The sequence below is a fragment of the Diadema antillarum genome, unplaced genomic scaffold (assembly GCF_040938485.1).
Source record: "Diadema antillarum isolate AM-2024a unplaced genomic scaffold, OU_Dant_1.0 seq00001606_RagTag, whole genome shotgun sequence".
Taxonomy (NCBI): domain Eukaryota; kingdom Metazoa; phylum Echinodermata; class Echinoidea; order Diadematoida; family Diadematidae; genus Diadema; species Diadema antillarum.
This window is the reverse complement of record NW_027272319.1, coordinates 152576-224664: the sequence shown is the minus strand read 5'-3', so window position 1 is coordinate 224664 and position 72089 is coordinate 152576. Positions and strand designations below refer to the sequence as shown.

Below are 72089 nucleotides of genomic sequence, written 5' to 3'. Positions count from 1 at the left end.
TTCAGAATTGCCTTGATTGATGTTTTGAATAACCGGTGATGGCCTAGATGTGGGTTTGATGCAGACGGATTTTGGCGCTTAAAACGAATGACTGTGATGACGTGGCTTCCTGTTCATTGACTCAGAACTTTTCATTATTATTTACCTGGAAATATTTGTTTGATTGACGATGAAATGAATTTGAAGTGGAAATAATGGAGTAGTTCTTTGACATCACTCTCTTTTATGTCAAACACAGTGTATATTTTGATGTAGATTATCATTCATCCAGTCAAAGCGTAAAACTCCAAAATCAATATAAAATCACAAAACTGGAATGGAAAACTTACGTCATGCGACGTTAACAATCAGCTTCTTCTGGCGTCCCTTCCAGCGGAATAATGGTCGAAACGTCGCAAGACGTAAGTTTCCATTCAGAATCATTTGGGATTTTACATCAGTGTATGTTCGTCTGTTTTTTGATTGGAAAAAAAAAAGTTTACGAATGACTTCATATCTTTACTTCTTATACCCTGAGCGTAATCTATGACTGCAAGAAGGTAATGATAGCTAGCAAATTACTTACCTTTTGGTTCGGTGCAGCTGCGATCGTCACGTACGGCTTTGATGTCACTGGGATGCATAAATTCTTCGCAGCCACCGGCTTTTCCGGACACGATCTCCGGGGCTAATTTCCCTAATGGTTTCTCGTAAGTTTGCTGATGGCTCCCCCATAACCCGAGTCCCGTCACCGCTGTAGTGGCTCTTGACACGTTCTACCGTTGCTTTGAGATGCTCGGGACCGTAGGGTCTGGTGAGCTGTTTCTTCGTCGCCAAGACGGGCAGCGTGCAGCCCTGCTCCGATGTTGGAATACTGGAAAATGTTTTTTTCGCGAACGCCCCCACTTCAGGAACGGCATTGTTCAGCGATGTCGGCGAGATGCCCTTGATAAAATTATTTACTTTTCAGCAAACTCTGATGCAGACGAGTATTGTTCGAATCGTAGAGGTCAAGGCAGAAAACTCGTGACGTAACGATCGGGCTGGAATATCAGTGAATATCCATTTTGCCAGAATGACATCCAGTATTTTATTCCACGATTCGAGTTTTCACGAAGAAAAAAAAAAAAGCGAACCGCACTCTTTGCTCTGCTTAAAGATCAACTTGATAATGGCGTATCAAATCTATAAGCGATAACATTCATGTTCCGGTCTCTGATAAAAGTACTTGTCTCCGTCCAACAAAAGACCAGTAATGTCGACCAAAATGTTGGCGCTACATTGTATGCAATGCCAAACTCTGAAAGGGGGAAGCATCGCAATGCTCCTACGAACAAATTTTACCGGCTGCGAGCGTACTGGCAGTGACAACACGACCTATCTCCGTTGATTGTGTGTTGATCTTTTATCCTAATGACTGTCAAGCGACAGACTAAAAGGTAGCTCTCTTTAATTCAATTAACGACTGTCATCACAGTCATAATTCACTCCGTCTTCATGGCGTATCACTTTGAATGGGGACTAATTATATAATAACACTGCTTTGATCGACGTCACACTCATCTCAGAATCCCAGAATCACGGTATTGTTTAAACTCTGACCGATCTCTACCAACCAGAGGCGTGTGAATATTCACACATCCGACAACCCTAATGCATACAGCCAGTCCTGTGTAGCTAACAACTTTTAACAATGATTTTTTAGCAATCTAAGAAGTCCATTGAACTGATTGGCACCTGCCCTGTGGTATAAGCGGACAGCCCCAAGACCGACAGCCAGGGGGAACAATAGGCACCTTGCTGACCGTAGCCTGTCCTTCATGTCCGGAAACAATAAGACCGCAAGGTCAAGCACAATACGATGTGAAAGCCCCTAATGACAGATGGCCGGAGAGATTGTGCAATGGGAAGGCACTTGAACACCTTCTTGATTTCGTTAAATCCACGGCTTTTAATGTTACCCCTTACAATGTTGCCCCTTTACGATATAAGTGTGACGTGGAAGAATCTTGAATTCTGCGATGTTTTGCCGCCATTATCTTTGGGTCGCTATGGTTACTTGGCTTAAAACAAGTCTTCCACAGATTAAATTCGCACCGGTAGTTTGTTTGCTTTTCCTTGTCTTTACGTTGCTTTAAATACAATTTTTGTGTGAATGTTGCGGAGATAGTAAGAGCTGTAAACACTTTTCCACAGCTGTTGCGAAAAAAAAAAATGTATAGGACTTACATCTCTGTTTATGATATCTTGTGCTAGATCCACATCGATATAATTTTTATTTGTTTGTTTCTGTAGTGATTCACATTACAATGTTATAGTATCACGGGATAGTGGTTAAGGCTCTGTACTTGTAAAAAGAAGGTCCAAGGTTCGGTCGTTTTCGTGTTTTCATCCTTGAACCAGATGTTATGTGCCCATTGTCCTTCTTTGAGGTCGTAGGTTAGTAAATTAATACCTGGCAATGATGGGGGAATTATGATCGCAAGGTGCTCTTGGAGATTAGGTAACGTAAACACTCATAAAGATGCTACCCTATGTAAAAAAAAAAACAATAACAAACGTTATTATCATTGAAAAATAAGAGCAAGCTGTGTGAAAATGGTTCACATACCAGATAACTGTAGGTATTCCATAAAGGCTGAACAGCGCCATCATGATGTCATCTCCATGATCTCTGCGCAGACTCGTTATCCAGTTAGTGCGTAACCAGTTGTAGTTTCTCTTTCTTTGCATACAACGTCACGTCACGTGTGCTGATGTGGATCGTGTGTGTGTATGTGTGTGTGTGTGTGTGTGTGTGTGTGTGTGTGTGTGTGTGAGTATGTTTAGTTGTTGTTGAAGTTTCTGTCTATGAAATGGCAACGGGCACATACATAAGTACTTCACTCTTTGTCTTTTTTCTGTGTATACCCGCAGACACACATACACACACACGCACTCGCACAGACACAAACACATTCACTTATGTACATAAATAGATATCAAGAGTAAAAACAGTCGTATAAACACCGCAGGGGGCCAGTTATTGGACTGACGTTTTGGTCAAAGACCTTTATCAAAGTCTTTGATAAAGGACCTGTGGTGTTTATACGACTGCTTTAACTCTTGATATATATATATATATATATATATATATATATATTATTAATAATATATATATAGATTATATTTATATATATACATACATGCCATATCCCTGTTTGTTATACAATATCATTCAAAGCTCACAAGAGAAAATGTAAGTAATGATTGTAGAAACTGATGTAACAATTATGTGTAATTATAAAGACAATTAAAACGATACAAACAATGACGTTTGGAAATATTTGCTATGAAAAAAAGTTCCCGAATAAAATAGTAAAATGTGTTTCAAGTGTGTGTTCCTACATGAGCTGTACGTTAGATGAAATAACATACCCAGCCGCAGCTCCACCCCCCTCAAAAAAAAAAAAAAAAAAATGATGTATACTTTGAAAACATGAAATATTTCGGCATACCTCTATCGAGTACTTAGAACTAAACACGCTTTCTTAAGTTAGTTAAGAGAAACGACTCGACTACATTAACACAACTACATGTAAATAAATCAGTATAAACGAATCACATTTAATGATTCATAAGCATACAAATGATTATACAATCATAATAATTATGTAAGCATACAAAATGCATTGTACGTTAAATAAACGTCATAAAATGCCATTCATGTAGAATAGGCAAGCTCTTCTTTTACACTGGGGCCGTATATAGAGAAAGCTGAGACATTTCGAATTTGTCTGTATACTGAAACACTTGTTATCCGGTTTTTATCGTACTTTGAGTTTGAGACTCGATAGTTATTGCTTTCTTACACGGTATTGGTGAAAACTGCATCCGGACGACTTTATGTGCATGCCATTTCATTCTGACATTGTTCCCATATTCAACGTATACGTTTAAAATTGAAATGATACAAGTTTCATTGGATTCGAGCATAAAGTAGTAAAATGTTCGAGTGAATCATTCCCACATGTTTTCAAATAACAGTGATACTTTGCAGCCACATACTTAGTATATGAAATCATATAAGGTAATGACGTCACAACTTTACAACTCTTCCATTTGTTTGTGCATAAGTATTCTCATCAAAATTAAGGACATAGTATTGATTTTGTAGCTGCAATGTAGGGGATGAAATGTTTTAAGTGTTTCTGCTTAGATCCTCGTAAAAACAATAAAATAAAGGCAGTAAAGAATTGTGTGCAGGTCATGGTAAACACAATCATGAAGCGACTACATCATCCCTCCTTTAACTTGTACGTTATGTGGTTTCGACCAGGGCGACAAAACATATTAAAAAAGTAAATTCAGGGAGTGAAAAAGCATGGCAGCCAAATCATTATGAAAAATGGGATCGTCTTTTCCTTGACATGCCATGTTGGCTTCACTTTTATTTTGATTTCTTTCTTCTTCTTCTTCTTTTTTTTTTCGGGGGGGGGGGGGGTAAGACAGCTAGGATTATTTGAATAGGAAACTACTGAACTGATCACCTGAAAATTACTTGAAAAAAAAGTGATTTTTACCGAAATCTGAGATACAAGATGTTTCATCCAAGGCGCGCAATATCAGTCTTCTGTGAAAGCATGTGGATCTTGAAGAATACGTTTGATAATTTCGATAAAGCGTTGTGAATAAAACTTCTATACTTCTGTTCTTCCAGTTTAATTCTACTTATCTAACCAAATCACCTTGAACATTGAGTGGAATTTCACGTTAATCCTTTTCGTGCCTTCAAGGTTGATTGCCATAGAAAGACCCATAACATTCTTACACATTGTCCAAAGTCCCCGGCACAGAAAGAGTTAACCATCAACCATTACACACGACTGTGGTGATATTTCTAAACACAGGCAAGTATTTCAAATCACTGTTGGCATGAGTGCAATAATTGTGATGATTATGAGAAATGAGAAGATGAAAATGTTATTTATGATATTTCTTTTCAGAAAGGATGCAAACTGCTCTCCAGAATTTATAGGCTGAAAAGAAAGCGACCTGTAGAAAGGCTATATAATAGTGAAAAAAGCGGTATAAGTAGAAGTAGAATTAGAAGTACAGGTAAACATGTTCAAGATAATAGTGATACTACCATCATTACCATCATTATTGTCAACATTACAGGAAGTGCAGAAGTAGATACTTGATTGTAATATTCAGAGCAATGTTAGCATTATTTGGCAAATGATTACGAAGTACTCTCAAACGGATCCTTCGTAAAATTGTTACGCCACAGGACATGGTATTATAACGTAGCAAGTTTGCGTTTACATGGCCGACTGGGGTGCTTCACCATATATTATATTCAGTCGCATTATAGATTATCAAAATCAAAAATCAAAAGCATGATCCTTGTCACACCAAGTAATGCAAGAGTGCTGTGATCAAACCCTTGTCAAGGAATTCCACAAAGCTTTTAGAAAGATGATGCCTTCTAATCAAAATATCGGCTTACAAAAAAGTGATTATATGCTGCATAAATTACAATTGTGTCATCGTGTTCACACACACTTCAAATCGTGTTGTTTTCACAAATTCAGTAATATGTTGTAGTTATTGTATTTATCACTTTGGGGTTTTAACATAAAAGACATATCTTCATTTATTTATCGTGATGATAATTCTCACAAAATGAAAAAAAAATCAGCCTATGTTTATATATTTAACACTTAAGGGTTTAAAGTAAAAAAAAAACAACAACTGTGTATCTTCATTAACTTATCGTGATGACAATTCTCACAAAATAAAGACGAGAAAATAATAATCGACTGCGACGATTTCATGATTATCCGTTCTCATTTTCAGTCTGTTATCAAACAGAAAGCTACATCCTAGTATCCAGATTAAGATAATCAATCAAAGGACAATATCAGGTCAAAAAAGTTGCTAAAGAAATGTTTACAACTTTAACTTTTACAAGGACTAGAAAGTTGTATTCTTGTGAATTGGCAATATCGACTTGTCCTGAATAAGTAGCAGTGGTGGTGAAGTGGTATGTGCCATCAATTTTGTTGTAATATTGGAAATTTCATGAATCGAATTCCGAAATAATATTTCATCAAAAATCCGAGTAAAATCTTTCAACAGGATAGAACCCATAGTCTTTCCTGAGAAAATGTGTTGGACTGTTTGGTGGACAAATTTCTCCAAAGGCAGATGGCGTATAGACGTTGCAGAGCGGACAGTCGACACTGTGTGACGGGACGATGACGGGTGCTAAGCGAGATGGGCTGCCGTAGACGAACACGGTGTTGGGTGTTTTGAAACGATTGTCTGGCCATATAACATGGGGATGGGGCGGTTGTAGTTTCTTCATCACGCTTTCGGTGATGTTCTCCCTCAGCTCAAGGTTCTTGTTCGACAATGACCCGTTCATGTCTTTGATCACCGCGCTACTATGCTTGAAGATATCAAGCTTTCTCTTCGCCGAATGCGTCGGACGATCTCCCTCGTCGTTGCTTAGTGCCCCCTCCGATAGTTCCGGCGTCGAAATTTCGCTTCTTGATTGGCAGCAATCATCGCGGTCCTTGGCCGATGTCGTTGGTCTGGTCAACAGACCACTGACCTCCGCACAGTAGCCTCTCTCCTCACCTTCCCATGGGACTCGCTCTTCGCTATCGCCGGACTCCTGATCATTCTTCTCGCCTTCCATTCGCGCCAAGATGACGTCTTCCAAAGCTGCCGTGCTCAAATCCTCGTCAGTTTTTGTCCTTTTCTCATCAACCTGCGGCAGACGGCGGAAGGCAGATTTACACTGCCTCGCGGCGAGTTCTTCCTCGTCACAGGCCCACTTCTCCTTGATGGGAGATTTTGTGTGTTGCCTGTCCGAATCCTCGTCACTGCAGTTCGAGGCAGTGCTAGAACCACCTGTTACACTCCCTTTCCCCTTGATCATTCCCTCTGTGTCACCCCAGCACACCGAGTCCACTTTCGAGGCGGTGCATCTCTGCCTCCTCTCAACTTTGGCGCTCTTTCTTTGTAGTACTGAAGCCGTCAGCGACCGTTTGTGTTTCTGTATATTTTTCACCAAATCCACCCTGCTATATCCGGTTCCTCCTGTCCTCCGAAAACCACCTGTCTTTGCTCTTTCCTTCACTGACCCTTTCTCGTCCCCCTTCCCCCTCTCTCCCTCTTTACTCTTTACGTCACCATTAACTTTCTGCTTTTCTCTATCCCCCTTCTTCGATGGGGAGGCGGATACTGGTGGCACTGTTTTTTGACGAGTTTTCGTAATTTTCGGCAACTGGAGTTCGTCCTCGAGAGCTGGCATAGTCTGCGCCATCTTTGGCGGTGTGATGATGCCCGCATCTTTCCTGACTTGCTCCAACTCTTCGTTTGCCGACATCGTAAGCCGCATGAGCTGTTTTTCGCTCATGCTGCCGAGCGGTCGAAACTCGGCCCGTCGATCTCGATGACGACTGTGATTGGAATGATGACGGAGCTGTCGGCAGCTCTCCTCCTCGTCCGACTGTTCCGGGGCGACCACGCATCGGCGCCCTATCGACGTCGACGACGGAAGCCGAAACTGCTTCTTCCAACTCACATGGTTGACGGTTCGCTCCGCCGTCGACAGCGGGATGCGAATCGGCTTACAGAAAGGGTTGGTTGCCAACAGCGTCGCCGGCATTATTTCCATCTTGGATATCGCACACGGAAAAATCCAGCTCTTTAGCTCAGTAACACGTCTTCATACAGCATCAGTCTTTCTCAGAAACCAGGCATGGCAACACCTCATGCGATACAATCGATAGACATATTGTCTAGCCTCTCAAGGTCAATTTGAAGTTAGCCGAGCTCCTTTTCTTTCTCTAGTCTCTGTTCATCGATCCTCAGTAATCTGCAAGAGATGAAAACAAGTAAATAACTCATGAAACAATCGCCTGATTTCCGTTGAAATTTCATGTAATTAGTGAACATCAATCATAATGTTTATAACATTTTTATGTAAATGTACACAATCATAAACGCCGGATAGATTTACACAAAGTAATGCAACATAACAAGAAGGTTTTACAAGTACTAATAGCCATTTCAGTCATCTGACGCTTCATTTTATTAAGAGTATTCAACTAAAATACTAGTATATCCTCTTTTTATCTACTTGTATGAGATCAGTAAACTTGACGAACAACAGAACAACAGTGGAATGTTAAAAAAAGAGACTTATGCGTAGGACGTACTAAATGAAGGTCGCGAAACATATCAAAAAGTTACTTTTATTTCTATCATGAACATGTTGAAACCCTGTTTGCCCATTCAACTTTGATGAACTTCTTTGATACAAGATGACATGAATGCTAATTCTATGTTTCAAGACTTATATGAATACTTACATACTTGTATGAATTATCATATTATGTTGTTCTCAATGTATCTGTTTCATGCTTTCTGTGGCTTTTGTGGGGATTGTGATTTCTTTTGACATACATCATCATTATGAGGCGTTGTAAAATCATGCACTGAAATGAAATGAAGTGGACTGACATAACAGCTGGTCACTGCGAATCATGAATGATGACATTATTACGATTGATGCGATTCGGAAGCTGAAATGGTACGGACATTTTTTTTTTGTAAAGTTTAAGGCACGTTGTTGACAAGGCAGAAACCGAATCTCTCTGAGATTTGATGCGAGGAAGATATTGCTTCGATGATTGCTTTCAAAAATGGTAACTCCTCCACAAGAATCACGAATGTGGTTTGGAGACGATACCATCAGGGATGGTTGTTTTCCATTTCCCTTTCAAATATCATTTGTTTTGGTAACAGAAATAAATCAATGTTTTGTTTGAGGTTCGCACGGTATTCTCATTCGAAATAATCATTTCTTTCCACTATCCTTTTTACTTTGTTTGATGGCAGTTTCTGCTTCTTTGTCATTCAGTTCAATTCAATTCAATATTTTTATTTCATTTTTCGACAAGAACATATGAAAAAAAAAATCACTTTCTTGTAACAGAAAATAAGGTGCGTAAAACTATGTAGGATGAAACGAATGTTCAGTGATTGTAGCACTGTACGATACTTATATTATTACCATAAAACTCAAGTGATTAAAAGGAAGGAAAAAATGTGCATAATTCGAAAAATGGAGGGACCCACTAAAAAGACAAAGCTTGTAGGATGTGGGTCCCTCAGAAGGAAAACATCATTTGAAAGGAAAGAAAAAGTCTGGTCATTATCTTAGAAGGAAAGCAATAACATGAAACATGACATGCTGAATGACTTGAACTATTCACTTGTATTCACTTTTTCACTTGTATTTTAGAGAGATGTGGAATATAGGAAACATTCTTGAAAGAGAACAGCAACGACAATCTACAGTAATTACCAATGGCGTTTACAGACGTAGTCGGTCATTTCTTGTTAAAGCCAGGTTTTATGAGATCTTTAAAGACATCGCTTCACTGGGCCATAACTAATCGTCCATGGCGAAGTGTCACCCACCAAGACGACAAGAGAACTCATACCCACACTACAGAATACCTGTATTTTCTCTGAAGAGTGTCACCTTCCTAAAGCCTACAGGCTTTTACAGGGCGATGTCTTCACCGCCTGCTTTTGACCTAATCGCACCCTTGTATAATAATGAGAGCTCTTACGTTGTGGTATCATCTGATGAAGGACATATTATTCGACATGCCGAAAGTTGGTATTAATCAGGATAAGGGGCTTATTTAACCTGCATAAATTCACATGATATCACATGAAGGCCATATTCCACCTGCATAAAGATCATAATGATGACGCCTATAAGTCTATGCACGCGTCAAAGACGACGCTTCATAGGATCTTTCCTAACTTCATAACTTTCACGTATACGCACCTTTTTGGCGGCTGCGCATGGTAAAAAGAAAATTATTTACTCAAAAGAGCCAATACAATGTGATTTCGTAACAGCCGAGCATTTTATGCTATATGAAGATGATTTATAGCAAGAGAGAATGGTATCAGTTACAAAATCAGTAAACTTTACAAGAAAGTCCGATAAAATTAAGGATAAACACAAATAATATGGGCATGACGTGCATTTCTGCTGGAGAATATGAATGGTTTGGTTTGATTGAACTGATGTATGTCTTGCATGCATGTCGGGTGTCCAGAGTGAACACTGGACTAAACAACAATGTGTATTTGGGTTGCAGGTAAAGGAAACACTTACCTCATGGCGTGTTTCTAAGCTGCTTGACCTCTTTATACCTACTTTTGATTGTCTTGAGAATTTGTAGATCATTTTTTCGATAAAATATTTAAAGACATTTCAGCATGATCACAGATTGTCAATCCTAGATCTTGACTTGGATCGAAAAGATTTGTAACCATAATGACAATGTCATCTCGTACTTATACACTTGGAACTAAGGAATTTCTATATACATATAATACATATTCTAGAATAGATCAGTATATTTCAGGCAAATCCTTACCTCAGTACGTTGTCATCTCATCAATGGGATGATTCTTTGCTACTGTGAATCAGTCGAAACTTGAGGACAATTTCTGCCATCTCGAATTGTATTTGTGTCTTCACACTTTTGATCAGCCCTCTCATATCTAAAAGTCCGCGGCCATGTTTTACACTGACATGTACGAATGATGTCTTAAAACGTGCCTCACACAGGGCGAAACGCCTCTCCAATGTCCAAAGTCGTTATAGCTGTCATAATTTTCAAACCGTGTATAGATCACCAAACGATAAGCCGTATCATTTCTAAGACTTAAAAATGTCTGGAAAGGAGCCAAAAATGTGAAATATTTGACTTTCTTAAACTTGCAAGAGCACGGGGTCAGCGGCATCCACCACTAGCGGGTTCTTCGCAGGCGAGCAATGCTCTCTTGTCGTAACCAAAGCAATGCGCACGGCGAACACCGTTTTACATCTACGGGACCGTGTTTTCGCACTGTCCTGCTGAAAACGCATGAAAGGGAAATCGATGGGTTACAAACGCAGATTCTATGCTCCCTATCTCCATACGTTTTATTGTCCTCGAACGTTGAATCGATTTCTGCCGACCCTTTCAGATGAGTAACTATATTGCCCCGGCTTCGTTGTTTACTTCCTTTCTTCCTCTGAGATAATGCTAACAACGCATTTGGGCCCCAATAATCGTCAAATCAAAACTTGTTACGCTCTGTTTGAATACACGGACCCCGCTTGACGTAAGGACCAAACAATAACATTATTCATTTCGATATGGAGCGCGAGAATAAATATTTGTTTCCTCAACACAGATATCTAATGGTTTAATCTAATACTACCAGAAACTACCTAATCTCCGATAATTACATTGTGTGATTAGGCCAGTGACGTTACCTGCTGCTAAGAGCTCGTCATGTATTAAACAACAGCAACAGATTATTAATTTTAGTATACCAGAGCGTAGTAGAGCAACGTGTGATTTGACAGTACACAGTGCATTATTTTGATCGTAGTGATGATAATGATATTGACTGGCTTGATGTTAAAACATCTTTATGAGTAATCAATTTTCGCACTTAGATTGTAACTCGAGGTCGTCTCTGTCATTGACTTAATTATGGAATTTGGGGGAAAGAAAGAGGAAGAAAGAGAGAGCGAGAGTGGGAAAAGGAGAGAAGAGAGTTGGGGAGAAAGAAAAGAAAACGTCCACATAAGAACTGAGTGGTAGAACACGAATGCGAAATGTTCGTATTTGTCATATAGTTTACTATCATATATCAACATGACACTGCAGACATGCTAAAAATGCTAGCAATGATATTGATTTGTAAAAGTGAAAGTGAGTGTACTTTGGAGCTTGCTTCAGAGACACGGTAGTATAATTTGAACAAACAGTTGCCCAACAAACTATATCAACCTGCATTTATTTTCATTTCGTAGCTTTTCTATATTATTGGTTTGATGGAACACAACTCTGACTGACAAGCGAACTTTGTCTTATACCATCTTCGATACAACGTTGGAGAAAATATCTGAAACCGGGTTTCTCAGTACTAGCAAAGTATTTTGACATTGCTTTTTGTTTCAAAAGTATCCTAATACCACCAAGCATCCATCCATGACAAACATGATGCGATTTGAACTATTACGAATCAATATTAAAAGGAACGATCACAGGAGCGATACGAACGAAAGTTATACTGATGTCAGGATGTGAGTCACACAAAATGTGTAGATATCCAATATTTTTTTTTTGTTCCGAATGCTAGTGATTAACCAAAATACACGATCTTCGGCTCTTGACCACGGGACTATCATGCGCTTGCGTAGTACTCCTCTTATGTTCTGTATCAGGATGCAAACTTTATTGCTATTTTTTTTCAGAGCCTGCTGAATACTTTGACATCATACGCTGCTACGTTATCATTCAAAAACATAATCTTTATCTTTATTATTTTACACGCGTGCACAGTCACATCCACATACTCAAAAGAAACTTCGTCTCCAGGTACGCAGACTAAGTGGCAAATAACGAGAGAGAATAACGCTATGAGCATGGCAGCTGTGACAGATAACGTTTTCAGATATTTCCATGAGATGCAGTGACATTAAAATCATTAAAGCTTCTTCGTCATCAATCAAAATTTGATGCTATTTTAGCTGATTGGATTGTTTGCGTGTCATTACTGTTTTTTCAAACATCTCTCTCGCTCGTCCGGCCTTCTCATAAGATAAACTATCGACGGAATTGTGTAGGAAATATCTAGAAATATGTGACTACAAATACAAATAACTGGCTACCTGGAATTGAACAGAAGACATGGATGAATCGGTCTATTGTCTGTTTCAGTTTTTTCTTTTATCAATTAATTAATTAATCAATATTTTGTTTCAACACGGGCATTTGCTTAACCACAAGGCTGTTCTTCTACAAGTTCGTATATCTTTAAAAACAATTACATGACATGGTCCAGAAGGAACAAAAACCAACTTGAAATATACAATAAAAGCACAAACAACAACGAAAAACAACATCTAAATGTGAGATTACAGACTAATCCTATTAGCAGCAAATTAATCATGATAAAAGGACAGTATGGAATTCATCATTGAAGAACTGCAATAGTTTAGCTCATAGATATTTCATATTTCTTGCACGAAAACACTAGACTTAAATTGGGCATTGTCTTTCTTGCTTTGTGTAATAAGAATTTTGTCAGGCACAAACTCATTGAAAAGGGGTGAACTTCTGAATAGAAATTTGCGAAATAGACTATGAAGGTGAATACAAGTCATATGAAATCCCTAGAGAGCGATATCATTATTAGAAAGATAAATAGGATATTAATTAAAGTAGAGTTTATTAGTTGTTGCGATTGCCAAAGTGCTGTGTTTGAGAAACCTGACACATGCATGCAAAGACGTACCAAGTAACACTGTCAGTGACCATTGTTTTTCGAACTTGTCCCAAAGGAAGGGAAGAATTTATTGATAATGCCGACATTCAATTGATCTACTGTTGTGACCCCCGCGGTGCTATATTGTTCTCGGCGAGGATAAAGTGGTTAATCAAGGTTAAACACGTGGTGTCCTATTCAAGACCTCATTAAAGTTGCATCGATATCAGACGATATGAAAAAGGGCGCCGCTTACGCTCCTGACAGAGTCACGTTGACCTCTTGCCGCCACTTCGCACTTATTGTTTCGGACCTCAGCACTATACCAAGGAGGTGAGCCTCCCTGCATGGTGCTACCATGGACCTAAGGTCCATGGTGCTACCGATCAGATCGACATATATCCTGTCCACCCCCATCTCTCTTGTTCTTTTTTCTTCCCCCTCCCGCCGTTTTGAAGCATTAATTGTTACAATTTTTTTTCAAAGTTTATTTCATTTTTCGACAAAACATATACGTTACACTTCTTTTGACAACAGAGAATAAGGTAAACAGAACATTATGTATCGAAAAGAATATAAAACAATTGAGGAGGACCACATAGTAATTATACATTGTAGTGAAAAAAATCAGAAGTGATCGAAATATAGTACATGTATAACTTTGCTTAAAGTGCGAAAAATGGAGAGACTCACTAAAAAGACAGAGCTTGTAGAATGTGGGCCCCTCTGGAATAATAACATCAATGGAAAAATTAATTAAAGCATTATAAATACAATAGGAGAGGAAAAAAGAGGAAGAAGTCTGGAAGCCCAATGAGAACTAGAATCACAGATAAATACACTTACTATTACAGACGTGAACAACATAGGACAAGACTAGACAACAAAACAACTGCTGGAGAAAAGGCTGTACGGGACAAAACGGGATGGACAAGACTAACAGACGCGAAAAAACATGAAACAAGACTAGACAGCAAAACAACTACTGAAGAAAAGGCTGTACGGGACAAAACGGAATGGAAACGATGAACAAATAGAGGACAAAATAGCAAACGAAAATGCACAACAGAGACAGCGATCTTCGACAGAAGCGTATCAAGGGAAACAGAAAAATGGTTGTGGAGGGGAAAAAAGTGATTGTAGCGTCTGAAAGGAGAAAAGCAAGGAAATGAAGGGACGTGAGAACAGGAATAAGACAGACATTCATGTCTTTGACTCTTTTGGCGAAAGCGTAGATAGCAGCAGACATCCAAAAGATTAGAATTTATTCTTCAAAGAGGAAAAAGTAAGTCTGTATGTGAGAAAGAGGGCCAAATGGCTAGTTGAGTCCTGGAAAGTCATGCGACTGCAATAGAAAGGACTTCAGTCTCCTCTTGAAAGAATGTATGGATGGGGCGTTTTTTATATCATGATTCAGAGAATTCCAATAATTTGGGCCGGTATAAATAAGTGTATTTTTAGCAAGAATCGTGCGTAAGAGGGGTAAGTGAAATTCATTAGAACGCCTAGTGGGATATTCATGAAATGATTGGTTTTTTAGGAACATGGAATTAAAAATAGACGGAACAATCTGAGGATACACATTAATTTACATCATGCAGGCTTCATGAAAAATGCGCATGTTTATTTTGAACGTTAAAGAAAGTAAATAAGGAAAATTGCTCTTAAATTCATAATCAACCACGAGTAAACACAAATTATTCACGGTGAACAAGAAACGTCACTGTCCAACAGGAATTATAAGGCATGACTGAATCGGGTTTATTTGGAAACTGTGGGTAGGTTAGAAGTAGTGCATTCATTGTAATATATCTTTCAACGCGAGAAGATATTGAAAGTTTCTATCAGTCTTTCTTACTTGGTGTTATCAATGACATTTTTCATACCATTTGTCGAGCTGAAATGTTTGCATTGGGCAGGATTGGTGAAATCTCAACTTTTAAGGTTGGGTGAGAGCAACTCGTTCCTGCATATATTTTGCTTTTACCTTATGCATAGTAATACACGTCACAACAAAATGTTTAAGAAATTGCCTTGTGCTCCTTGATCACGTACCAGAGAAATCTATGGAGTATACGGAAAATTAATATAATGGAAGATGCAATGACATTAGGCAGGTGATCAGAGGAATTTGACTACTTCGTATTTGACAACAGATAAAAAGCCAAAACGGTACCGTCTGCATGCATACACCCAGCAGTAATTACGTTGGTCGTGTGCAGTTGAGATAAAAATTCGCTCTATTTTTTTTCCCAGAATTGTACTTCTGCATGTTGAATTCAATGTCAGGGTTTATACTCTTCCTAAATAATTGCTCAGAAATATTCTGTAACAATTTACGTCAAAGATACTGTCAAAGGGAACTCGTCTGATATGGCGCTACAGCAGGGACGGATCCAGGAATTCCGTAAAGAGGGGGCGCCTTTACAAAATTAAAGGGGATGGGCGCACGCATCCCATCCCAATTTCTTTCTATTTATTTCTTCTGTTTTAACCCCCCCCCCCCCAAAAAAAAGGGGGGGACGCGCGTCAGGCGCGCCCCCGCATGGATCCGCCAATGTGCTACAGTCACACAATCGCCCTTGTATGCTTTGCTGACGCGAATAAGCAGTTACAGCAGATTAAACTAAACTAAACGTCACGTTAAAGGACAAGTCCACCTTCATATAAATAAGGATTGAGAGAATGCAGCAATATTAGTAGAACACATCAGTGAAAGTTTGAGGGAAATTGGACAATCCATTCAAAAGTTACGAATATTTTAAGTATCTGCGCAGTCACTGCTGGAAGAGAAGACTACTACAGTGTATGATGTCACATGCGTACAACTATATAAGGAAAATAAAAAGAGAATTTCACAAAACTTCACTTTTTGAATAAAGTGCACAGTTCTTCGACTTGTTACTGAGGTATGTTAAGGGTAATATTATTCCCCCTGCCTTCTGAAAGAGAGAAGTCAAGTGTTCTTTTGTTATGCGACAAAAATGGAAATATGTTGAATTTTCTTTATTCTTTCTTTATGTCGTTGTACTCATGTGACATCACAAGCTATAGTAGTCTTTTCATCCAGCCGTGACTGAGCAGAAACTTCAAAAATTCATAACTTTTTAACGGATTGTCCGATTTTGCTCAAACTCTCAATGATGTGTTCTACTAATATTGCTGCATTCTCTCAACCCACATGTCTATGAAGGTGAACTTGTCCTTTAACTTATAAATTGATTGTGTCACTTTTTGTTACCTTCGAAAAAGTCAGAGCAGGTGGCAATAACATTTGGTCTTGGTCCAAGGGTACACGGACTAAAGAATCAAATAATACAAGGAAAATTGTATCGTCTGCGTATCTAATTTGTCATGCCACCCCTCCCTCTGTCAACAAACAACAAAAATGGCTCTATTCATTATTGTCATTCGATGTATTTAAAAAAATAGAGAGTTAAACCAATACAATAATGAGTATTACTCCTGAGCAGAGCTATGAGGAGGGAAAAAAAGGAAAGTCGAGGTGTCACAAGAGCTCTGATCTGCATCATAACAATATCCAAAGACTGTCAATCACGCATCTAATACAATGACCAGTTAATGAGGTTTGAATAACGGCGATTGCCAATGGTCATTACACAGAAGAACAAAAAAAAAAAAAAAAAACACACACGAACAATGGAACATCGAGAGGCGTCGGCCATTGTGCATTTCGGGCTTCTTTTTTCCATGCAACTTTCGTTATCTTTGAGGAGGTCATAGATTCAGTGTCAAGTTCAACCCTGTCCACGTTTGTTTTATTGACATCCTGTCAAGAAGATGATGATGCCGTCATTAAGAAAGGAGATCTTCTTGGTTTCAATAGAAAGCTTTCTGAGGAGGTGTCACCCGTGCCAGTAATTGACTTACGCAGCTGGTTGAGGAGCAATGTGTCTTAGCTAAGCTGTCCCTCATCCACTTGCCGTATACACCCAACTTTTGTTTCGTTTTGTCCGTCATTGTTTTCATCGTCCATTCAATCTAGAGTCTCGGCGAAACTATTAACATGACTTAGCATGACCTGCTCTTGATCAGCATCGTGATCAATGAAACGTAACTTATCCATTTTCACAGCTCGTCAATCAATAGTGTCAATCAAACAGGAAGAATAAGATTAGCTGATGGGAAATCGGATGACATGACGAATGGTTCCCAACTAGGTGTCAAGCATGTCAAGCGTGAATCAATGAAAGATTAAAAAGTGAAAGAACGACATTGTTCTTCCTTCTTTTTCCACTTTCTCTTCTGACAGATGAACTAATGAACTTCATCTCTTTGCACGTTCAAGATTACAATGCACAGCATTACCACACACACACACACACACACACACACCCACACACACACACACACACACACACACACACACACACACACACACACACACACACACACACACACACACACACATCCTTACCCGGCAAAGTCAATTCTAATTAAGAAAAGAGGTGTTCTAATCTGTGATTTTAGTGCATGAAATATTCTCTGATTAAGGGCGAAAGAATTCATTTCATGGAAAAGAAAAACTGAGAAAACATTTTGTCGATTACAATAGCTTGAAAAAGAAAGAACTTGAGATTTTTGAGAAGAAGTAGAGTATACTGAATTGACTGCATTTATACAAATCAATGACTTTCAGACCATCAAACAGTGTTCAATGATTAGGAACTGACTAGTACACATACTCTGCAAACATGATATCAAACGTTACTACAGGTGACTAGCAAATACTTTATTTTCTGCATCTCATCATAGACTATTGTGGATGAGGTAAATAAAATAGCAGGTCGAAATTATTTGTACGACATTGTGTGGCATCATGGAGGTGAAATTCCACGAATTAGAAACAAAGTTTCAAAGACAGACTTTGCAATCACCGAGTAAAACATAGTAATTACATGAATTGGAAGATAGTGCCTTGACTGTATGACAGACTATTCAAGATGAGATAATGATATGTTGACCGCATCATATCTCTCACGTCTCTGAGGACACAGACGAACGGCTTTGTGATTTTGATGAGTAGTACTATTCTAATGAAACTGATAATAGAGGCGATGAAATGCGTCATTTCGAATGACATAGGAGACATTGACTGTCTGGCAGAATATCTTGAGCAAGGCAGCAGCTAGCACATTGCAGTGTGTAACAAAATGCCTCTGACGTCATTGAGGAACCAATGTAAGGATTTGATGGGGTAAGAACCAATAACAAACAGGGGCAATTCTGTTTATGCGACCAGTTATTGCCCGCCTTCTTGATAGGCCCAGAACTGATCGAGTGCCTGCAGTGACGCACATCTTTCATCCGCAATTCTCGACTCGCTGAGTGGGTCTTTTTTTCGCGTACATCCTGAACAAAAGCCGCAACGGCCCCTGTCACGCAGGACAGTAATTACCGGGGGATAGGGGTGCTTGCATCCTTTGTGTTGCGCCTCTATATTTAAGGGTTTTATCCGGAAATAGAAAAGAAACCAAAACAGGATAATACCCTTGATTGAACAAGGCGAGAAAAGAGGGTGCGTGTGTGTATGTGTGTATAGGAGGTGTACGTGGATAATAAAGTACAAAGTCATGTAGACATGAAGTCAGTTGAGAGGTGTCATCAACCGCGCGACGGTTGCCGTAAGAGTAGTCACGTGTCACGAACACTTCGCAATCTGGACCTATTTTCCACAACTTCTCAAAAGATTTCAGATCGCTGAATTTGAGAGCCCGAGCTTCCGACTTTATATTCTGAGACACACTTCCACAAAGTTGTACCGTCAGCCAGCACGTTACTCCTCTTTTTTCTCTCTCTCTTCTGCCAATCCGTATTGAGATGAAAGACTCAGGAGACATTCGTCGGGGTGCAATCTTCGGCAAGCGACCCCGTTCTCCTCCCGAGGAGAAAACCCGGTGCGAGAGAGACACCAAGCGAAAGGATGCGAGCAGCACGCCAAGAACCTCATCCAGACTCCGTAGTTTGCTTTCTGCTAATGACAAGACAGACTTTCACTTCGAATATGACGTCGACGGCGTCGAGACTCGAACACCAAGCCCGTCGAATCACAACGTCTCTGGCTCCCCACCGCCGCGCAAGCTGCCCAGCAGACTCAAGCGCGTCCTCCTCTTCGAGAACGCCATGGAACAACGCCTTCTCGATCAGCAAGTGCGCAGATTCGAAGCTCAGCAACATCGTGAGGCGGTTGCCATGGCAACGGACATCGCTCGTATTCGAGAGTCGTCGGCGAGGATGATGAGAGAGGCTGCGAGATTCACGAGAGAGAAATCGGCTAGCAGTACGAGGACCGGGTGTGCCAGCTTGCCTCCCATCCTTCTGGATTCAAGTAATTCAATGGTATACAGTCCACAGCGTCTCCCGTCCAGCCCGACGGAAGTAATTCGTCAAAGGGCGTTGAAAAAGAAAGCGAACTCGGCAGGTCTATTCCTCCCCAAGTTGTCACACGACGAGAAAGCGTCACAACGCAAAGTCACGTCCACCAACAAGCGTGGCATACTAATCACCTTGCCCCAGGTTTTGGACTCAAAATACGGCATCACCACCCGCCCAGGGAGAGCATCACCCGAATTGCCGCCTTCTCGTTCGGAGCGGGACACGCACGCGGCCCTGACGGAACGATGTCTGAACGACGACCGCTTCAAACGACTGGAGGAAAGTCTGCTACCGATGTCGACTGTTCGCGACATCGAGGAACGACTGGGACCTAACATTGCTAAACATCCAAAAGAAATGGACAATACCGATGACAACAGTGGGTACCTCACCTACGACGAGTACTCCGACTTCGACAGCGAAGACGATGAGGACGATGAAGACGAAGACGATGAAGGATTGGTAGCTCCATGTCCATCACGAGCTCATCCGAACACACCTGTGACGGGACTGCGTAGACTCAGCTATGATATAACTGTGAATGAATTGTGAATTAAAATGACAGTTGATAATCACGAAAATATCGAGACTTCAAGAACATTGCAACTGCCTAATTCTGCTATACCGTTGCATGAAACAGCGACGAGTAGCATTTGGAATTATCGAGATGAAGTTTAGTGAGATGTGCCAAACATTAATGATATATCGTGCGAAGTGGATATACCCAATTGCTTTACTGAAATGTTTGTTATCACTAAAAGAATTACTTGTGTCGCCTTTTTGTGTATAATAAAAAAAACCGAAAATCACTAAGTCGTCTATATGAATGTCAAAAACAATCGAGTGATGGGTCCGTCTTTTGAAGAAAAAAAAAATAGAAGAAAAAATTATATATACTTTTAGGAATAGAAACACTCGTGCATGATTGTGTTTTTCAATTATTTTGTTGAGTTATCATGATTTTTGATTGAGAATCCTAGACAGCATCTGATTGCTCTGTCTGTGCTGTGCTGTAATTTTACACGTAATGACGAAATAACCACAACTAGACTTTTGCTTATGATATGTGGCGGAAAAATAAAAATGTATATGTGTGTGTGTGTGTGTGTGTTAGATTTAGTTTGTGGTGTGTTTTAGAATTCCACGTCTGTGAAGCATTATGTGCGTGAGAGTCGAGTCTTGCCTTAAGTATGCTTGCATAGAGCTCATGCTTCGTATGTTGAAAGTTGAAAGTTTATTGACTCACTCACCCCATTTGGGGAATGCGAGTTCAAAATCGATACATACACAAAATATGAAAACATACACAAAAATATGTATAGAAACGTTGCGCGGGCACCGCCTGCGAGCACTAAAATAAGAAACTCATAGATATACAAAAGTAATTTCCTAATACCATAGGCTTACCAACTGAATCATCTTTAATAGTCATATCTACAAATGCATTATATATGTATACATACATATATATATATATATATATATATATATATATATATATATATATTATACATAAACATGTTGAGAATTCAGGTATTGGCTCCACGAAAATATGAAGAAATAAACTGGTAATGCTTTTTTTTGTGCAAATAATATAGAATGAGTTTATTCGACTCAAATTTGTTAAGACTCCTGAAGAAGGCGGAGGCCGCTGAAAATTTGAGTCGAATAAACTCATTCTATATTGGCATTATATATATATATATATATATATATATATATATATATATATATAATGATTCATCACTTATCAAAATATTCGATAATAACAATCTACAGAATTTCGTCATCTTCACCAATATCTCTTTAGTAGTGCATGGGGCACATTTATTTCTTGTGTGTGATTTTCCATGTGTGTGTGTATTCTGCGCTTGCGTGTGTCTGTATTAATGCGCATTGCCAAATTATAATTATTTTTTTTTTATTTATGAGAAAATGTTTGTGCTCTCAAATAAATACTGAAAATATGTTCGTAAAAAGACAAACAAATAACTGAAAGGAATCTGAATAAGATCATGGGGAGATAATAATGGTCAACACATTATTCTTCGAACCATACACATACCCGGCGTACTCGATTCGGGGTGCGGTACAACAAGTCACCTCAATGGTGTCTACATTGCTATTGGTCACCTGTACGGATAAATTGACAAATCAGGGAGCTTGAACAGCTTCCTGAGTTTACTATTGTACACTGTCTCCAGTTACACTATACCACGTCATACATTATACTCTACTGTCGTGTCTGCGTGTCAGTGTCTGCCAGTAAATCCACCTTTTCCTCCTTTATGTTTTCTGCTTGTCCATGCAAATACCTAATTATGCACAATTAACTCATTATAGCTTCACGAATATGCGCAATCCATGCAAACGCCCAGTCATCACAACAAAGCTCTAGGCCTATACTCTCATACCACTAATATTACTTACCGGGTATTTGATCAGTAACATTGATTTTGTTTGTTTGTTTGTTCGTTCGTTTCTGTGTCTTTTTGTGCGTGTGTGTTAATATCAGTGTTAAAGGGATTGTATAATTTTGGTCGAGGCCTAACGTCAGGTTTATAACTTTTTTTTTTGGTGAGATAATGAAAAAGCTCTCATATATTGAAACATGAAGGATCATGTAATTTCAAGGATTCAACGTTTATTTGGTGAAAATTGGTCTTGAAATGGCTGAGATATCCAAAACAGAGCGATCTTAATAAAATGGTGGGACCCACCTTTTATTATGATTGCTTTGTTTTACTTCGTTTTTGGATGTCTCGGGCATTCCAAAACCGATTTTCATCAATTAAACTTTGAATTCTTCGTAGAATGGTATGCTCTGTAGAATTTCATGAATGGTTTCTTGGTATTTCGCAAAAAGTTAAAAGCCCAATCCTCACCTCAACCAATACTATACTATCCCTTTAACCTCAATGTCCCTTATTCTGTGTATTGGAATGGGTATGCGCATGTGGGATGGGTTCACATATGTCAGGACCAGAAACAACAAATACCGTAATATGACTGACACATTGGTCACAGGCTAATCATTTGCTTGTACATTGCAAAGTCAAACAACCAGTGTAAAGTACCTATACAGTGATTTTATGATACTCATTGCATATTATAGCACCCAGGGTGAAATTTTGCAATTTTATGACTCCATCAGATATACAGCCGCAAGCATGTGAGTGCCCACGTGCAACTCGATGTGGGAAACTCTGGAGAGTATCTATGCTTTGTGGTTGGTCGAAGCATACCTTGGTATGCAACCTGATATCAAAGGAGTAGCCTATTCTACGTACATGAATAATACGAGTCATTAAACAAAAGTGGATAGTAGTGCGCATGCCTGTCTCCATGCGGGGGTTCTGGCCTCACGCTCCTTTTCCGGGCTCCCATATAAACCTGTGTTAAATGCAGCATATTCCATGAATCATGAAAAATCAATCGAATCATAGAATTTTTTTAAATTGAAGTAGATGAAGGGAAATTTTCTCTGCTTTCAAGCAAACAACATATTTTGGGATGTTGTCCAGCTCTAAAAAAAGTTAAGAGCCTCCATACGAGACTAGTCATCCAGTCACTCTCAAAAATGATAAAAATAGCAAATTACCTCATACATCAATAAAACATCATTAAAAATACAAAAACCCTGATTCATTCAACTTCTTTATAACCTGCAGAAGCTCCTGTCCTCAAGCAATGTCAAACACTACCAAAAGTGGCAATTTTCTACTTGACTGATTTTTAATGATTTTTTTGGTAAAAAATAACATTACCTCATCTTTGTACTGCCTTCCCGGTAGGCAATGCGCGAGTTGAATTAGGAGCGTGAGGCCTATAGAGCAGTCAAGTGCTTCCAAACACTTTTTGAACGCTTTCATCTTGTAGAGATATTAATTCCGACTACAACGATATAAAACTTTCTACATTTCATGCTTGTTTTCAGCAGAGTGGACCCCATCAAGCTACAATGCACCATGTACTGAAATCCAATCAATGCACCCTTGCTGGCATTATACCTTGGGTTCGGTGAAATTGGATGTAGGGCCCAAATAGACAATAATTCAATGACATTCATTCAGTCCAATTTGAAGGTTTAAATGCTGGATACCCTGAAAACCTCCCAAAATATCAAAATGATTATTCATATTATATCAAGGTAAATATTTAAGTTCAATGAGCAAGAAAGGGAAGTTCAATTTCACTGTTCCATGGAGCATTTGAGCCCACCACCAGGCCATAAATATACTATGATGTACTTTTAAAATATATATCACTGTAAAACTCGATATAAGGTAGGGATTAGAGTTCACAGTGGTTAGAATATGAAGGATGGAATAAGATAGGATGGGAAATGTGGGGGGGGGGGTTCCAGGACATGCCTACAGAATGGCCCTACATAAGGGCAACAACAGAGAGCATGAGTACAGGTTTATACATTTTATGTTTTGTGGGGTTAGTGAGATGCTTGACTGCTTTGATCTGGAGTCAGAATGCAAGTGTTCTTTATTCACTGTTCTCCAGTATTATTATTCCAACACATTTACATGGTCACAGCCTTATTGACTCGGCCTGTAAGCCAGCATACCACTGGATCATCACCCGCACTCTTGTCCATCTTAATTTCTAACTGTTTGGAATAATGTTTGCTCCACTCTTCCGCATTCATATCCAAATCTTCTTGCTTGTCGCCATAAAACACCCCCCCCCCCCTCAAAATACAACAACAAAGAAAGAAAGAAAGAAAGAAAGAAACAAAGAAACAAACAAACAAACAAACAAACAAACAAACAAACAAACACTGTTGTATAAAAACGTTCATGAACAAACCTGCTGGCTCCCTCAGATCCAGGACCAGAATATTGTGTATGACAACCTGCAACACAGATATATTATTCATTAAATGTCAGTAAATGACTATGACACTTTGAAAACTGATAGTCCTGCTACATTTTTCTGAGAGAATGATGCTGAGTTCGTTGTTAGAATGAAATGCAATGGAGTGAATGTGTAGACCATGAGTGGTGAATAAATGGCACATGGCTGGTGGGTGAACATGAATTCGTACAGCAAGGAAACTTCCAACACAAAAAACCACTGTCTGCATGGGACCAAGCACGTCCATCACAGTTTTTACACACATAGCTCTCCATTTTCACAGTAAAAGTGAAAATAATACAGTTACACTGTCACTGGGTGCTAGTTTTGAGGTGTACAAGTAAACTTAAGCCTAAGGATATATTTATAGGCCCACAGTTAGGACGAGGGGAAGCTAGGCAGGGTGAGGGCTAGGGCGTAAGTTACCATACTCGGTCTAACTTTAGACTAACGTTATAGTTCTACACTAGCTTAGACTGGGTTAAATTTGAGCCTTGTTCATATTACTAGGCAGCTAGGGTTAAATTTGGGGTTAGAATCTGATTTTGGGCTGAAATCTTACTTTGGGTTGGCATTTAATAGGGCTATGGTTTGGATTAGGGTTAGGGTTAGGTTAGGGTTAGGGTTTGGGTTAGGGCTAGTTAGGGCTAGTTAGGGCTAGTTAGGGTTAGTTAGGGTTAGGGTTAGTTAGGGTTAGGGTTAGGTTAGGGTTAGGGTTAATAGGGTTTTAGGGTTAGGGTTTTAACAGCTAGGGTTAAATTTGGGGTTAGAATCTGATTTGGGGCTGAAATCTAACTTTGGGTCGGCAATGGATTCAACTTTAGGACTATGGTTAGAGTTGGGTTAGGGTTTGAGTTTGGGTTTGAATAGGGTAAGGGTTTTAAAAGCTAATGTTAGGGTTAAATTTGGGGTTAGAATCTGATTTGGGGCTGAAATCTAACTTTGGGTCGGCAATGGATTCAATTTTAGTTCTATGGTAAGAGTTGAGGGCAAGGGCTACCTTAGAAATAGGACTACACTTGTTTACTAGTGGTCTGACTTACCCCTTAAAGAATATTTCCGAATTTAAGCTAGCAGGTACCATGGCAGTAACCCCGGGAACCTTCCCGTACACTCTGCACGCCGTTTGCTGGCGAGAACATCGCATTCTAGCAGACGACTCTCATGCCCACTGCCTACCAGTCTCACAGTATAGGCCTCACGCTCCTTTTCCGGGCTCCCATATAAACCTGTGTTAAATGCAGCATATTCCATGAATCATGAAAAATCAATCGAATCATAGAATTTTTTTAAATTGAAGTAGATGAAGGGAAATTTTCTCTGCTTTCAAGCAAACAACATATTTTGGGATGTTGTCCAGCTCTAAAAAAAGTTAAGAGCCTCCATACGAGACTAGTCATCCAGTCACTCTCAAAAATGATAAAAATAGCAAATTACCTCATACATCAATAAAACATCATTAAAAATACAAAAACCCTGATTCATTCAACTTCTTTATAACCTGCAGAAGCTCCTGTCCTCAAGCAATGTCAAACACTACCAAAAGTGGCAATTTTCTACTTGACTGATTTTTAATGATTTTTTTGGTAAAAAATAACATTACCTCATCTTTGTACTGCCTTCCCGGTAGGCAATGCGCGAGTTGAATTAGGAGCGTGAGGCCTTCTCTGCAACCGGCCATTTTCGTGATTTTGTGTTTTGGCGCGTGTGTTCCCACGTTGGTGCTGGTGCATTTTCTTGTACGATCTCATTAATTCCCGAAGTAAAAATATCGTAATTTTTACTCAGCAAATTGGCAACTCTAAAAAAGATTCATATCGCAGATTGGAGACGGAATCAATACATCAAATTTACTAAAATGAGCACAAAATCAGAAAACTACGAAACTATACAGATGTTTAAAACAGGAAGATAAACTTAAGGTTTAAAATGTGTTCCCAACTTTAAAAAGGAAATGAAAAATTTAGGAAATATAGAGGCTTTCAATAATCTTGCAACCGAAACAAACGTTGTATGACCAAAATGTGGCTGAAAGAAAAAAACCCTTTTTTTTCATCCTAAAAATTACTAACAATGGATGGCAAAAACAAGATATCATCAAGATGTATAAGAAGTTGGTTGGGGAATTTAACGAATGAAACGTTACAAGACTACTATCACCAAGAAAATTTGCAGTGGGAGTATCTTATCCTGTTCCTTTGCATGCTGAGTGAAGTAATCCACTACATACTTCATCATCATTAGTTATGCGACTAATGTTCTAAGTTTTATCTTAAGAAGGCAGTAGGGCACTCGAGGTAGGGTTGGGTTCCCTTTTGCCATCATATCTATACAGGTCTTAGCTGCAAATTTCAAGTTCATATTTTCTCTATTTACCCCTCTCTGTCGGTATATCTCACTGTGTCTCCTTTCCTCTCTCCCTCCTGTTCATATATTACGTATTTTCCTACTCTCCTATACTCTCCATCTCTCTCTCTCTCTCTCTCTCTGTCGTCTCTATCTCAATCAATCTGCTCACGCATTTCATGCAATCTATCCAATTTATCTCTGGATCACTACCTTTCAATCTTAAGTCTGCCCGTCCCTCTCTCTCTCTCACACACACACATATTCACTTCATCTCTTCATTTCCTACAGTGCAAAAACTGTACGACCAATTCTTCCCCCAAAACAAACATACACACAAACAAACAAAAACCCCAACAACCAACAACTCACAAGGTTCTGCCACTTACACGCCTCTTATACAAAGTCATATCCACTAAACGCTTGGCTCTGTTAAAGACATTATCACTCTATGACACAGAATAGATGGCAGCACCGCGTTTATTCCAGTTGTGTCAAACACATATCCATACAAAAATGTAATTCCATAATTTTGGATTAAAAAACACACATCCATTTTGCAAATGATTGTTCTTTTTATTTTGATGACAAACTTAATGCATCTGATCATGTTTGGTTCAAACCTCCTCTTGAGAATTTGGCATTACCATGATTTATATGAGATGTAGATACACCCGGTGTGTCCTTCAGCGTCTGTAATGGAGTGGTCTTTACAATATTATTACAAGACAAGACAAGACTAGACAAGACAAAACCAAACTGGAAACAAGAAGAGACTCTTGCCATGTGGATGACACGAATGTCTGACACGAACAGCAGTAGACGCTAGGAAGAAAGAAACTGACGAGATTGATACTGGTACATGTACTGCCCGACAAAGTATCTGATTTCATCAAGGGTCTGCTGAGAAATACGGTCATTGTCTGTGCAAGATTGCTCACACTTTTTTTAATGTGTGTTTAGGCTCTTTCCTCTAGTTGCAGGAATTTGCATAATATTTACAGGTAGTATCTCGTTTTCCGTCCTTACACGGGTAGCCATAAAACTTAATCATCTTAATGGCATGAGCCACTGGGCATTCTGAAGGAAAGGGGAATCTGATATCAAATAACTTTGCATCTGATTTCTCACCAAAAGGTCAGATCTTGGCTCTAACAAAAAGCAAGAAAGATTTAGAGTCGTCAACAAGTTTGCAAAATCACCTTCAGCTTCCAATTGCAGCTAGATGGAGTCCCTTATAATCTGAAGAACCCAAGCACCTGATACCGAGTGTCCAAGTTAAGAATGTAAAAAAAAGACAGAGAAAAAAAAAGAAAGGAAATGAGTGTCATTCATAAATCATCTTGTCCACTACTTTACTAATGAAACAACAAGGACAATTTTTTTTTTTTTTTTTTTTTTGGGGGGGGGGGCAATAATCCTCTGCAGTATTCCTTTCTAAAGAAAGAAAAAAAAAACCCACACACATACATGTATATCAATCACATATCACGATTAACTCATAGCCACCACAAGAGCAAATACCATTTATATACAATATTAATAATAAATGTAAACACATCTAAGGCAGATTTATGGTGCATAGAAAAATAAGAAAATATATCTAATTCTCATTCAAGGCAAACATGATTATGAAATCGGATTACATGACAGCATAAAAGAGTAATTACACAGAGAAATGATTCAAGAAATCTACTTGTTGACTATGAAGACTAACTTATATAGCCTTTTATCATTCAATTATTTCAGTGACATGAGATTTATCATTTGAGCGCAACATTATGACATCACCTCATGTAGTCATATCGTTAGGTTGCTGCTTTCATATACAAAGTGCATAAAACAGCAACATTAACATTACAGAATAAGAGTTCATCTAAATATCTGCCTGTGATTTTGCCAGAAAAATTCTACCACCCTTGTTTCACATAGCAACTTACATTCCAATAGTTGTTTCATTCAAAAAAACTTTTGAGATGAGACTTTCAACAGCATCTTCATCTTGTTTGAGTATGGCTGCACGTTGCTTAGCAACCTCAAGAAGAACAGCATCTTCATGACTTCTCTTTAAAACCTGCCAATCGACCAAATCTTTGCTGTAAAATAACTTTGGTGAACTCTCTGGACACCTTACAGTGTAATGGCAGTGTAATGGTCAAATCTGGGCACTATCTTTCCTTATCTTCGTTGAAGAATATTTGTATGAAGTGGAGACATTGGAAAATCGACTGAATTCACCCCTTCCCTGAATTTGGGGTCATTTTCAAAGATATAATGACTTATCCTATTTTTCTTTCTCACAATACAAATAATAAAATGAGAATGTCCTCACAAAAATGGTTCATTTATTTGTAATTCTCATATCAAACTACACACATTATGGTCAAGTGTTCAGTTACGTTTGCAGTTACATGATATCTTACAGTGTAGTTCTATCTTCACACTTTTAGTTGTTTGTATCAAAATAAAATTCATCTTTTAACCTTAGTAATCTCAATGAACATAAAGTCATTGAATTTTTATACAGAGTTGAAGGCAATTTCAAAATGGTGTAGGCAACCTTGTAAATGCACTATTTGTCTACACTTCCTGCCTAGAGATTAAAAGCACATAGGCAATGAACAAGTCAAAACTTGGTTCATGAAAACAAAGATTACAAACATTCTTTTTCTTTCATACTTGCAGTTTGTGCATAGGGAAAAAATAGAAAAGAACCTTTTATGTACAAAAACATAGAACATTCAGTCATTGTAAATTTCCATGCAAAAAACATCTTCAGACAGTCACATTTTATCCTGATCAGTAGAAAAATGTGTGTGCATCATCAAAGCTAATAATCACAGCTCCCTACTTTACAATTTTAGAAGAAAGCATTGATTTGAAGCAATCATGTCATGCAGGATGTAGATGAGCCTTTGTCAAAAGTATTTTTTTTTTTCAAAATCTACATCATTCATCTCTAATGACTGTATGCATGTACCTGTGTTTTCTGTAATATTTGCCTTCATATGTGACCGTGCGCCACAAAACGAACAAAAAGTCGCACACACTGATTTTGTGTGAGGACTGAATATAGGTGAAAAGGGTCAACCGAGCCGAGGTTGACTTTTTCATATTTTCTGAAAGAGCAAGTCTTCTTCTACATTATGCTAAAATTTGGGATCATAAAACGGGCAGGAAAGTGTGCTTTTTAGCCGTTTTTCTGGAACATTATTTGGCAGAATAGTGTGATTAAGTGTGCCTTTAGAGTCCCGTTTTCATTTTTTAAAAACCTTGTACACACTCTTCACTTTCAAGTCCTATAACTTTTGAAGGGATAACGCTACTGCTTTGAAAGTTGATATTAATTAAGGACAGAATGTGTTAATAAGGTCTGATCAATTTCAATTTAATCTGATAATCCCTTCATTGTTGTTACTCCGGTGGTTTACATTCTGTTTTTTGTCCCATTCATTGCACAGCCAGCACGGCTTGGTAAAGATTAAACGCTTGAATAGACACTGTACTTCAGAGCCTCTTTTCTCAGTTCACACTTTTCCCGAGTGTGTGCCTTCTTTCCAATATTTAGATGGGTTAGGAGAGTCAAATTGGTTTGAGTTATACATCATTTTAAAGCTAAAAGTCTGCTCTTTCAGAATATGCTCTTAACTAAAATTTCATGTCTGGCGACTTTTTGTTTGTTTTGTGGTGCAGGGTCACATATGTCCTTTTTCTGATGCTTCTGATACATGGCAAAATTAGTATATTTAAAGAAATAAAATTCATTTATCTATGCATAGCGCATTCTTTAGTTTAGAAACTATTCCACTGTCTGTGCAGATAGAAATGAAACATAAACATAAACAAAATCCTACATAAAACACAATGTGACAAAGAAGTATAATGGTCATAACTACTCTACACACTGAAGTTGATACTGGTATGTATATCAAAGTTTCTGGAATCATTTAATACTGAGGAAGGATCACTTTTAAAGGTAGGGAATTCCATTTGCATACCTTAAATGAAGAGTTGTATAAATACAGTGGTACAGTATGTTGAAGAGAGTATCATTTTAGAAACCCCCATAAAGTATTGAAAGTGGAAGGTAACATTTAGTACATTTTTATTGACCGTTAGATTTTGAATTGAATTTTTTTTCGAGGCTCACCAAAATTCTAGTACATTACTAGGCTACCTTTGCAGACCCATGCATGCACTGCATGTGTGTCCATCATGTATATTTTGTGAAGAAAGTTCATCAAAACTTACAAACATTTCCATATACATTCTTGCCACACACTCTATATGTTATTACATCAGCTCTTATACTTTTAGATTTGAGTTTATATAGATAAACTAGAAATGTCGCTATGGCGACTGGTATGCCTCCGCCATAATGCATGATTCTCCTAATAGGTCTAGATAGTACATGTGGACAATGTGTGATTACATTTTCACAAAACTGGCAAAATATTGAAATGACAAGTTTGTCAGAAATGTGTTGAATGTTCACCTTCCTTGAACTTGGTTTAATTGGATGAATAGGAGAGCATGTATTTGGGGATTTAAGGACTTTAACTTGACTTTGACCCATTCATACATTTATGCATTGAGTAATTTTCATGGTACCGGTATGGAGAAAAAGTGCAATTTCTGTACTGAATAGTAAATTGTTACCATGTTCATCTGGCCTTAGACCCTAAAATTCATAAGATAATCACTTTCAGGTAGAACATGCACAGATATGCAGTAAGTTTCACGATAAATTGAGCCACTTCCGAGATATGGAGGAAAAAGTTAGTTCAGCACTTTCACTTAATCTTTGACCTTTTGACCTTTGAGGCAATAAAAAAAAAAAGAAAAAAAACTCTCGAGAGAATTTCTATTAGGTTACACATGCATACACCAAGTGTAAAAAAAAAATACTAATCCTGCTGGCATTGCATGAACATGAGGGAAATAGTAAAATTTTGAAGTGTTGCACTTGACCTTTGACCCCTGACCTTTGACATCATGAACCCTACATTCTCTAGATAATCACTGCCAGTCAGTACATATACTATGTTCCATGAAGATACCTTGAACAATTTTCCAATTTACAGAGAAAAAAAAGAAGTTTTAATACTTTTACTTGACCTTTTGACCTTTGACCTTTGACCTCATGACCCAAACTTTCACCAGAGAATCTAAATTGGGTAATACATGTATACACTAAGTTTCAAGAAAATATCTTCAGGCATTGCATAGATATGGTGGAAATAGTGAACTTTTATGTATTTGACCTTGACCTTTTGACCTTTGACCTTGAGCACGTGCACCCAAAAGTTGATAGGCACAACTTCACCCCCTAATACACATACATGCCAAGTTTCATTAGGATAACTCAACAGCTTTTGATAGTTACCTTGTCCACAAAATTCATTACGGACAGACGGAAAGACGGACGGACGGACGGAAGGACGGACGAACGGACGGACGGACGGACGGACGGACGGACGGACGGACGGACGGAAGGACGGACGGACGGACGGACGGACGGACGGACAACCTGAAAACATAATGCCTCCGGCACCACTTTGTGGCGGAGGCATAAAAATACAGAAGACTGCAACAAAAAGGCTTAAGTGTGGCTGACACACAGAACTACTGAGTAATTGAGTTTTGTGCATTATTCAAATTGCAGATAACTGTTGACGTCCAAATTTCTCAGCAGTGGCCTAAACAAGTCCCATGAGGTTCATATTTAATGTTTTGCTGCATTTTGGGAGGTCTGTAAAAGGTATCCCCTACCTTTAAAGCTTCCCTCATCTATACATGTAAATGTTTTATATTTTTTCTTTGTGCAGTAACATGTGAGTTGCAAAAACTGTGGCGTCATAAAATTCACATCTCCCTCACTATGGGGAAAATGTTGTAGTACTGTTCCCACTGATTTGGCAGTCTGGAAAGGGGGGGCCATTAGACAAGCCCAAGACATCAAATTTTAGAATGAATCAAAACTATGTACAAATATCTTTGTCTTCTTACCCAATTTCTTACTCATTTACAGGTCTGTGTCATCCATCATAATACTATGAACCAAACACTGAATGTATCCTTCAGGGGCGGATCCGGGATTCCATAAAGGGGAGGTACCTTTACAAAATTAAAGGGAAAATACAGTCCAAATATAAGTTAGTCTGATAAGAAAGAGTAAAATATAATGAGTTCACAGTAAAATTTTGATCGGAATCGAATGAAAAGTAAGGAAGTTATGACATTTTGAAGTTTTGCTAATTTTTGAGGAAACAGTTCTTGAACGGTCAAAATGAATATTCAAATGGCAAAGTGGGCATGTCATACCCTCACAACTTGCCATATGTGTAGTTTGTACATAACATGTTGAAATTTCTAGTTTTTCATTCAAATGCAATTATGCCCGAGGCTCAAATCCTGATATATCTAACCGATCACTATTCTGAAATTATTAAACCAGGAATAACATCATGTTTCAGACTTCAATGACAGAAACATTGAATTTTCGTCATTTTTTGTTCACGATCAATGGAAAATTGTGAGGTTATGACATGGTCAGCTCATTCATTTGCATATTCATATTCACTGTACAAGAACTGCTTTGCAGAAATTAGCAATTTCATAATTTCATACCTTCCTTATTTTTCATCCGATTTCAGTCAAATTTTTACCGTTGAACTCGTAAGGTTTTACTCTTTTTTATCAGACTAACTTATTTTTGGACTGGATTTCCCCTTTAAAGGGGGGCACACACACACACCCCAATTTTTCTCTTTTTATTTCTTTTGTTTTTACAACAAATACAGAGGGGGCGTGCACCCGGTGTGCCCCCTCTGGATCCGCCACTGTCCTTCTTTATACATTAATAAAATACAGAAGAGAGCATTTCTGATGCACTGATGCACCTCACAAGGTTTTCTAACATCTGTTTGAAATAACTCCGCATTAATCCTTGGAGAGAGAGAGAGAGAGAGAGAGAGATACCCTATGTGGAAAGGGCTGCCCATTCTCTCTGTCGCAGCTCCACTCGTCGAATCTTGCCACTCACTGTCTTGGGTAGACCTTCCACAAACTCAATCTGGCAGCATCGAGAAAGAGATGGAGAAAGAGGAATCGAACAGACGGACACATGTTTATGCACACATTATTCAAATACAATAAAGGATGAAAGGAAAGTTAGCACTAGCACGCATATGTCATGTACATGGAATACTGTATGCATATTGTCAGTGGGGCGACAAGATCTTGTATCTCAAAGTTTGGTGAAAATCACTTAACCTCTGTCAATCATCTTCCATTTTTGGGGTGTCATGTGGTGCTCTTTGTTGGGTGTTTGGGTGTTTCATGAAAAAAAAATCACCATCTGCTGCATGAGAAATCTATGACTTCGATTACGTACATAGTTTTAGTGCAGTGAACTCTCCTCCTTATAAGGTCCTAATAATGCTTGCCGCAAAGTTCTGAATCTTTTACTTCACTGTTTTTCAAACCCTGATGTAACAAACATTTGCTCCTAAAGCAACTTTACTGTTCCAACAGAGTGTGTTATAATGAGAGTCAACAGCAAGCTTAAGTAATTAGTATTAGTTGGCTTGAGTTTTTTTCACCATTCATGCTATATGAATATGACTAACATTATCATTCTGAATCATCTTGTCCCCTGTAGCACTATTCATGTTATCTGTTCATGAGTAACAGTTCTCCAACTCATTTTTTTCTTCTACAAGTTAGTTCCTATTTCCAACTTTATCTTACATAAGGTCTTGCTTTTCTAGCAAGACACCCCATTCAGAACAAATCACTGAAAGTTTCTATTCAAAACATGTTTATCTGTTCAAGCTATGAACAAAAACATATGGGGTTTTATGACAGCGTGACTGCAAAGCGCAGAACTGACCTTCCTTGGGTACTTGTACGGGGCAGTGATGGTCTTGACATGGTCCTGGAGCTCATGGGTCAGTTCCTCCTCAGGCCGGTCCTTGTGGCTCTCTGCCAGCACGACAAAAGCCTTCACAATCTGGACAGCAAGAGTGGACAGCAAGAGTGGACAACATGCAGAGGAGGTTGCATAAGAACTGTTTGTTTTGCAAGACAATGTCAAGTTATAGTTGAAGTTATGGAGGCATGTTTACAAGCATATCAATATCCTCTGAGGGGCAAGGTCTGTTTTCAACATTGCAGAAGGGAAAAAAAATGAAGAGTTGAAATGAGGCAGTCTATCGCTTCTGGTACAGATCAGCACAACAGACAGGTTCCTTTGCAACATTGCAGAAGAAAAAAAACTTAAGTGTCTTCTCACAAGTGCAAAAGAAAACAAATCTAAGAGTTAAAAAAAGGCAGTGAAAAATATGCTTCAAGCACAAATCAAGACAACAGACAGGCATTTCTTATCATCTGAAGTTTGGAAACAACTTGATTTATTCTTTTTCTGTGTCAATTTGAAGGTGAAGTATGCACTGCATTAGTTTAAGCATTCAATTAATAGTTTCAATCTGTTCAAACAAGTTATTTCAATAAGATTCATTTATTATTCAATCATTACATTTTTGTAACAAAGTGTCTGTCCTCGGTCAAAAATCTTTGAGCTTGTTCATCTGAGGCTTGCCAGGAGACATTGTGATTCGTAACAATATGTAGATGAAAAAAAAAAAAGAGTTTCATTGTCCCAGCTACAGTCATATAGATTCGACACGTCCCCGTGACAGAATCATTTTACAAGAAAGGAAAGAAATTTGCAGAAAGCATAATATCTCACTTTATTATTTGTAATTGATGTGAAAAAGACAGAGAATCATCAAAGAAGAGGTGATCCACATAAGATATATACTGTAAAGGGGATCAGTTTGGACATCATACAGAAGCCATAATTCCAGCAGTACAGTCAAACCCGTCTTAGTGACCACCTGTCTATAGCAGCCACCTGCTGTATACACCTGCTGTATAAAGCCGTTTTAACCCTAACTTACCTGGGGGGGGGGGGGGGGCATAATGGCCCCCCCTCGACGAATTCCGCGACCATTCCGGCGCGCAAAATTTTTTGACCGCGCCGCTCACTGACTTTTTACTTTCAAGTCTCGCGCAACTTTTGAGACCAAATTTGTCCCGCCCGGGCATACCGTTCCGAAGCCACGCCCCTTCGAAAAATTTTCATCAACCCCAAAATTGCTCTAAAACGTGATTTTGTGTACAAAGTCAATACAAATTGTGTTTTTACAATGAAATCATATAAAGATTCATATTTTTAATTTCAGTGGCTGAAATCAATTTATTTTAGTATAATTATGCTTCAAAAAATGTGTATGACAAATTCTGCTGAAAAAAACAACAAAAACAAAAGTTCGGAAAAACAAAGAAATACATAAAAAATTGATAAAACAATAAAAAACATAAGAAATTAATTTTGATACTGATTTTTTTTTGATGCACAAATGTTCGGAATGTCACTAGGAATATTTACACCAAAAATCAGCAATCCATAAGCTTTTATTAGCCAATTACAGACGAAAATAAGGTTTTTTGCATATATTTGAATAATTAATTAATTTAAAATAGAAAATGCAAATTTTTTGAAAATTTAACTTAACAGTCTTGTAGATTACATCCGGCTTTATGTTCATGCAAAATTTTGCGGCAATCGCGCGATCAACGGCCGAGATCTGAAGGGGGGGCCATAATGCCCCCCCCCAGGAATTCAAGCTCGCTAAATAGCCCAGGTAAGTTAGGGTTAAGGTATCTTTTAATATCTAGTATACTATATCTAAAGCATTTAGCAACAACCCTTCCAATCTCTACCAATTTGCAAGATATTGTGGTGGACTCACCTCCCCTCTTATGGGGTCTGGGGAGCTGACGGCAGCAGATTCAATGACAGCTGGATGCTCCAAGAGGGCGCTTTCTACTTCAAATGGTCCAATGCGGTACCTTTAACACACACACACACACACACACAAAAGATAACAAAAGTAATTCCCATCACTATCAGTGCAGAGTTGTGGCAACCAATATGAAGATCTGGTATAAACCTATGAAACTTTGAAAATTCACATCTTTCTAACAACGTTTTTCGATATCTGGGTTTGGAGAAACTTCCATTATCTATTTCATCTAATTTTGCTTTATTAAAGCCAACTTCTGACTTGAACATTGCATGGATGTGCGATCAAAGAAATATATGAAAGTGTTGAGCTGTGCATACAATTACCAGCCTGTCTATTGGAATTATGTCCACTCTTGTTCTTGCCAATGTTTTTCCCTTTATGTTTTTATGTTTCTTTGTTTGGTTGTTTGCTTGGTCAGATGGTCACTTCATCATTCATCTTCCAGGCCAGTCCAGATGCATACCAGCAAAATATTGACAGCAAAAAGCTGCCACCGTATGCACATGGTCAAGTCGTATGGTCATTCCGTGTCTAAACACCTTTCTCATGTTACCAATGACCATCGTGTGTGCCCTCATGTGCAGATAGCCTGGCAGACCCAGGAAACCTACCAGCTTGTTTCCCAGCACATCAAAAGAAGGTCGTCAACGCGATGTCTGATTTCTTTGCACAATATTGAAATGATCAAGGCACCATGCTGGTTTGCTGGCAGAAAAATTCCGACGCGATAATCTTATGCTAATTGCTAATGGCTCTTTGACTCTAACAACAATGTGGAACTAGGAGTAAATGAGAAGCAGAATACCTAGATCATACATGACTTTTGTTGTTGTTTTTTTTCAAATGCCAATAAAGAATCAAGCAGATTCTGGATTGTGCCAACTGACACATTCTGATGCAAAAAGTTTCCATGACAACAGCATCACAAATTGGAAATGGCAATTGCTGTTACTTTTATAACCTTTCTTTCACAGCTAGTCAAAACTACCTGAGAGAAAATTAAAGAGAGGCAGTAATTTTGCATTGTCATGGTGTACTCTGAGTTGACCTTGTAAAAGGATATTTCTGGGCTATCAATGATGATACAGATGCTAATTGTTGACAAAAAACATTAATCGTAAATGTTTGGATATACGTTTTCACTTTGATCATGTCTCAGTAGTGACTAGGGTTGTTGGATTTCTATTTTCTGTAAAGAGTTCTTACAAAGAGTGAGCTGAATGCTCCAAAAGCCTGACAGGCGTGCAAGGGTTAAACACTCCCTTCCCATTTCTGATGACTTCTTCCACTACCAGTGCCACACCCTTGGGGTTGGGGGGACAATTAACCTGTTCAATACTGAATTCTGAAATCTCTACAGACACAAGACACAGACCACCAGGTTCCCATATGGAACGAGTTGAAGCACCCAGCTCACCCTGCTGATGAGATGATGTCATCGTTCCTCCCCACAAACCAGATGTAACCTTCCTCGTCCATGCGAGCCTTATCCCCCGTCAGGTAGAAGTCACCTTTGAATACCGATGCTGTACGTTCCGGATCACCCTATCAGAATGCATCATTACAGAGATCACTTTATTCGTCTGCATTATAAATTCATAGAAGAGAATACAAATATGCAACACATAAACACACTAACATATGTATATACAAAATACAAACATATCTAATAATGACAGCAACAATAATGCCAATAACAGACTGACAGCTACAAGTTGCTGTACATGACATATGATAGTTATTTCAACAATAGGGAAGATACAGCAAGTGTAATGTATTGTACTTTTCTTCCACAAAATACTTTCATGCTGTACTTTTTTTTTTGTCTGTCAATGCTTATTCGGGTAAGAAATGTTTAGAAATGGTATGAAGATGTCATAAACACACTTTAACTTGTCAAAAGTTTGACACAATTGAAAAACTTTTCCTCTTTATTTTTCTTGTTGGAGAGCCTAGCATTTTTATTGCAACAAAAGACGACATGAATTTTCTAGCTGGTTTCTCGGGAGATAGCGTATGTGATTACATTAGAAGCATCATTTTACTACAAGTTCCGTGTCAACTTCAAAACATGATACACATGCACTGGTACCTGTCAGAAGGTTGTATGTCAACAGGGACATACAAAACGGTAGAGGTTTAATGACCCATGGATGAGTGGAATTTTAACCCGTTGAGGACGAGTCTCAAGTATACTCGGGCAAGTGTCTATGGGAATTCGTGTTGTAGCAAAATCAGCATGTCCTCAATGGGTTAAGTTTTAGTGGTGTGCAAGCTACTGCACACAAGCAGTACACTAGTGAAGATGGTAACTCATACTTGCAGAGTGAAGCATTGTCTTTATGCATTTAGGGGGTCATACATGTTCAGCCTATACATTTTCCTTCACTGTTACTACTTCATTCTTGTGCAAGCTTTGCTTATTTCAATCATAGTAGTTGTTCAACAATTGATTCAACCCATCACAAAACAAGAACATTAATTTTTGGCAAATGACCTGGTTTAACAAGAATTTTGCCACAGCTTTGCCTCCACTTCCCCAACTCCTGCCTGACTCTTTAGTTGATGAAATACACGTGTTACATCTTTGGACTGCTTCACCATGAATGCGCCACATTCCTACCATGTATTTTATTCATTTGCCAAAAAAGGGTCATTTTTATGTTCTCATTTTGCATGTGATACAGTCATTGTTTATAACTAGTGATCTTGATTAATCATATCACATGACTGAATGATTCTGTATTTCCAGCAAACCCCCTGGTATCTCAGCTCTACTTGTTTGTCTTTTTGTTGGCTGGGGTCAGCTCCTGTTATTCAACCTAAATATAATATACAACATTGCGTCAAGGATACGACCTTCAGTTCTGAGTATTCAGTATCAGTTGGCTGTTCACTGCTTGTATTTTGCTGTCATAAATATCTGGTGCAAGCTGAAATGCACAGTAGTGGGTAGCAAAACATAGGCAAAAAATAAGGGGGAGATAAATCTACAAAATTGACTCCCTCCATCCCCCCCCCCCAAAAAAAAAAAACAAAAAAAAAAAACAATAACAATGTTCCTGGACCCTTGCAACACACAGGATGTAATCTCGCGAGAATGTTATCATGAGTTGGCTCAAAGTACCACACCATTATGCCTCACATTTTGGCCAAAAATGGGCTTTGGACTTGACAGTGTTCCCTGCATTTTCCTGCACAAACTTAGCTTTACCAGTTCTGAATCAACTGAATAGGAAGACAAGGATTCTGTTTGTTCGTTTTTTTCTTTTAATAGCTGCTCTTGGACAGATGACATCAGCCATTTTACCCCGCTGAGGGTGGGCTGATTTTGCTACAACTCGCATTTCCCAGAGACACCTGCCAAAGTATGTGTATACTCGGGACTACTCTTCAACAGGTTAATAAGTGGTTCATGCTAACTAATTGACACCAACTGGAGATTTCCAAAATTTTCATTAAAAAATTATGTACATTGCTTGGCACAACCACATTACTTCCAATCACAACCCACAGAATGAATAATCAAAACAGTATTGTGGAGCCCATGGTCTAGTAAGCCAACAAGGATCTAGATAACTCGTAAATGTTACCCTGCGACTACAAACTAAATGTGGGACTTTACTTTTCATTACCCAAAATGAGCATACTTTTGCTTTACTCTCCACTGAAATTCTTTTAACAGGAAAGATTTTCATATCCCACTGTAAAAAAGTAAGAAATAATCTTGACTTGTACATCACCCACCACATATCTAGTGAAGAGAGACACCGGTCTCTTGGGCTTGACCCGGATACCAATGATGCCTTCTTCACCATGAGGAAGTTCATTGCCGTCTTCATCCACGATGGCCACGTCATATCCCGGCGCTGCTTTACCGCAGGATCCAGGCTTGGGCTGGATGCAACGGAAGGCCCCACAGACCAGCACCTGTTGTGTTGTCGTTGTCGTCGTCGTTGTCGTTGTTGTTGTTGTGGTTGTTTTGGGGGGGGAGGGTGAAAAAGGCAGAAAAAGAGTTATTAAAATCAAAGTTAATCTAATTGATCATTATCACAGCATTGTGTCGCAGAGTTCCATCCATCACTCCTAGTTTTTATTTTCATGTAGGCCAATGCTAGCTTAAAATGGGCTCTCCCACATCAACTATGCTTCACAGATAATGGACAGTCTTAAGATTAAGCAATCAAAGTGATGAATAGTAAAAATAGTCAGGTGTTTATGAGTTTCATGACAGAGCACTGTTTTCCATAGTAAATGTACACAATATCACAAAATTGTGCCCATTTTGGGGTGACATGCCGTTATGAAAATGGGCATGGCTTCATAATGGTACACATGGACGTTGGAAATTTGATTTCAAAAGTTGTGCGAGACTTGAAAGAAACTAGAAATGTCGCTAAGGCGACTGCTATGCCTCCGCCATAATGCATGATTCTCCTAATAGGTCTATAGTACATGTGGACAATGTATAATTACATTTTCACAATATTGGCAAAATATTGAAATTACATGTACATGTTTGTCACAAGTGTGTTGAATTTTCACCTTCCTTTACCTAGGTTTAATTAGATGAATAGGAGAGCATGTATTTGGGGATTCAAGGACTTTAACTTGACTTTGACCCATTCGTAAGTGTATGAATACTGTAATTTTCAAGGTATGGAGAAAAAGTGTAATTTCTGTATTGAAAAGTACACTGTTACCATTTTCTTTTGGCCTTTGACTCTAAAATTCATAGGATAATCACTGTCAGGCAGAACATGCATAAATATGTAGTAAGTTTCAAGATAACTTGAGCCACTTCTGAGATATGGAGGAAAAAGTTAGTTCAGCACTTTCCCTTGATCTTTGACCTTTTGACCTTTGAGGCAAACCCCCACCCCCCCCCCCAAAAAAAAAGAGAGAAAAAAAAAATTCCAGATAATCTAGGTTATACATGCATACACCAAGTGTAAAAAAAAAAAGATTGCTGGCATTACATAAATACATGTATGAGGGAAATAGTGAAAATTTGAAGTGTTGCACTTGACCTTTGACCCCTGACCTTTGACCCTATGAACCCTAGATTCTCTAGATAATAACTGCCAGTCAGTACATGTATATATACTATGTTCCATGAAGATACTTTGAACAATTTCCAAGGTACGGAGAAAAAAGCAAAGTTTTAATATTTTAACTTGACCTTTTGACCTTTGACCTTTGACCTCATGACCCAAAACTTTCACCAGAGAATCTTAATCAGGTAATACATGTATACACTAAGTTTCAAGAAAATATCTTCAGGCACTGCATAGATATGGAGGAAATAGTGAAATTTTACGTATTTGACCTTGACCTTTTGACCTTTGACCTTGACCATGTGCACCCAAAAGTTGATAGGCACAACTTCACCCCCTAATACACATACATGCCAAGTTTCATTAGGATACCTTAAAAGGTTTTGATAGTTACCCTGTCCACAAAATTTGTTACGGACGGACGGAAGGACGGACGGAAGGACGGACGGAAGGACGGACGGAAGGACGGACGGACGGACGGACGGACGGACAACCCGAAAACATAATGCCTCCGGCACCACTTCGTGGCGGAGGCATAAAAACTCATAAAGGCTCATGACGAGGTCTTCTTGTATTGCAGAATTATTGCGTGAAACGTCATGAGGTGGGGGATTCTGCCCCCCCCCCCCCCCCCCCCCCCCCCCAGCCCTGTTAGGGTTAATCTATTGAGGATGAGTCCCCAGCATACTCAGGCAGGAGTCTATGGGAAATGCGTGCTGTAGCAAAATCAGTCCATCCTCAATGGGTTAAGTTTACTGGCAATTGCATGGGCTTACATCAAAATTCACAGTTAACTTCATTTCCATTTGCCCAAGCTCACTGATTGACATGCTTACCGTTTCCGTCTGTCCGAATCCCTCTCTGATGATGCCACCAGTTCTCTTTCTCCAAACTTCCATCACTTCTGGATTCTAAAAGCAAGGTCATCATCCCAGTCAATGCTTGCAATAGTAAAGTGCAATTTGTTTCTGCTCACATATTGTGATACGATGGATGGCACATAAATGTACACAATCAGTCGCTATAGCAGTCAGGTCAGTATGCCAACCGTACGCTACGTGCAAATGAATGAGGTGATCTCACACACCCGTGTGCAACATGCAGAATCACACTTTCGCTCTACACACGTGCACTTCTTGTAATGCAAAGTTACTGTGCAACAGGCATATGCAGAGTGCGTACTTGGTAATTAAATCTAATTTTCCCCTTTTTATCATGACTAAAGAATTCTTTCTTCACAACAGAAATGCATTTTCAGAGCTTACAGTAGATATTTCTTTTCCCAACAGTTACTAACATTTACTAACCTACATACTACATTGTTTTGCAGTTTTGCGATAGAAATAGTACTCTGTGTTATTCATGTATGATCAAATACAGTTTGCAGTGTGCACCGGCACAGCATTGTCGACTCATTGTTATGGAAATTAAATAGCGCCGCTGCCATTTGAGTTTTCATATTTATACGTGATAGCGACAATACTGACAAATGATACAGGCATTTCTGAACAGATCAAAATGACATTATTCTTTTGCCTTTCTTTCCTCTGATGTCTTCTACAAATACATAGATACATTGTAAATCTTCCATCTTGTTTGCCTTTAATCTTGAAATGTCATCTTTTCCTTAATTTGTGTATGAGTCACTCTACTTTTCCACTTGCCCAAAACAGTTTGTTTGTCACAATTCAGTCAAACATGCCTCTTCAGCCAAAAAAATACACCCTAAATCCCTTTTATCAGGATCCACAAAAACATAGCCTCCCTCACACAGAAAGGTTGACCATCCACTCACCAGTGGTTCTCCAGCGCTTAAGACGTGCCTGAGTGAGCGCAGGTTGAACTTTGACATGTCTTGCTGTATCATCAGCCGATAAGCAGTGGGTGGGGCACACAGCACACTTATGGGATAGTCACTCACCACCTGTCGTCACACCAAAAGAATTGCAGGGAACTTGACAACCATAGCATCAATTCATGTAGCACTTTCATGTATTATTACTTCTCTGAAAATGTGATGCACTGGAGTCAAATATAATAATTTTCTATCCTTTGCAGTAAATTCAGTAAATTCTAACTCACATGTAATTGCCACATTGCCTTTCATATTACATAGGCCATTGAATAACTTCAAAGCATCTGCTAATATTATCTTGTTTTGAGCTGGTTTCATTTTTTCTGGTCAATCTATATATATCTTGTTTCATGTTTGTTCGCGTCTGTTAGTCTTGTCCATCCCGTTTTGTCCCGTACAGCCTTTTCTCCAGCAGTTGTTTTGTTATCTAGTCTTGTCCTATGTTGTTCACGTCTATGATAGTAAGTATATTTATCTGTGAATCTAATTCTCAGTGGGCTTCCAGACTTCTTCCTCTTTTTTTTTTCTCCTTTTGTATTTATGATGCTTCAATTAATCTTTCCATTGATGTTATTATTCCAGAGGGGCCCACATTCTACAAGATCTGTCTTTTTAGTGGGTCTCTCCATTTTTCACACTTAAAGCAAAGTTATACATGTACTTTATTTCCATCACTTCTGTTTTTTTTACTATAACGTATAATTACTATAAGATTCTTCTCAATTGTTTTACATTCCTTTCGATACATAAGGTTCTGTTTACCTTATCCTCTGTTGTCAAAAGAAGTGTAACTTATATGTTTTGTCGAAAAATGAAATAAACTTTGAATAGAATTGAATTGAATTGAATATATGTCAAAATGTTTGATTTCATTTGATGAAGAATTAAAAAGAGACTAGAGCTGCAACACTCTGATCTGAAGCATACTTTGTGTGTCTCCATGGGGTCGAGTGAGTCTATCTAGTAATACCATGGAGCTACTATGTAGTAGGTCCATGGTGAGACTATGACCAAACATTTGATGATAACAAATACACAAAATCATGTGCCTCAATCTATGCAAGAATCAGTGACACAAAATTGTGACAGCTGTTCCAAGTTTGTATGCAGACAAGACTTTTCAAATCTTTGGTTTTATCAAAACAATGGGCAATTATAAAATTCTAAAATTTCAAAGATGTGTTTTCTATGTATTCCACTTACTTTGATATCTGATGTAAGTTAATCTTTCAAAACATTTTGTTATATCAATGTTAATCATAGCATGCAACTTCATTCCAACTTCCTTTTCTTTATCAGATTTGTTATTTATTAGGTATTCCAGGCTTGCTTTTCGTTCTTCTTACAGAGTCATTCATGTCAGGGCTATTCTTGAACTCATGAATTATTATGCATCATGTGCATCTTGTGCATTGTTACAGTACTGTATGTTGCTCTGGTGACAAGGAATCTTGTAAAAAGCTTATTACAGGTGGCTATCTCGTTATTTTCTGATGTATTTGGTTATTTGTTTCTCTTGCTTTTATTGTTCTCTTTTCCTTTATGTCCCTTTTCTTCTTTTCATAGTTTTCGTTACCCGGTTGTTCGTCTAAGAAGACCAACATTTTTATGTAGGGACCTACAAATTGCAACCTCTGCTTTTTAGTAGATCCCCCACATTTCATGTTTGTATAATTGTCTTCTCTTGTCTTCTTTTTAATTTCGACGCTATGTCTAGTCTTATGTTCAATCTATTATATTATGTTATTTGTGTTTGAGATGTGGAACAATAATATCAAATCAAAATCAAACCATATCAAACATATTCATTTTTCACTGTATCAATTGGTTTGCAAGTTCATTCATCCCTTCTGAGGTTGCATTCATCTTGCTGCTTGTTTATCTGTTTTTTTACTTGAAAATGCAGTAACAAGAGCAGTCAAGACATCTACAAGTAGCCATATATAAACAAGCTACTGTTAGCACCTTGCCAGTCACATGGTCGTGATGTTTTGCAACACCTTCCCGCTTCTTGTGTTACCGAGGACAGTCCATGGACTCGCATTTTAAAAAGATTGGCACAGTTGGCCAGCGAAAAACAATTGTCATCACATTCCCACAAAAGCCAAGGGCATTTTTGCATGAACTCTAATCACTCATATTAGTGTGGTTTGCAAACGTAAAACTTTACGACTGTGGTCCTGACGAGATGTGGGAGATACTAAAGAGGGTCAAAATTGTGAGGAAAAAAAAATAAAGAGAGGTAATTTGTGACTGGCGAGCTCAAAACACACAAAAAAGTAGGCCAACATGAATTTCCACTGTTCTACAAAGTTTAAAATAGTAGACTCTAAGCTTTAAAAACTTGTTGAAATTGCACCATCCCAATGCATTAAAAAAAAACCAATGGAAATAAGAGTTGAATCTTGCAGGACATGCAGTTTCAAAGACAAGGAAAAAAAGAAGAGAATTTAAAGATCAGAGTCACTCAGGTATGCTGTGCAGGAGTATCAACAAAAACATATTCTATTTCAGAGGGAAAGCGGCATCTGTCTGAAAAAAATATGTTCCAGAAAAACTGTTCATATCTCGATTTCTGTACTGTTTTAAGCCGCCAAATTTTCACGGTAGGTAGAGAAAAGATTGCTCTAATAGGTATGGCAAACTTTAAAATTTGAGTCGGTCAACCAAAGTGAGACATATTTTGAGAATCCTAATCTGTGACTTTTTGTGGGTTTCGAGCTGACCGATCACAGTTGAAGTTTGAAAAAATTACGTGGAAAATCTCATAGATATGCTGGTGAAAGTAACTCAAAACAACTACTGCATGAAATCCTTACTTGCAAAGTTCTGAGGGGGTCAAATTTGGGGGAGTGGTCGATGAAGACGCAGCCTCCCTGGTACCATGGGCCAAAGACATTGCTGTAGGCAGACTTGGCCCAGCCAGTGTCCGACATATTCCAGATGATGTCCGTACTAGACATATCCAACCAATACCTAGAGTATGAATAGGAAATTACACAGCTTTTACCTCTATTTGAATCTTGCATATGTGGAAAGGCTTACGGCTCACATTAGAGAAAGACAGAGCTAAAAAAAAAAAAAAAAAAAAAAAGGCAGACATGAATTCCACGGAAATCTGGTTAAGCAACGGAATATGACACTGCCCTATGGGTGCTTATGGCAACAACATTTTTCTTCTGTCCTCATGTATGACTATGCAACATTTTTTTTTTTCTATCCGCACAATTTGTTGAAAGGGCAGGTAATGCTTCTACTGTAAAATGAGGAATGCTTGCGTGCATTTTAATTTCGCGAATTTCGCGAGAACCAAGATTTGCAAAATCAAAATGCACATGAAAGTTCTTGTCTGCACTTATAATTATGCAGTGCATGTTAGAGGCAACTCGCGAAAATTTCCTGCTGCATAAAAGGCTGTCGGCTGCAATTCGCAAAAATTTCATGACGCGAAAATATTGTGTTTTACAGTAATTAACATCAAATTCCTCTGAAGAGTAGATTCATTATCAGTAGGGGAGAGCGGGGTGAGTTGGGACGCGGGTCAAGTGGGACACGTTCTCTGAATTAAAAACTATTCAACCAATCAGCGATTGGCTTATATCTACAATAAGCCCCCAACAACCATACATCACACTAAGAAAGCCATGCAGTTCGGCAAATTCTAAGTATGTATAAAATGCTATTGAAAATTTTCCCCAAAATATGATATTTTTTTGAAATCAGGTTAATTAACCTGTTGTCTTTGTATTCATGATTTCAAGGGCACAATTGAAGCTGGTGGTGAGCCTTATTGATATGCAACTAATATAACTTGTTTTTGACAAATGCCTGCATGGTTACTGAGCAGTCGTACATATTTATGTATATGCCACGTGAGGGACAATTGGGACAACGTGTCCCATTTGTCCCTCATAATAGCATTACATGTAAAAAAAAAGTTGAGATTTTCAAACATGTCGTTCAAACTTGTTTTGTTAAAACAGAGATAATTTGAAAGCATGTTTGACTGTTTTCATTACCAATGTTTCATTACGCCTTCCAACTTTGACATTTCCGACATTTCTATAGGATGTCACACTTTACCAACACCGTCCCATTTCTCCCTTGCCGTTGTCCCACTTTACCCACGGGTGGGTCAACTTCTCCCCCAAAATAAGGTTTTTTCTTTTCATTAACTGCAGAAAATTGAGAACAGTGCCACCCCCAGTTTATAGCTCTTTATGTAACCTACCATATGAACCTTCATGCAAGCCCAAAAGGAAATGTAATCATCTCTTCTATAAAAAGATATAAGAAGAAAATTGGCGAACTTGAAATAATGTCCCACTTCTCCCCGCTCTCCCCTACATACTATTCATGATAATATAACATATGGCAAAGATGAAAAAAGATAAAATTATATTTGCTTGATCCTTGTGTGGATATATAGCTTATGCTCTACTATATCATACTCATCATATGGCTGAATATCAGTATTTCATCTCAGTAATATATCCTGTGCACTCACTTGCCAGTTATCATGTGTCCAAGACCATAGCTTGCATGGGTGTGCTCTGCCATCTTTGGACTGCCTGTAGTCCCACTTGTAAAGAATACCGTCATGGGGTCATCGCTTCGAGTTTGCACACACTGTAAAATACAAACAAATAATTACACCACTTGGAGCGGACACCATGAGAAGTTGCATGCATCTACAGCAAATACAAATAAATATACAAAAGATACACTGTGGCCACTTCAGCTCTTAAAGGCATTTTTTTTTAAACAAAAGAAATCAAACATAAGTATTATGTAAATGCTAACTTACTAAGCATGTCTCGTTGTTCACTTAACAGTAACAAACAGATTAATATTTGAATTGATGCAGTTTTTTTTTTTTTTCATTCTAAAAGTAGTGATGACCTGATAAAAACTAGTTTAATCCGTTGAAGACAAGTCCCGAGTATACTCGGGCAGGTGTCTATGGGCAATGCGCACTGTAGCAAAATGAGCCCATCCTCAACAGGTTAAATACAGAGAAAGCTCATGGGAAAGTAGCATTAGGGAAACTCCATCCCCAGGAAAATGCTGTTTTCCTGCAGTTTGTATACATTTGTAATTAGCTTAAAGTTTGCGAATCTAATTATCTTCTTTTTCTGAAAAGATTTCTGTGGCAATTAATTCCCAACAGAAATTTGTCATATAAAAATATGCAGACCTACCATCCATTCTGACTGAAAAATAGGGATGATTTGGCTCAAAAGTAGGGAAGAAAGAGCAGTTCCCATAGCAGTGTGTAGTAAAATTATCAAGAAAGATAGGAAATTTTTCCTGACACAAGAGCTGGGAATAGTCAAAATTCAGAGTAAATTTTCCTCAAAATTCAGAATGGTTGGGAAGTCTGTATGTGGTACACATGTGCTTCATCTTTGGATGATGCTTTCATCAATTCAAACAGCTTGACTTTTCAAATGTGTATGTGTATGTAAAAGAAAGTGATGAGATACAGATAGAGAGGTATGAGCTTAGATATCTCTGTCTCTGCGTATGCATGACACAAATATTTTATAAGCAAACAAATAGATCGAGAGAGAGCATTAGTTTTGTGTTTCTTTGTCTGTGTTCTGTGTGCATGAGAGAAAAGGTAGAGAGGGAGGGGGAGAGAGAGTGTGTGGATGTGTATGTATGTATGTCTGTGTCTGTGTTGTGTGTCTGTGTGGGAGAGAAAGACAGAGGGAAAGACATCAAAGGTATGTATTACTGTTGAACCTACCTCATGTTGCTCAGACGATCTTTCATACAAGCTTCTGTAATCCATCCATCCAGGCCTGGAATTAGATCAAGGTTAATGAGGTGACAATGAGACTTGAGATAAAGTTATCATTACCAAAGTGCTACTGTCACATGACTGTGACAATAACAACCGTATGTGACCCTGCACCACAAAACAAACAAAAAGTCGCCATACATGAAATTTTAGTTAAGAGCATATTCTGAAAGAGCAGACTTTAAGCTTTAAAATGATGTATAACTCAAACCAAATGGACTCTCTTGACCTATCTAAATATTGGAAAGAAGGCACATAATCAGGAAAGTGTAAACTGAGAAAAGAGGCTCTGAAGTACAGTGTCTATCCAAGTGCTTAATCTTTACCAAGCCGTGCTGGCTGTGCGATGAATGGGACAAAAACAAGGATGTAAACCACTGGAGTAACAACAATGAAGGGATTATCAGATTTAATTGAAATTGAGCATGCCTTATTGACACATTCTGTCCTTAATTAATGCCAACTTTCAAAGCAGTAGCATCATCCTTTCAAAAGTTATAGGAGTTGAAAGTGAAGAGAGTGTACAAGGTTTTTAAGAAATGAAAAGGGGACTCTAAAGACACACTTAATCACACTATTCTCCCAAAAAATGTTCGAGATAAACTGCTGAAAAACACACTTTCCCACCCGTTTTATGATCCCAAATTTTAACATAATGTAAAAGAAGACTTGCTCTTTCAGAAAATATGAAAAAGTCAAGATCGGCTCGGTTGACCCATTTCACCTATTTTCAGTACTCACACAAAATCATTGTGTGCGACTTTTTGTTCATTTTGTGATGTACGGTCACATACACAGTGCACTCCCATTATAACATACATGGTTATAACAAAATTCCTGTTAAAACAAAGTAAAAATTCAGGCCGCAACATTATCTCCTCTATGCGTTTTTATTGCTTATTTGTTCGGTTACAACAAAATTTCGATACAACGAAAGAAAACTACCAGTCCCGAGTACTTTGTTATAACAGGAGTCCACTGAGTAAGTATGTCCTGCATTTGTAAACAATCATTCTGTTAATCAAAATCCTTTAGAAAATGTATCAAATCCCTTCCTTTTAATTTGTATAGACAGTATGACTGTAAGAAACTTGAACACAAGTGTCAGGACAGTACAGGGTGGTCCACAACTTGAAATTTGAGCATGTTACAAGTTCAGAATCTGAGAATATTGCAGAAATTGAATATGCGCGGAGCGCACACAATGAGTACGTAGTACGCAATATTTTGTTGCTTATCTCTCTTTGTGCTGCTTACATTCAACGTTCTCTCTCATGTTTTGCACACAAATATCTAAGTACCAGGTAGTTTGATGTTTCTTATGTTATGCACATGTTTTGCACATTTTTGAATATTTTTTCTTTGAGCTTGTTGCAAATTCTTTAGGATGTTGCATAGCATGTTGCTGGTTTTTGAGGATGTTGCACAAGAATTTTAGCATGTTGCAGCGACATGCTAAAACCCCTCTTGGACCACCCTGCAGTACACTAAATCTGTCTCATCATCTATCTGTGAACTTCTGATTTTTTTTGACAAAGAATTTTGCATTGACTTGCAAGAGGTCAACTTGTGAAGGGAGATACAACTCTGCCCCATCTGATAGCAACTTTACAGTATATCTTTGCCTATACCCAGTCAGTAGATGAGATTATTCTTACTCAAAATTTGATTTTACTAATTATGTGATTTCATTAATCCAGCCAGGTGCGAAATTCACAAAAAAGTTCAAATTCACAAAATGATCACTTTCCTGTAATGACATTCATGCCAATGTAATGACATATGGAATGGTATCATGGGAAGATGGGTACATCATGAGGGTTTTATCACAAAATTGAGCCTTAAATAATAATAACAATAGTGGTCTCTTATGATGTGCTGAAGTCCATCAAGAATGATGCTCATGGCGCTGTGACATAACCATATTGTGTCTTCTTCTCCAAAGTCATTTACCTTTGTTCGTTTCCCTTCTCATTCACAAGAAGTTTGCACTTCAGCGACTCAAATTCTCCCGCCTGGTCCACTGAGGGCGCCATCTCCTCACTGGTGACGATGCATACCGACTGCGATCTCTGCAGGCGATCCTTGATGTCCCTGGTCCGCAGCTGCATGGAGCCAGGAGTCAGAACAGCACCTTGAAGGGTAAACAAACAAATGCACAAACAAACAGAAAGACAAATAGATAATTTAGTAGTGTTATCTGTTTAATGGTTTGTACAACATACCTCACATGTGCGGCAACATCTTGACAGCATTCACATAGACTTCACAATGTACGTGTACAATTATTCATATCTAAATTTTACAAAAAAGGACACAGGAAGGAAAATAAAGGTTATAGAGAAAAACATGTGCAAAGCTCATGATGCAAGTCACATTTTTGATACATCAATAGAGAACTTCAGACCCTATCAAAATACCTAGATGGTAGCTACCACTTTTAATAGACAAATCAAACAGATAAGATGACAATATAAAAACCATAATTACCAATCCTTAAACAGGCAATGTTGAAGAGCCACCACTCTGGAATGCGAGGTAGTATGACCATCACTAGGTCTTTGGGTTTGACACCGCAATGATTCACCAGCAAATTGGCAACTCTGGGAAAACAACAATGTTAAACTAAAAAGAGTGAGATTCATCATATAAGTCCTGAACATGGCAATAATGTGCTAACATAAGGACAGGTTTACAATCAAAACCAAATTTGATATCTCAACAAAAGATTTGCTACACAGGGTATTGCAAAAAGTACACAAGTGCTTACTCTCTCAAGCTGAACTCAGGCAAATTTAGACAAATGTACATTTCTAACTTTGGGTTCCAGGGCTCAGCTTTAGTAAGATTGACATCAGCAGCATTTCATTTCCAGGCCACATGACTCAGCTGTCTAAAACTTGTTGTAACCTTTGTGTAATTTTTTTCATTCACAAATGACTACATCTAATCAATTTTTTTTTAAAAATATCTATAAATCAGTTAGGTATCAAATATATGCAATATTGGTTTCAGTCAAAATACCTGTCCAAGTCGTCTTCTTCTTCTTCGTATGTACTGTCCAACACCCCTTAGTAGGGGCCAACCGGACAGGTCTACTACTGAGAAATTAGTGCATCCATTATTCTCTTCCTGTTTTGACTTTCTCTTGCATATGATTACTCCTGATTTTTTCGTCCAAGTTTCACAAACTTCAAAATGCAGCAGCTTGCTTAGTAACTCTGTCCACCAAATGCACCTACATTACAACTTCACAGCACAGACTTACTTCTTTGACTTCAATTCCAAATCTTTGAATGTCCATTTCAGTTCATTTCCCTCAGCATCGATCCACCAGAAGGCTGGAGGATTTGATGGACGTTCTCCTCTCTGTTGCGTGCAAGGGAATGACAAGTAAATATTATTTGACGTAAACCAGCATCACAATTATATGCAATCATTTTAGAACCATGTGCCCCTTTTACCCGACTTTTCTATGAACATGGAGTCAATTCCTCCAAACTGAACATAATTGTAAGTTAAAAAGTCCACTCATGCATAAAAAGTGCCTCAGTCCCACATACAGCCCATGATGACACAATGGGGATTACAAGGATTCTACTTTCATTGACAGTTACATGTAGTTGGAAGGCATCTGCACCAATTAGCAAAGTAAGTACTCAAGCAAATGTGCAAATTGTAGGAAGAAAATCACTCAAGTAGAGTTGAGAAAGAACAAATAAGCAGAAGATACTGATACTACCAGTATTCCCTGAAATGTTGAAGACATTCACTCTTACTGTCTTTTTGAATACCACTTCTGGAAATATCTGAAATTTGTATAATTCAAAGTGGGTCATACTTTGTACAATGTGAAATTGTGGTGACTCAAATTATCTCTGGAAATCATTCCTGCATCAAAGTTTTCAATATCAGTCATTGATTCACAGATCATATTCATACCTTTCAGGTTTAGAAAGTTGAATTAAACACACTGCACCAACCTCCTCCCTCCTTGCCCACTCGTCCATAACATTTGCGAAGTTGAAATATTCGGGGACATCCAGTTCGAATCTCTGGCGACCTAACTCGTAGTCATTGAATCCCGTCACGGAGACGGCAGACAAGAAGCCTCGTGAGGGCTGTTGCCATGGTAACAACGCCACCTTCCCACCATCCTTCAGAGTACATTGGCTCGATGAGCGGCAGAGGCTGTTGTCAGTCACATATGAACGATTCTTGGCTCCTGGTAATGAAGAGGTATTCCTGACGACGGAACCATTTTGTGAGGGAGAGTGCAACAGGTAATCACCCTTGGTTGTGGTAGTAAATCCAGCTGGTCTCATTCCTCCAATCAAGGAGGAGGACCTGGTCCAGCGACACGCCCCTGGTAACCTACACGCCTGTTTCCAGCAGGATAGCATCCCGTTCAGGGAAGACAGCTGTAGTCTGGGCAACATGATGAGATGACGAATCGTGTCTGTTTCAAAGCGTCACGTCATCAACAATCCCTATTCACTGGCAAACTTGCTTGTCAGCATCAAGTGTACAGTTGTCTTCTGTATGTAGTGTTGTTGATGAATCTAAAAATCAGCATGTCCTAGCAAAAACCTGCAAAAGAAAAAAAAGGGAATGTGTCTTGCTTTCTCTAGATTTTATAATCCAACTGCCTTTAAGTATTTATGATTCTCATTTGTAATTGGTTGATATTTTGATAAATAATGTACAGACTCCAAAGGCTCTAAACAACCTGGTAGGAAGGCGGCTCTTTCACTCAAGTTATAGTTTCAGGTAATCCTTCATTTTCATTCTTGTATAGTTTATTTCACTTGTTCTGGTCTGGTTTAAGATGTATTTCATTTCACCACTTTGTGCATTCCACCACCACAAATAAAAAACAAGCAAACCATAAACATAAATAGCCAGTTTCTCCTGAATTATAACTAACCCTAAACTATACTGATACAGCAACTTTTACTACAATGGCTTAAATGCACGGGTGTAATGATTAGATCAATTAGGTCAATATGGGTCATCATAAATGAATAATTGTGCTTCACGAGCAAACACCAACAGGAGATGAAGAAAGCTTACAGCTTCCATCAAGACGCACAACAATACAGAATTCCTTTTCTGAGTTTGCAGAGAAAAACAAATTACAGGCACCTGCAGATGCTCCACACTGCAGATGGGTGCTTGCTGTCAATCTTTGAAGGTTAATCAAATTACAGCTGGCTAGCTTTTGGTCATAAAATTCACTCTGGGACATCATGCAATTAAAGAGCCAAGAGTAATGCTATTGACAACGTGACCAACACAAGGCACATTCCAGACCAACAATCAAAGTAAGGTGATATTGTGGATACCCTCTGGGAGCCATTTTGCTGGTACAAAGCAAGAACTCCCCACCCCTTCCCCCAAGGAGAGATACAGGCACCCTCCTGACTGACCTGGGAAAAGATTGATCACTTGAAATGAGCTTTCACTTGAAATGAGCTTTCACTTGAAGAGTTGATGCATTTCACGATACACTACATCTCACAATGCCACATTTACTCGTCCAATGAAAACAAACACAAAAACAAAGGGAAAGAAAGAGAGGGGAAATATGATACAGGCAAACACGATATTGGCCCATTTACATGTACCAGCCTCGTGAGACTGGACCAGACATGACCATGTGATGTACCAGCTGCCGAATCAGGCTGCAGTAGGTGCAGCAGGGTATATATCCTGTATTACCAGCCGCACCATCGTCATTCCACTGATGTCTTGGTCAGCCTCAACTTGACAAGCTTGACAGCTTTGAAGGGTGTCTAATCTCAGGTCAGCCTCCTGTCATTTCAGGCATCTCCGTGCAGCTTGTTTGGAAGCTCTTGTAGATCAAGGAAATCATGGCGACTCTCAGGTAATCTTACCATCCTTTCATACTTCATATACTAGCGGGATCCTTCCTTTTTTGCTTGAACTAAGATATACAGTGACATAAATATTTCACAATCCATCTTGTTTGGATTCTTTGTCAATACATCCATTTCAGGATGTACTGAAATATTCTATAACTTATTCTCACTTTAAAGAAATGGCAAGTAATCCAAGTGCACTTTCGTGGTTGATCTTCCAAGAGTTTTTAAATGCATGGGCATTAAGTCTTTCTGAGCTAGTGGTGTTTTGCCCTCCACACACAAAAAAGTTAGAAAGGTTAACAAAATAATGCATCTTATCTTTTCATACATATATGAATATTTTGCATTTGATAGAAATGCATTAAGAAAATAGATGGTGATATCAATCACTGATAAGGTAAGGTGAATCATCTAGTGATGAAATTATATCTACACACACCAAAAAAATTAAAAGCTGAACCTAGTACAACTTGACAATATATGCTGCCATTAGCCAGTTTTGCCAATTGCAGCAAGTTTTCAGGAAACTTTTCCCCTCCACCTACTATTGTGTCAAACAAGAAAATTTGAATCAAGATCCTAGAAAGACTGCAAGACATTTTGTTACCAGTACGATGAAAATGACTTTCATCAATTCAGTTCAATGCCTTACTGAATGCATAAACTTCAATTATCTTTTCTCCTTCATATGTAGTTGAAAAAAAAAAAACGTCAGTATTTTGTGTGGCAAACTTTGCTGGTCTGCCATATAATTTCATTTTTGCTTCTCTTTCTGATGCATATTGTAGCTGGAGCATCAAAGAACAGATTCTAGGTCTTTCAATGCTGTTTGCCCATTTCAAATCAATCATTTAAACTGTTATCAGTTTCTTTTACTGTGAACAGTCTTCAAAAATTTTCCATGAAGAACCGTATGAATTATTTGCATAAGATTAATGAGGATATTGTCGTGCCAAGATGCCTGTATATAAATGCCACTATTTGAACATTTCATCAAATGTTTCCATCGTTAGAATTGCTATTCTGGTTCGCATGAAGGATACATTTGTATATCACAGGGAGTAGAATTTCATGGGATAAACCTTTTTCCTCTGTTTAAACAGCAGCAAAGAACTTTGCCTTCATGTCTTGATTTACTATCTCTTCATTTGGTAAAGGTTTGTGACTCGGTTCTATGGACATCAATCACACTCTATCAATCATTTCCACTTTCAAATAGTAAGAAATCAGTAAAATCATTAAACCAAGATTTACACCTTCAAGTTCAAAAATACCTTGAATACAGAGAATACAAATATTTTTTGCTATTGCAAAGGCATAAATTCTAGATATGAATGAATATGGAAGTGAGTGACCAAGAAGGGTGAATTTTTTAATGTGGTTATTATCCTATACCGGTACACTGTATAGGCCCTATCCATTACAGGCCTTAATGTGTATGGGGCAATAAAACATTTATTATGGCCAAACAAAAATACAGTAAAAGCTCTTGGATACTTTCGCTTGACTATATTTTTCACGCTCGGCCAGCTAGCTAAGAGATTTGCACGTTTTTTATTCCGGGGAATCAAGACATCAACTACAAGAACCTATATGGAAAGCAAAAATATTATAGAAAATAACTGAGCTGTGCATACATTAACTTTCATGATTAAGTTTACTCATGATCATCGTCATTCCATAGATTCGAGTCCTCAAAGCCCCTTCATTGGATTGGCCCAAACACTACAAACACCTGTTCACATTTGTTTGTAACCAGTATGCTTCTAGTAGTCATTGCTAGTCATACCCAAAATCATTCTGTGCACTCCAGCTTATACTTTGTAAATTACTTGGCTTCTTGCTTGGGTCTATATGGCGGAGGTAGGACCTAGGCCTATGGCTATGTACCACTGGGCACTGCCAGGCCAGTGCAGTGCACAGTGCCCTGCTCAAAGAGAAGAGAAGTGTCATCATGATTGATACCTTTTAGTATACGCTGGAATGCTCTGCATTTAGACCCCAAGTGCGGCTCGATGCGATGGTCGAGGGGGTATCTAAGCCGTTTCCCGACGATGGTACAGACCGGTTCAGATTTCTGGTAGTAGTATCTGGTATCACAGCGTACTTCGATGATCCACGCCTAGACCGATATGTGCGGTGGCCGCCGGAATCGAGTCTCTGGCCAGCCTTGCCCCACCACCTCGCGCCCGATAGCTTCCGGGGATCCCCTGGCCCTGACCAGCTCCTGAGTCGCCTGTGCTAGAGTGCTGTGCCTGTAGCTGTGCTGGTGCACTACACAATACGACCGAAGAGTATAGAAGCGCATGGAAACGACGTCCACAGCATGCGTAGTCTAACGATTCATGGCTTCAGTGAATGCTATAAATGTTTAAAAAACACATGAGCTCGACGATTGCACGTATAGCAAATCAAAGACGATGGCATCACTATGAAATGCTACATTGTACTGTCTAGTACATTCCTCTTTCATATCAATAGAGGTTGGAGGTCATGGCGAGGGTACGGGAAGGGGTGGGGTGGGGGCGGGGCGCGTGTTTTTTTTAGACGGCACAGATTGGGGAAACTAAAAATCTATCGGGGACCCTATCCCTAAACCTAACCCTAATCCTAATCCTAACCCTAACCATCAAACCCTAACCCTAACCCTCACCCTAACCCCAACCCTAACCCTAACCCTAACCCTAACCATAACCAAAAACCCTAACCCAACGTTTTCCAATAGGTTTAACACGCACCATGCCCCAATCTGTGCCGTCTTAAAAAAAACGCGGGCGGGGCGGGTGGTAATAGCTGTAGTCTAGATTCTAAACCTTTTTTTTTTTGAGACAGACAGTACACTTCTTCTTCTTCTTCTTCTTCTTCTTCTTCTTCTTCTTCTTCTTCTTCTTCTTCTTCTTCTTGTTATTCATGTATTCATACTACATACATGGTGTATAAGAATGCACACCATGGTGTGAAGAATGCACACCACGTAACTGGTCCATTTACAAAAATAGATAACTAGTGTAGATACATAGATACTACTAGAGTAGATAGATGGATAGATAGATAGATAGATAGATAGATGGATAGATAGATAGACTGGGATCCAGATATATGAATAAATATGAATGAATAAATAGATGAATCAATAAATAAATGAATAAATACATAATAAAAAAATGCAGATCATTCTCAGATAGAAAGTTTCTCAGAATCAAAAAAAAAAAAAAAAGAGTTAGAGAGGGCAGAATCCAGACTAGATGATCGTGTACTTTCTCCAGGGGGCGTTTCATTAACGAGTTCGTCGGAGGTTTTCACCGACAAATTTGCTAGCAGCCAATCAGACGCAAGGATTTCAGTAGCTTTTAACAGTTGCCAGTGTAAATCACTGACAAAAAAGTTTCATCCCCTGGGCATCACTGTTTGTGCTAGTCTCATTCCCTCTGGAATGAGATTTCTTGTCATATTCGGTCCGTATACGCAACGATGATGAGTAGGACCTGCTCTTCAATGTTTGTACTGACAAATGTTTAGTAGTGAGTCAAGGCATGCATTAAGAAGTTACCATAGTAACTACTTTACCTTTGGAAGTGTGAATGAGTCTCCCAACTGTCAGATGTCACTGTTGAAGCTACAGCCGCGAGTGCTACTATCGTCTGTGTCTACCAGGAGGCCCTATGATTTAACTGGAAGTCTTGCTAACATAATTATTTCCACAAAAAAAGAGAAAAATATTATCGAACCTTATCGCTAGACACTAATAGTTTTACCGTAGACTGTCGTTGTGATTCGTGTGGTTAATATAGGAAAAAATGATGTGCAACGTAAATTGCAAGTTTAGTTACGGTCTGTTCAAGTTGAGACTAGCTGAACTTCGTCCCTCCAGACTGACCTGGGAGGGGAGGGTCCTAGATATTAACATCTTATTCCACATCTGAAACCGTTTTAGCTGTCTTTAGGTATCCTTAGGGCTTAGGTACGTGTGGGCGTAGATGACAAAACAATGAATTTGTTGTGCGCACCGCGCGGCACCGAAGTGAAGTGCGTTGCACTGTGTACTATCAAGTGACCTAGGTCACATGATAGTCCACAGTGCAACGCACTTTTATTTCGCGCGTACTCATCTTGCGTTAGGACTCACGTCTGTGTAGACTGTGTGGAGATCAGCGAAACAAAAGGGACTATCAACATAGAGTGTAACGAACTTTTTTTCTCAGGTGATGTGATGGGCAAAACTACGCTTCATCACGTGATCAGCTCTGGACCAATCCTATTGCAACATTCTCAGTACGTGGAATGTAATAATTTATATACATGTTAGTAGTACAATACACTGTACTAGTAGTCTGTTATTTCTTATCATGTGGAATACCATCTATTAGGTATTAAACTACCTGATCAGTGCTGCTTCACTACCGAACTCCATAAAGCACTAAAGTCTCCGAAGCTAAACGGTTGAGGCATTGACGTTCCAAGCCAAAGACCCGCGTTCAATAATTCCCGGAGGAAACCAAATTTCAACTCATGCCGTATTAAAAAAAAAAGATAAACAGTAAAGGGTATAATAAAAGGTGCGCACCGTTTTCTCTTTCCTCGTATCTCATGTATACACACGCAGACGCACACACACATAATATAGGCCTATGTAATTACATTATATACATATACACTGTACATGTTATATAGTCATATATAACATTCACAAATTTGACAGTTCTGAAGTTTGAAATTTAGATTGCAATAGCTTAATACCTTAATGCATTGCGGTAGAGAATATCTTGTAAATTTTAAGGAAGACAGGACCACCTTTGTATCTTTCATTATATGATATTTCGCTTTCTCAGAGATAAACTGCGGAGAGCCATCTCCCTGGAACAGTTCATCGACATGAACGGCAGCCCGTTTTCTGACGGAATCAAACAGACCCGCAACAAGGTTCAAAGAAAGATCGATGATTCTGCCGAGGCCCTAAATAAGCTCAGCCAAGAGATCTGGTCTAATCCGGAACTGGCCTACCGGAGACCCATGCCCACAAAGTCCTAACAGACTTCTTGGAGGAAGAAGGGTTTGAGGTAATAAACGAGAATGATGATTGTATTAATATTATGGTCTTCTTTATTCAGGGTAGCCTCTTCAGTATTGACACTTAGCCCTGCCATTATCATAATTTTCCTATAGCATTGCCAGTTACCCATTTATACACCTGGGTCGAGAAAGACATGGTGGGTAATAACATCTTGTCCAGGGAAGTATAAGCATTGTACTGGATTTGAACTCGTGTCCACTATGCCACAGTGTCCCCCCCCCCCTTGATGGGCCCCTGATGCAGCGTAGGTTTAATGTAAAATGTGATGAGCATGATCGTAAAAACTTGTTATGCGCCATTTTTTTAACCTTAAAAGTAAATCTACCATCAAATAGAGCAAACCCCCTTTTCAGTATAATAACGCACTTGCTATAGATAACATTAATATGATATTCTTAAAGTTATGATTAAAATTGTCATATATTTTCTTTGTTATTTCTTGTTTTCAGCAGCTTTAATCGCAAATATCTCAAATTAACAAATGAAATGGACTCGTTGTGTGATTAAAACTCTTTGTGTACAGATCTCCGGAAATCATTGATGCTTTACACCACCTGCATCGTGGTGTATCGTATACCTATTGAAGAATAGTAATATGTGTATGTATGACATGCATATAAATCTTGTTAGATGTATACTTTTTGAAGCACCATGTAACTGTTGGAGAATGGTACGCATCTTATAAATCTTAATATGATGTAATTATTTTTGAAGCAGATGAATGTATAATGAGTTATGTGACTTTTGAAAATTTATTCTATTTTGGACATAGTATATCTCACCGAAATGCAACGAAATGTATATCTTCTGTATATTTCTAATGGTTGTTACTCTTCTTTTTTAAAGAGAATTATAATACTATTGTCACATTTCTTTGGCTTAGGCATAGTCAGTTTTATAATTATTGACAGTTTGATACAAAGCATTTAATTTCTGCATGCCAAATTGATTCCCTGTCCATGGGTTTGTGTGTGAAATTTGTGCCCATTTGACTCATTGGCACAGATGAGATATGGAACATTTGAATGTTTTATAAACATTCAGGTGAATGCTTATTATCAATTCTCTCAATAATCAAGTATTGAGTGGAATCGAATAAGAAGAAAGCAGTAAATATGGTCACACCTCATCATTGATTTGCCCTATAGGTAACAAGAGAATATCACCTGAAGACGGCTTTCAAGGCCACATTTGGAGGAAAGGCAGGCATCCATGTCTGTGTGATCTGTGAGTACGATGCTCTCCCTGAAGTCGGGCACGCCTCTGGACACAACCTCATCGCCGAGTGCGGTGTTGCCGTGGGGCTTGGGGTAAAGGCCGTCTTGGAGGAGCCAGAAAATTCATCCGTCGGAAGGGTAATTTTCAGTGCATTTGTTTCACCTTCAGTACAGATTGTGTTGTTAGATTTTATTTATTTATTTATTTATTTATTTATTTACTTATTTACTTATTTATTCATTTATTTATTTATTCATCTATTTATTTATTTACTTACTTATCTATCTACCTGTTCATTTATCTATTCATTCAATTGGTCTAGCAGATCTTATCGCTGTGTGGATAAAACCACAAACTTGTGCATTGATTCATAATGAATTGTAAATCTTAAGACTTTTATTATAAGAAATCAAGATTATGTTCCTGATTCATGAGGCCCTGCGTTTATACTAGTATCGAACAATTTGAGCAGAAATATATGTATACCAAAACGTGATTTTCTACCCTTACAAATTGACACAGGATATATATTTTTTCTTTCATGAGATGCATTAAGTTTGGGTTTTCCCCAGGGGTTTTTAGTAGATTTATTCGTATCTTGCTTTTGTGTATGATACTCATCAGACATCAGATATCAGACAAAACAAGACCGTCAAGTGTGCCCTTTTCTTACATATTTGGTTCTCTTCTTTGATTCTATACTGCCATAACCAGTTTTATGTTAGCCCCCCCCCCCCCCCCGAGTTTGTGCTATTAAGTTGTATCAAGATCACAGTACACATTATCTTATGGGTCATTAAAACACCTGTTTGTTGTCAATTACCAATAGCAATATTAGTTTGCTTGTCAACATTTTCAGTTTATTTTCAACTGCTATGGAGGTGAATCGTCAATAACTAAATGCAGAATATGTTCATATTTCTTCATTTGTCATCATTTAGATATCTTGATCATATCTACATTTTAGCTCTTCTGAAAGCATAAGATGATAACAATTAACAATTATAATAGTTATAATAGTTATGATAATCAACAATTGATAAAAATCAACAATTGATAAAAATCAACAATTGATAAAAATCAACATTTTCAGTTTATTTTCAACTGCTATGGACATGATGGAGGTGAATCGTCAATAACTAAATGCAGAATATGTTCATATTTCTTCATTCGTATTTTGTCATCATTTAGATAATATCTTGATTATCTACATTTTAGCCCTTCTGTAAGCATATGATGATAATAATTATCCATTACTCTGAGGAAATTGTTTAGATTTTTGGGATGACTTTTTTTTTGGGGGGGGGGGGGGAGGGTATTGACATGATAGCAAAATCAAAGAGGTGGTAGTTTAGGGCATCATAAACCCGTTGCAAATTACTGAACAAATCTGAATTGATTTAGACAGAGTTAAATTTTGATTTTTCTGGTTTTGGTTCTCTTTAAAACATCATAACAAACAGGTAACAATTCTGGGCACGCCAGCCAAGGAGAGTGGAGGTGGCAAAATCGACCTTATTAAAGCCGGAGCCTTTGAAGGGGTCGACGTCGCTTTGATGGCTCATCCGTTTCAGAGCAATATGCCCAAACCAATCTGTCCTGCCAGTGAATCGTAAGTTTTCCTTGTGTACAGGGCGCGATCTATTTTTTTTTTTTTTTTTTGCGAGCTCTTTTCAAAATCTCTGCTAACTTAATTCCAACTAATGATTTTATGTCATGATTCGGTACGACAAAATTTTGTCTGTTAAGTTTCAAATTTGATTACCGTCGTTAATATCAGTGCATGAAGATAGATAGAATGATGCACATTACTCATGTATAGACCGATTCTTAATCAGGACCTTTTCAATGTTTACTGGTACTTTTGTGTACCCAGATAACTACACCTGTGTAAATGTATACATGTGAATTCAGGAGGATTTTTTTAACGCATTTCACTCAACAAATTAATAAGAGGTAATAGCCATGGCTGCTCGCTGTGTCATTTTATACAACGTTGTCATAAATGCTTTTAGAGAGCTTGGATGGTTTAGTGAATTCCACTACATGTAATTTGGTTAAATATATCAAAGTCTTAACACTTGCGGAATGTATAGGCCTAAGATAATGCACATAATTTGGTATACAATACCTCTGAATACAATTTGATGTTATTTACTTGTTGTTGTTGTTGTCACTGTTGTTATTGTTGTTGTTGTTGCTGCTGCTGCTGCTGCTGCTGTTGTTGTTGTTGTTGTTGTTGATAGGTGGATTGATGCAACATCTTATTTTTCTGTTTCTTTTGATTCTCTTCCCATCAAGGATGAACGTTCACTTCACCGGACGGGCAGCCCACGCAGCATCAGGACCCTGGATGGGACTGAACGCCCTGGATGCTGCTGTCATGTTCTACAACAGTGTTTCTGTCATGAGACAACAATTCAAACCTGACTGGAGGGTGCATGGTGAGTATCTTCTCGCCTTTCTGTCTCTCAAACTGCAGTTGTGCTCTCTGTTTTGACACTCCATGAAACTCTTTGAAAAATGACGTAACTGTTTACGGCATAATCAAGCTTCTCCTTAAGATGCAAGAGACCTCCTTCTTATTCCTGTGTTATTAAAGCAAAAGCATGATTTTGATGAAATTTCAGTTCGATTTTCAATCTTTCTTTGATTTCATACCTCTCATAATCATATATCAATATTACATCAAGAGTAATAGCACAAGTTCTTGTACCTTGTCAATAATGTACACGTACATACAAAACAAACAAAACAGTATACATGACACACACGGTAATTATAATGATAACCGGTCGAAATCTCGGTTCGGGTTGTACAAAGGGAAGTATGGACGGGACCTACATGAAAGCAAGCTTGTTTGGCTGTAAGGCCCGAATAATAGGTGTTTGTGAAAGAGAAACGGAGAAACGGATAATAGTTTAGACCAGGTGATTTAATGATACTAAATACTTATTAAGGGGAGAGGGAAATGTCTACATGATTAGAAAAAAGAAGAAAAATGACGGCCCAACTAACATCTAAAGTACATGACATGCATGTGCCAAGTGAATTAATGTTTATCTTCTCCAAATTGCTTACACATGAGAGAAAGAGTAATGAAGTAGCGATAACTGTTTTGTAAGGGGGTATGTGTGAATTAATGAAAATAACCATATTTATTATGTTTCATGATTGAATGATAGAAGACTATCGAAAAGGGGTACGAAAAAGAAAAATGAGAAACACAGTGAAACACATATTACTGTGTTCTGACTCATTCAGTTTTGTGCTAACTGTGAGGGTACATCTGGTTCATTTGATGATCTCTCTTTCCTCAACCAGGGACATTTGTCAAGGCAGGGGATGTTTCTAGCAGCATTCCTGAGGAATCTGAGCTACAGCTTTACCTTCAGACAGTTGACAAGGAGGACGCCCCCAAACTCAGAGAAAAGATAACCCAATGTGCTAAGGGTGCTGCTATATCAACAGGTTGCCAAGTAAGATTGTGAAAAAGTTGTTATTATTGCTTATTGCTAAAGAGATATGAAACAGTCAACAATATGAGGATATTGACGAAACATTATTTATGTTAAGAAATCACTTCATTTTCGTTTTGTTTGTGTACGTGTGTGTGTGCATCTGTTCGTGTGTGTGTATGGCCCAGGAAAGTAGTACATTATTCTAAAAACAAAATTGTGCGATCATCGATCATCGATCTGGTGCCAGGTTTTACAACAGCAAAGAATACGAATTTTATTTTTCATTATTTTTTAATCTATTTATTTTATAATCATATCATTATTATTTTTTACGAAAGGAGCTATGCTCTGCAAAGCTTCAATAACTATTCAAAATACAGCTATCTTGAGTACCATACGAGACCTTATATCTTTGCTTTTCTTAGGACAAAAAGGCATTATCATACTGAATGATATAGCACTAAATTCTGCTTTGAGTTACGGTATTTATGATTCTGTACTATTTTCATCATATTTTAGGTCAAATGTGAATGTGATGGTGAGAACAGTTACGCCAGTCTCCTAACCAACAACACCCTGGCCTCCCTCTACGAGCGACTGGCTGCCAGCCTCGACGTCAGCTGTGTTCCCGGGGAGGTTACATTCTCCACAGACATGGGGGACGTGTCTCGTGTGGTGCCTAGTATTCTCGTCCTATATAACATCGGAACTAAAGCTCCCAGCCGCTCAAAGGCTTTCCTTGAAGCAGCAGGTACATAAACTATTTGATTTTTTTATTAAAGTAATAATAATAACAATGCCTTATTTACCCAGGGTAACCTCTTCAGTGTTGCCAATGCTCTACCAGAGGGCCCTGCTATTATCATATTACCCCAGCGTTGCCAAGTATATACCTATTAGAGGGATAGTACAGTATTGGTGAAGTTGAGAATTGGGATTTTAACTTTTTGCAAGATACCAAGGAAACACTTATGAAATAGTACAGAGAATACCATTTTAAGAGGAATTCAAAGTTTATTTGATGAAAATTGGGTTTGGAATGACTGAAACATCCAAAAACACAGTAAAACAAAGCGATCGTCATAAAGTGTGGGTCCCACACTTTATCAGAATTGCTTTGTTTTGGATATCTCATCCATTTCAAAACTAATTTTCATCAGATAAACGTTGCATTCCTCAAGGAATTACATGCTCTTTCATATTTCATAAGAGGTTTCTCATTATCTCAACATAAAGTGTTAGAAACCTGAAATTAGGTCTTAACCAAAACTATGCAATCCCTTACACCTGGGTCGAGAGGGACATACACTTTGTAGTGGGTAAAAACATCTTGTCCAAGGACGTAAGCATTGGGCGGGATTCGAACTCGGGTCCTCCGATCGGGAGTCGGCAGTCTTATCCATTATGCCACAGCTGTGCGACCCCACCCCCTTTATGCAAAATCATTGCATCTAAAACTTTACTATTTTTTTCATTTTCCAACAAAGTAAGGGAAACGTATGAAAAGGAATAGTAAGAGAAGAATGTGCTTCTGTGACCAGTTTGTATTCATACTGATATTTGTTATTCGCATAGGTCATGATACTGCAGTTACCATAGTAATAGGTGCAATAATGGTGATTATTGTGATAACTGCAAACTTGGCCCTTGGTTGAGAGAGAGAGAGAGAGAGAGAGAGAGAGATGCTCATCATCGCTCTCTGTTGAAATTGAAGTCCAGTCACTGTATTTGTATATCTATCTCTATCATACCCCTATCAATTATTGCATATTACGAGTAGTTGTGGTAAAAGTGTCAATAGAGACGGTAACGTTATTCTCATTACTAGTTTTAATGCATGTGGCATACATCCATGCATCCACCACTCGGAGACAGTATCTCCGAGTAATGGGTCTGTGTTAGATAGAAAACAAACAGAAAAAGAGGAGCGACCATGTTACTCTTGGTATACACTCAGATGATGTTGCTATATCATTATAGCAACGTCATAGTACACACACAAATGATGTTGCTATAGCGAAATCATGGTATACAGTCAATTGATGTTGCTATAGCGACATCATCAGAGTGTATACCAAGAGTAACATGTTCGTTCCTTGTTTCTAAAACAGAAGCAAGCTTTACAACAACAACAACAACAACAACAACAACAACAAAAACAACCACAACGACAACAAGAACGACATATTATGATTCCTGAATGAGCATAACTGTCATGATCAGTAACATCTACTGAATGAATACTTCTATGTCTCAGGTGCGCCAGAGGCACAGGCACCGACTCTCCAGCAGGCAAAGGCCCTGGCCGTCACAGCTCTGGACTTGATGCAGCCCAACGGTAACACCATCGTGGAGAGAATCAAGAGGGAATTCAACGACCACGTCGGAGAGAAGAAGAAGATAGACAAGATACAGGAGTGAAGAGAAATATATCATTTTTTATATAAACAAACATGAATGTGAATACTTATTGTGTGCATTATCCGATGATGTACACATTCTACCTGTAAGTACTATATTAAAAAATATATGTTTTATCAGAGGATCTCTCATAAGATGATTGTGGAAAGACTAGTGGCCCACGATGTTGATATGTGAATATGACTGTATCATTCTATATAAATTGTTGTATGATATTAATGTTCTATACAGTGTAACATAGTTGATTGTTTTGCACCTGCAAATAATTTGACGTTCTACTATGTTGGACTTACTTGTATATATACAATGGAGTTTGCTTGTACTTTGGACGCTTTAAGTGCAAATTTCATGCCATTTCAAGACATCTTTAGTGTTTAGTGAGTAGAGTCAAACGAGTTGAATAAAAAGGGAGAGATTTCATAAAACATCAGACCTGACGGAATTTAAACGTTTTATTAATTATGCTCACAAAACAGTGATATATGAGACAAAGTCGTATCGTTCACATGAAGTTATTATCATCTTGTAATAACCTTCCTAGAATGACATGTCAATAGAAAATTGGATGTAGCTGCTATTATTATCGACCAATAATAAGTCTTCCACGACGCACGTATCTTTATGTAGTTACCATTGGGGGAGATGTGACTTGATAGCATCGTTACTTCGTTTTATAATCTGCATGCCTATAGTTGCATCCGAATTCTCTTTTCAGCAAAAGTTGCGAAATTCAAATTCCTTACTTCTTTTTGATAAGTCGTGTCCAAGTTTGATAAAACTTCTACCATTCTATTCGTTGGCCATGGTCATATTCAGTCATTTTGTTATAATTATGTGATACGTCATGATAGAATTGTGTACACTCATGCTAAGGTACAGTTAAACAATTTTATGTCATGATTATCGTGCCAATATTTGTTTTTCAATTTGTGTGTTTATAGATATTAGATGCATTAGTCATTGATTATTTTTGTATATTGCACATGTGTATATAATATGAAAAAAGGTGATCAGCAGTGAGAGTAATTGGTGCACATTCATAGTGAATCTTTGTTAATATGCAATATATCTACTCACTTGAATCAGCATTTTTATTTGTTATTGTGATTTTCTTTATGTGGTCGATTAAGAAGGCAAAGAATGGTCGTAAGCAAGTGACTACCTGACTGGTAGCTGTCTCAAGTCCCCTTCATCAGAGTCGTTGACGGACTACAAGCCTCTCTATTGTTTCGCAAAATGTACAAATATGATTTTATATCCTGACTCTTCTTGTATGGATCAAGTAGATATGTGTGTATTATTCGACAAAGTACGTGTGAAATATTACATATTTCTTTGTACATTCTGTTGAACAAAAAGTGAAATAAAGTTTGAATGAATTAATGAACAAATGTAAAAAATGGCTGTGGGATGTTATAAAAATTTCAAAGTAACGAATATCCACATAATCATGATAGAGAAACTGTGAAGGCCTATATATCTAGTAAAGAAATGCCAGGTTTTACTAAATTTCCGAACACATCATATTAGTTTCACATTGGTAGGAAAGCTTTCATCTTTCTTTTAACATTTGAGTGATGTAGTTCTAGAAAGCACACACTCGGTCATGTATACATGCCCTACAGCTATTTATCATAACTGTCAGTGGATATTTTTATTTTTAAAAAAAATCCATGCAATGTTCTTGTCAGATCCATTGAATTAAAATTAGATTTTGACTTCATTTTCTTTTGCATTGTCTCGCGCAAATTTTTGTGGTGATATTACTCTTATGCATAATATACATAATATCTGAAATTATAAAACTTTGGTATTTATAACGTAACGTAATACATATAATCCTTATTGATGTGTGTGTGTGTGTGAGGGTGTGTGTGTGTGTGTGTGTGTGTGTTTGTTTATTCGTTTGATTATTAAAAAAAATATAGGGGCAATTTCTTTGCTAAGCGGGTTACGGTACACAGGGGTAGGGTCGATGCGTTTAGGGAATGATGTTTCACGGGCGTGAATGGGGTTAGGTGGTTATATAATACTTATGGCGATATAGAGTAATGATTTGTCAGGATGATTAATGAGCAATATGGTTTGTTTGTTTGTTTGTTTGTTTGTTTGTTTGTCTGTTTTTGGTTAATGCAGCAAGCATACATAAGTGATTATTTTGTTTAGTATAACAAAATCTGGTATTGGGGTAGGGTGATAGATAACAACAAAAATAAATTTCGTTCGCTTAATCAAATTATGGTTTATGAGATTCCAGTATACTATGGACAGGCTTCAGTGAAATGTATTATTGATTGTGCGTTTTGTGCAATTCGGCAGATATTGGCGAGTTTGATCAAGTCAGTCAAGATGAATTTTAGTATTATGATATTTTTATGCAGATATTGTATCACTTTTGTTTGCTTTTGCATGATAAATTTCATTACATCCTTTGATTAAAAAAAAATGTGATTCAGCAGCACAACTTGGGAGAACATAACTGCTCTGGTTTTCTCTATAATGAACTTCGTTTCATTGTGAACATGAAGGTGATATTCGTAATGAAATTCAAATTATAAAAAAGTCATAAAAATGCGTGTCAGTGGGGGTGGTTGGGTGGGATCATTGGATAGGATTGTTTGCATGGTTGTAATAGAACGGCGATGTCAAGACAAAGGAAAACATCGGATAGATAATTGATTTGACAACACCATAAAATCAATATTTCATTTCATTCATTTCATTCATTTCATTTCATTTCATTTCATTTCATTTCATTTCATTATAGTCCATAAAATGGAAAATTTTTGTAGTTCAAGTGGCACACAATGTACATAGATACACATAATATATAAAACATACATCTCAGAATGAAGCACAGGAAATAACAACACACGCATTAATTCATATAGAATAACACAGAGAAACTTAACACTCAATAACAAAATATACATCCATGACATCCAGTATCGCACCTGTTTTTTCTTATCTATCCAAATATTATATATAACAACAGTTGTAAAATATATATACCATGAAATACAACAACAAAAATAAGGCTGATGCAGCACATACAAAAAAAATATTGACATATCATCCTATAAAAATTAACAAGAAGAGAGAGGGAAGCAATGTCAGTGATCATTTTGTATAGCACTGTTTGGTCTAGTTAAGAGTTTGTTTAAAGGAAACCAAAACCCAAGAGAAATGTGGATTGAGTGAAAGGAGCAACATTAGTAGAACACATCAGTGAAAGTTTGAGGAAAATCGTATACAATCGTTACAAAATATATGAATTTTTGATATATACTGTATATATAAGTATATATATATATATATATATATATATATATATATACATATATATATTCGAGTATTATTCTATTGTTATCATTTGTGTGGTTGATATAGGACAATTATTTTATTGTGACACAAACTGTGATTTTAGTCACGGTCTGAGGAAGTTGAGACTACACATATTAACTGAACTTTGTCAGTGTTTGTTTTTCCAAACTGACCTGGGAGAGAAGGTAATCACGTGGAATGATTGCAAATCCACCTATAGACTTTTGTGTACTGTAATACAATTCATAATCATGGATGTATCTTTCCCTACTTCTTAGTAACCAAGCATGCATGTCATTCACTTTGTCTAACAAAGAGGGATTCACTTATAACTAGTTGTCGCTATCGCAAGCCTCTGTCAAGCTGTGTGGGTAATCATTGTGAAGGGCAACTTTTGTGAACAAAGTATGCATGCAATTTGAATACATTCCCGAAACTATCTTTTGATGATTGTGCCTCTACAGGTTGTACCTTGTACCTTGCACACACCAAAGAGGCACAATTTCATAACACATAATGGCAGCTATAGTAATATCATATCTATATGGGAGCTATAAACGCCAACGAAAGACGCGGTAATTTCTAGCCTTCTCGAACCTTCTTTGGCAATGATCTGAAAAGGTGAGAAGGGAAAATATAAAATCTCGTTTTCCTGGCTTTAATCCTCAGTTCCGCGAAAAGGAGTGAAATCTAGTTTTAATGTCTGGCATATTCTCGACTGCTCAGGCCCGAGTAGGCAAGAATACGATGATAATTATGTATGAGATCAGTTGTAGGTTTTCCCCGAGTGAAACAAAAACCCTGCGTGACATATTCTGCATGGCCAAAAAGAACCCTGGTTGATACTTTGTTTGGAACAGGTGACTCTAACTCATTGTCAGTTGTTTGAATGTAAGTAAACTTTGTGATTTAAGTGAACTTATACAGTGGGTTATAATGTAATGACATGTTCCCATATCAAATTTATGCAGGGTGTATCTGCGGTATCGTGAAAATGTCGTCAGGTTTCGAGAATAGAAAATCAGTAACAGTAAGAAGAACAGCAAGAATATCAAGGAAGGGAACATGAAGGGGATCTTGTAAAGTGTATTTCAATTTTGTATGCACAACCCAGAGAGTAAAACATTCCCCTAGCAACGCCAGAACGCTTGTATATATTGATAGTGTTACTGT

General features: G+C 38.1%; 2 protein-coding genes and 1 pseudogene across 2 annotated transcripts; 1 reads left to right on the top strand and 2 right to left on the bottom strand.

The window, feature by feature from the left end:
* Positions 1-6073: 6073 nt before the first annotated feature.
* Positions 6074-7651, bottom strand: LOC139711055 (uncharacterized). The gene is made up of 2 exons (XM_071622976.1): positions 7172-7651; positions 6074-7129 (listed from the first exon to the last, which is right to left on the bottom strand). The coding sequence occupies exons 1-2, from the start codon at positions 7649-7651 to the stop codon at positions 6074-6076; spliced, it is 1536 nt and encodes a 511-aa protein (XP_071479077.1).
* Positions 7652-33901: 26250 nt separating this feature from the next.
* On the bottom strand, positions 33902-57699 carry LOC139711051 (acyl-coenzyme A synthetase ACSM3, mitochondrial-like). Its single transcript, XM_071622971.1, has 15 exons — positions 57387-57699; positions 53520-54126; positions 52805-52905; positions 52027-52139; positions 51490-51670; positions 49483-49537; positions 48238-48359; positions 46550-46706; positions 43671-43799; positions 42712-42786; positions 40566-40748; positions 38236-38363; positions 36762-36861; positions 34838-34957; positions 33902-34018 (listed from the first exon to the last, which is right to left on the bottom strand). The coding sequence occupies exons 2-15, from the start codon at positions 53973-53975 to the stop codon at positions 33926-33928; spliced, it is 2013 nt and encodes a 670-aa protein (XP_071479072.1). The 5' UTR covers positions 53976-54126; positions 57387-57699; the 3' UTR covers positions 33902-33925.
* LOC139711062 (xaa-Arg dipeptidase-like) lies at positions 57442-67592 on the top strand (annotated as a pseudogene).
* The last annotated feature ends 4497 nt before the right edge of the window (positions 67593-72089 follow it).

Bases quoted from the DNA above. Each gene is read 5' to 3' on its own strand.
- LOC139711055 (XM_071622976.1), bottom strand. From the start codon at position 7,651: ATGGAAATAATGCCGGCGACGCTGTTGGCAACCAACCCTTTCTGTAAG. The intron at 7,130-7,171 runs GTTAATGGTGAC...GAGAGGGGGAAG, and splicing joins GGGATAGAGAAAAGCAGAAA to GGGGACGAGAAAGGGTCAGT.
- LOC139711051 (XM_071622971.1), bottom strand. From the start codon at position 53,975: ATGTTGCCCAGACTACAGCTGTCTTCCCTGAACGGGATGCTATCCTGC. The intron at 43,800-46,549 runs GTAAGGATTTCA...GTGTGACGACAG, and splicing joins ACCCCCTCAGAACTTTGCAA to GTGGTGAGTGACTATCCCAT. The intron at 34,958-36,761 runs GTGAGTCCACCA...CTTGCTGTCCAG, and splicing joins CAGACCCCATAAGAGGGGAG to ATTGTGAAGGCTTTTGTCGT.